The sequence below is a fragment of the Mixophyes fleayi genome, chromosome 8 (genome assembly GCF_038048845.1).
Source record: "Mixophyes fleayi isolate aMixFle1 chromosome 8, aMixFle1.hap1, whole genome shotgun sequence".
Taxonomy (NCBI): Eukaryota; Metazoa; Chordata; class Amphibia; order Anura; family Limnodynastidae; genus Mixophyes; species Mixophyes fleayi.
Window position 1 is genome coordinate 96,370,423 of NC_134409.1, and position 72,089 is coordinate 96,442,511.

At 41.2% G+C, this 72,089-nt stretch overlaps 1 protein-coding gene across 2 annotated transcripts; it reads left to right on the top strand.

Annotated features, from left to right (window-relative positions):
• The first annotated feature begins 26,941 nt into the window (after positions 1-26,941).
• Positions 26,942-53,821, top strand: SYNGR1 (synaptogyrin 1). 2 transcript variants are annotated; one of them, XM_075182910.1, is made up of 4 exons: positions 26,942-27,473; positions 39,708-39,945; positions 43,074-43,219; positions 45,842-53,821. In XM_075182910.1, exons 1-4 carry the CDS (start codon positions 27,375-27,377, stop codon positions 46,052-46,054), a joined length of 696 nt encoding a protein of 231 aa, XP_075039011.1. In that variant the 5' UTR covers positions 26,942-27,374; the 3' UTR covers positions 46,055-53,821. The 2 variants fall into 2 exon arrangements, with proteins under 2 accessions (XP_075039011.1, XP_075039012.1); XM_075182911.1 differs by lacking the exon at positions 45,842-53,821 and adding an exon at positions 44,590-45,835 and having other exon boundaries at positions 26,946-27,473.
• Positions 53,822-72,089: the final 18,268 nt, after the last annotated feature.

A 72,089-nucleotide genomic window follows, 5' to 3' on the forward strand; every position in this document is an offset into this window, starting at 1 on the left:
CATGGAAGGCCTAAGACAATTGGACTTGTCGTAACAGGAAGGATTAAAAACGATATTTCTTCATGATGCAGGGCACCAATCTGAAGGGTTACTGGAGACGTACTCTGAGTGATGAGACCGTTGATGAGACGTGATCCATCTATAGCCGTCACAGTAATGGGTGTTTTTAAGGTAATCACAGGTAGAGACCATTGATTTACTAATGATTTGGAAATAAAATTTCCTGCTGCTCCGGAATCAATCAATGCCTGTGACTCAAAGGTTTTGGTAGCACAGGAAATCGTAACGTCAAAGGCACAGACTTTAGATTTCATGGAAGATGGAGAGGACTCCAGGGACCCTAACTTCACCTCTCCAGAACTAGTTAGGGCCTGGCATTTCCCGATCTCTTAGGGCAAGAGCTGAGCATATGAGTGGAATCGGCACAATAGATACAGAGTCTATTCTTTACTCTTCGTTTCCTCTCCTCTGAAGATAATTTGGAACGTCCTATCTCCATGGGAATCACAGAGGGTGAAACTGGACGAAATTGAGGGTTAGAACGAAGAGGTGTTTTAGCCGAAGTTGTTTTCTCAGCCTCTCTTTCACGAAATCTCATATCAACACGATGGCAAAGAGAGATCAGATCTTCAAGTGACGAAGGAAGCTCCTGGGTAGTCAGTGCATCTTTAATTTTATCGGAGAGCCCCTGCCAGAAGGCGGCAACTAGAGCTTCAGTGTTCCACTGAAGTTCAGAGGCTAAGATCCTAAATTGAATGACGTACTGTCCTACTGTATGAGATCCTTGTCGCAGACGGAGGATGCTGGAAGCAGCGGAGGTCACACGACCTGGTTCATCGAACACACTTCGAAATGTAGCAATGAATTTGGCACTATCTTGCAATATTGGGTCGTTTCTTTCCCACAGAGGGGAGGCCCAAGCCAGGGCCTGTCCAGAAAACAAAGAGATAAGATAGGCCACTCTGGAACGATGGGTAGAAAAATTTTGAGGTTGGAGCTCAAAATGGACTGAACATTGGTTAAGGAAACCCCTACAAGTTTTGGGGTCCCCATCGTACTTTGACGGAGTAGGCAGGTGAAGCGTAGAAGCTGTAGACACCTGGGATGGCACTGGGGAAACGGAGGAAAGCACAGGAGCCTCAGTAGTAGCTGTCACTGTCTGTCCAGATGTTCCTTGGGAGGTTAAGGATTGATAACACTGAAGTAACAGCTGTTGGCGGGCATCCTGTTGCTCTACACGGCTGACCAGATGCTGCAGCATCTCTTTGGCTGTAGGTTCCGTATCTGGGTCTGTCATGGCCTGATCTTACTGTCACGGGCACTAGGAGTCTTTACCCAGGGATCACCAGGTGGTAGGCTTACCAGAGCAATGTAGATGGTAATAGGGTACTCTGGTAGCTGGGTGATCACGGAACAGGAAACAGCAGATGATGAGATGCTCAGGAAAGTCTATGACTAGCAGCACTGGTAATATGGAGGTAATAGTACACGAGGAACTGTAGGACAAGGACACGTGAAGGTAGTCAGTGGTCTGCGATAGCAAGTTGTACCACTGCTATAGTGAGGAGGAATGTCCAACAGAAACGAGGAGGTGATGAGAGTCAGCGGTCTGCGGATAGCAAGTTGTACCGCTGTCTGAGTGAAGGAATGGAATCCAAGTGGAGGTATCCGGGGAGTCAGTGGTCTGCGATAGCAAGTTGTACCACTGCTATGTGAGAGGATACTGGAACAGGTGATACCGGAAACAGGGATCAGTGGTCTGCTACTAGCAAGTTGTACCACTGAATATATATGTGAGGAGGTGCACGGGGAGAGACTGCAACACAGGATATGCACAGGCACCTTATATACGATCCACAGTAGCATGCACAATATATATATAAATGACTGAACAGGTCTGCAAATATAGGAAGTCTCTTGAAACAGTCCAGCACAAGTTAACACAGTCAATGATGGCAATAGACTCAGCGTATAGCAGACTCCAGAGGAGAACCAACACAGTCCAGCAAGATATGCAATACACCAGCACAGTCAATGAGAAGTATGCATACCGTGGTTCAGAAGCAGGCAGTCAAATAGGAGTGCAGGGATACCTGAGCGGCAGGAGGCCGGCTGGATGAGAAGTCCCAGGATACCTGAGGCAGCGGTCAGTAGGTGCAGCGCACAGATGAGTAGACCAACAGGGACACGAATCCACAGGAATCAATAACACGTGGAACTGGACTCACGCAGAACCCAGGAGAGTGGAGATGATCCAGCAGAGGAGTAGTAGATGAAATATAAATCCAATGCAGACAGGAGGGTAGACCTGCGGGACACGTGAAGGCGTGGAGAGCGGATCAGCAGTAGATGGATGATAGGGCGGTCAGCAGCAGCAGGACTCTGCGGTACACGGAGGTAACCAGTAGCAACCAATAGTTGTCAGTAGCGATGGCACACGGGATAGCAGAGCAGACCAGGAGCTGTTGATCACGGAGAATAGCAAATGGCAATGAGAGCAGCAGTCTCGAGGAAACACAGAAGAGCTGAGAAGAGACTGCAGTGCACAGGAGCAGCGGATAGGAATCAGCTAACTTGTCACGATGATGAACACAGGCGAGTTGTAGGCTGGAGGCTGTAGTGCACGGAAGCAGCGGGTAGACATCAGCTAACAATCCCGATGATGAACACAGGCGAGTTGTAGGCTGGAGGCTGTAGTGCACGGAAGCAGCGGATAGACAACAGCTAACAGTCACGATAATGAACACAGGCGAGTTGCAGGCTGAAGGCTTGTAGTGCACGGAGGCAGCGGATAGGAATCAGCTCACTGACTTGATGAGGAACAGGTGAGTGGAAGTAAAGTAACGGTTGGAGTGCACAGAGGCAGCGGGTAGGAACCAGCAAACAGTCACAGTGAAATATAATAGCGATGAAGTGGATTAGAGGACTGAAGTGCACGGAGGCAGCGGATAGGAATCAGCAAACAGTCACAATAATAAGTAGTAGCGTTGAAGTGGTTTGGAAGACTGTAGTGCACGGAGGCAGCGGATAGGAATCAGCTAACAGTCACGATGATATAGTTGATGGTAGAAGTGGTATGGGAACCACAGTAGTAGAAGTGGTTTGGAAACCACAGAGGTAGAAGTGGTTTGGAAACCACAGGAATCAGCAGCGCTGAAAACACGAGGAATACAGGAACACCTTCAGAGACTCATAGGGAATGAGACTCCAAGATCAGGCAACGTGGTGTTGACCACAGGTGCTTAATATAGGGAGTGTTGCCTGATCTGCCAATTGAGTTAAAGGGACATACACAGAAGTATAGGAAAGGGCTGCGCATGCGCAGACCCTCAGGATGGAGGACGGCCACGGTTCCTAAATGTCCGGGAAGAGGCACTCACGGTACGGTGAGTGACACCCTGGATGGATGAAGCAGAGGTCTAGTAGGTGCAGCGCACAGGTAAGTAAACCAACAGGGACACGAATCCACAGGAATCGGTAGAACACGGAACTGGACTCTTGGAGGACCCAGGAGAATGGTGATGGTCTAGCAGCAGGATAGCGGATGAGACACGAATCCAATGCTGACAGGCGGGTAGAGACCAGCGGAACAGAGGAAGGCGTGGAGAGCGGATCAGCAGTAGATGGACGATTAGCGCTGGCAGCAGCCGCAGGACTCTGCGGACACACGGAGGTAATCAGTAGCAACCAGCAGGTGCAAATAGCGATGGAACACGGGTGAGCAGAGTAGACCAGGAGCTGTTGATCACGGAGAGTCGCGGATGGCAATAATAGCAGCAGTCTCAAGGAAACACGGGAGTGATGAGATGAAGACTGCAGTGCACAGAGGCAGCGGATAGGAATCAGCTAACAGTCACGATGATGAAACACAGACGAGTTGTACGCTGGAAACTGTAGTGCACAGAGGCAGCGGATAGGAATCAGCTCACAGTCTTGATGATGAACAGGTGAGTGGATGTGGAGAATGGCTGAAGTGCACGGAGGCAGCGGATAGGAATCAGCAAACAGTCACAATGATATGAGATAGAGTTGAAGTGGCTAGAAGACTGTAGTGCACGGAGGCAGCGGATAGGAATCAGCTAACAGTCACGATGATACACTTGATGGTAGAAGTGGTATGGGAACCACAGTAGTAGAAGTGGTTTGGAAACCACAGAGGTAGAAGTGGTTTGGAAACCACAGGAATCAGCAGCGCTGAATAAACGAGGAAACACCTTCAGAGACTCATGGGGAATGAGACTCCAAGATCAGGCAACGTGGTGTTGACCACAGGTGCTTAATATAGGGAGTGTTGCCTGATCTGCCAATTAAGTTAAAGGGACATACACTGAAGGGTAGGAAAGGGCTGCGCATGCGCAGACCCTCAGGATGGAGGACGGCCACGGTTCCTAAATGTCCGGGAAGAGGCACTCACGGTCCGGTGAGTGACAGATTGCAGGTGGTAATCAATTGGTCTAGCGTTGTAGGTAAGTCCCGAGACGCTAATACATCCTTAATGTGGTCAGACAGGCCCTGCCAGAAGACCGCAACAAGAGCATCATTATTCCAAGATAGTTCAGAGGAAAGTGTTTGAAATCGAATGGCATATTGGCCCACAGACTGCTGCCCTTGCCGAAGCCGCAGAATATCTAAAGCGGCTGACGTTGTTCTTCCAGGCTCGTCGAATATTCTGTGGAAGGTAGACAGGAAGCTATCAATATCAAATAAAATTGGGTCAGATTTTTCCCAGAGCGGTGATGCCCATGCCAGAGCTTGCCCTGATAGTAGCGAAACAATATAAGCAGTTTTGGTACGTGCAGTAGGGAAATTCCCGGGTTGTAATTCAAAGTGTATACTACACTGGTTGAAAAACCCGCGGCAATTCTTCGGATTGCCATTGTATTTAGCTGGCGTAGGAAGATGGAGTCCGGATAAAGTAGGTAGTGAAGCAGGTATTACTGGCTCAGGCGGAGTATGGGATGGTTGACTGCGGAGTAACTGCAAGGTATCCATACGAATAGAAACATCCTGCAGCAATCTCAAAATTTGCCCCTGGTTAGTTTCTTGTCTCTCAATGCGTTCAGCCTAGATGATCTTCCTGCTCATGTTCTTGCTGATTGTAGAATATAGCAGGGGAATGAGCAGTCTAGAAATGTTGACAGGAACACTGCACTTGTAATGCAGACAGGAACACTGCACTTGTAATGCAGACAGGAACACTGCACTTGTAATGCAGACAGGAACACTGAAGCCAAGAACTATCCTCTGGAGAGAAGTGTGTTGTTCTGGCAATGAACAGATCACAGCAGCAGGTTTAAATAGGATGTCCCAAATAACTATTGGCTGATCAGTTCATGTGATCACAGCTTCTGAATCTGGTTGGTTTGGAATAATCACCTGACTGCATCCAAGATGGCCGCGCCCATGCAGCAGAACAAACAGTATGTGTTTGTTTACAAACGGAGGTGTGGAGAACAGGGATGCTGCAGATGACCACAAGGGACCCAGATAGCCGTGATATGACAGCGGCGGATGAGGTAAGTGCAGCTAAGATCCCGATTTGTGACACTCAGCTAGTCTACTGGCTACTCTGTTTGCTGCTGGCCCTCGACCTTGCTTGGACTTCACTCTGCTGGTTACTCCTATACTCTATCGCTGGGTTCTCCCCAGTCAATGCCCAACTCACGACCCTCTGTTGTCTGCGGCCAAGTCTGTCCCCACCACTAGGGGCTCAGGCGAACACCAGACTTAAGAGCAGACTCCGGGTTTTGATGTACTGGCTGGAGGGGTTCCTAACAAATATTGGGAGTTATACACTTATTCTGCACATTTGTAACACGTGTGGCAGTGGCCGTGCTGCTTGCTCTGCTAAGATAAAATGAGATATCAGCATTAAATTATAGTACCTGCCAACAGTCCTGATTATCCCAGATCATTTGCAGACTTTCAGCACCAACAGAGGTGTGACCTCAACCAACATGAGCATGCGTATGGTATACCACACAACTCTAATGCATTACAGAGCAGGACATCCTTCTCTATCTCAACACATATATTTATAAACCATACCTACTCACTATATTATTATTCTATTGCAGGCCTGGCCAATCTGTGGCTCTCCAGGTGTTGTGAAATGAAAAGCCCCAGCAGGCTTTGCCAGTAGATAGCCATCCGATAGCTGGTAGGGCATTATGGGACTTGTAGTTTCACAACACCTGGAGAGCCAGTGATTGGTCAGGGCTGTTGTATTGTTATTGGTGGCATGCGGATGGCAGTTGGAGATGGCTTCACGTTAGATCAGCTCTGTGTCCTACCTCCTAGATGATCATCTGGCCACAAATATAAAACATCCAAAAACTTATGAAGACAGTGTGAAATTATTGTGGTGGTGCCAAGGAGTGTCATCATCACACCAAAGACAAGGCCCTACCGTCTCCATTCAGCTGCTGGACCTAGTGAGTAAAACTGGCATTGCTGACAAACGTATTGGTACCAGTATATATTTATTATCTCACTCATTCAATGTTCTTTACATATAATTAAAAAGCTAAGGAGTCTATATATGACCCATCACATATTACTCATTTTAATTATCATGTCTTATCACAATGATAAAAAATTAATTAACGTGACAATTTATTGAAATTGTTAAGGACAGTGGCTCTGATAGGAGCCTGTCTCGACAATTAATCTATAGCAAAATGATCGCAATCGCTATCACTTTACTTACAGGTTCCTATGACCTTGCACAATGTGCGATGGGGAGGAGCAGGAAGCCTGCCAGGGAGTGATCTGAAGATCCCTCATCTGCAATGATCTCCCCATAGGATAGAATAGCTAATGGCATATTCAGATGGTGTTCACTATCAGAGTCAAGCTCTATATTTCATAGTTTGATAAATAGAGCATTTTGTGACTGAAGATTCTGGGACCACAGCAGATATCGAAGATATCTTCTGCAATCATCTAATAATAAATTGCCTCGTTACTTTAAGATAGAATATGTCAGTTTTCAGCTGCCTGTGAACAAGTGTACACTGTATACATTTATTGTTTATTTCATTGGGTTCCCTCTACTAGATTTTACATAGAATAGTCTAAGATAAGCGTATATTATAACTATAAAACATGTTAAAGCTATATTGGTAAAGCTTTAGGTGTGAACTAATGTCAGGGAGCTTTAAAGACAGATTTTTACATTATAGCTAAAATATTGGTATACTTTCTCTTTATCTTTTTATTATTAGAAGTATTTTACTCAGCAGATCCTGTACTCATCTTTGTTAAGGTGGCCATACATACTGCAATTTTGCCGACCAATTAGGGTGTTTTAAATACAATTAGTCAGAAGTGGCAAAACTCATAGGAGTATATCAACCCTACTATGTGTTTTCATTAATCTATACCAGAAGTTCTCTGAATGTGTTTGATTATCAATTTGCCAGTAAAAATGGAACTGTGTCAATGTTGTTAATAGAGCAGACACATAACAGAGAGAGGAAGGGTGGTCATCTTTTACAGAAAAGTTAGTAACCATAGTGTGTCTGTAAAATAAAACTATGAGGCTGGCGGTGGAGGAACGTAGCATTATTTACAATGTGAATAGTATACTGATCGTAGTTCCTAGCTGTCTCTCTTACAGGGAATCATATAAATAAATTTTCTTGCTATAGGCTTTATATAACCTATAAGTAACAAAAGACACATATAGGTACAAATTATTCTGCACTTTTTTCCTTTATACATGCTGAAAATTTGCAGAATTATATTTACACATTAACAACTAATTTTGGGAAGTATAAAGGATCTTAACAGTCAGATGTGATTAGTAAATTTTACTTGTGTATTTAATTCAAAATAAATTAGTATCTAAGGAACAGTAGGGTAATCTGAAGCGTGGTCAAACAAGCCGGGTCAGGTACCAGAAACACGGAGGATGGATAGTGGTCAAACGTAGCCAGGTCGATACACGTGGAATCCAGAAACAGAGGTGGTGTCACAGCGCTTACCTGTCTCGGTGCCTATCCCCGCTCTGTCTCCGCCGCACTTCCAGGGAGGTCAGCTGATCCCTGGGCGGGGAATTCAAAATCTACTTTAGCTCTGCTCTGACACACTGTGCAACGAGTTTCCTGCATCTGGCTGCATTTCCTGTGCTCCTGTCTCCCTTGTGCTTTTTCCCTGTGCTGATCCAGACTCCTGTGTACCGATCCGGCTGTATTCCTGACTACTCTCCTGCCTCATCCCTGGTACCGCATATTGGACTGACTCCTGTGTGCCGATCCGGCTGTGTTCCTGACTACTCTCCTCCCTCATCCCTGGTATTGCATATTGGACTGTCTCCTGTGTACCGATCCAGCTGTATTCCTGACTACTCTTCTGCTTCACCCCTGGTGCTACATCGTGGACTGATTCCTGCGTACCTACCCGCTTCCGCTCCAGGCTGCTATCTCCTAGATATACGGTTAGTGTACCTGGTCATCAGCTCCTTGTAGATCTGTCCGTGCCTCTGCCTGTCCATCCCATAGAACCCTTTCCTTATGTCAGTAGGCTTACCTGGGGGCCGCGACCTGCGGTTCTCCGGTAGCAAAACCCATCCTGCCTTACGGCGGTTCTTGAAGAAGACCGGGAGGGCCGTTAGACTCCGCGCCCTAGGAAGGCTGGCATAAATACTGACTAAGGTAACCTCAAATCATAACAGTTTGCTCTGACCCTACATCTATCTGATGGATGGATCCGGGAATCCCTCCACTAGGGAGTTACTGGAACACTTAGCAATTCGGGTAGAAGAACAAGAAAAGAACCATGCACAGTTACTTCTGTTTCTTCAGAGCATGTCTGCTCGTCTGGATACACTTCAAACTACCGTCTCAGCTCAGGCAACCCAGGCAGCTGCACCTGTCCCACCACCTACTCCTCCCCAACCCGCTTCTTCCCAGGGGAGTGCTGCCGCTCCTGTCCCGGCAATATCTCGACTCCGTATTCCTAATCCCCCAAAATTCGATGGGGATCCCAAGGCATGCCGTGGATTTTTAAATCAGTGTGCTATTCAGTTCGAACTTCAGCCCGGGAATTTCCCTACGGAAAAAACTAAAGTAGCATACATTATCTCTTTGCTGTCCGGTCAGGCCCTTACCTGGGCATCTCCTCTATGGGAGCGCAACGATCCTTCTCTACACAACGGTACCACCTTCCTGGAGACCTTCTGACATATTTTCGATGAGCCAGGACGTGTTTTAGGCGCTGCTTCTGGCATTCTCCGTCTGCGCCAAAGCTCTCTTACCATAGGCCAGTACGCTCTTCAATTTCGTACCATGGCGGCTGAGCTTCGCTGGAATAATGAAGCTCTGGTGGCTACCTTCTGGCAAGGCTTGTCCGACCGCATCAAAGACGAACTGTCAGGTCGAGAGCTCCCAACTACTCTGGACGCCTTAGTCTCCCTATGTAACCAGATTGACATTAGGTTTCATGAACACTCTCAGGAGAAGGAGAGTTCCCGTCGTTCTCCTTTTTGTCTGGCCCCACGTTTCCAGAGTCCGGTGGTGTCTGAGGAAGAGCCAATGCAGTTGGGAAGAGCGCGCCTCTCTCAGGAAGAGAGGGAGAGGCGATTCAAGAACCATCTATGTCTTTATTGCGGAGAACCTGGACATTTGCTAAACAATTGTGTGAAACGACCGAGCCTAACTGACGGTGGAGAGGCTAAGTTAGGTGTACGTATTTCCTCTCCTGTTGATTCTAGCTTCTCTATCCAGGTTCTTTTACAATCATCTGACAAGCAGCTTTCTCTTCCAGCACTCATTGACTCTGGAGCAGAAGGGAACTTCATAAGAGCCGATATCGTTGAGAAATTGTCTTTACCAACCCTTCCCTTGGATCCCCCAATCGCCATCACAGCCATCGATGGAAATCGGATCACTGGAGGATCTCTCAAGAAACGTAACATCAAGCTCTCCCTCCGCATAGGAGCCCTGCATACTGAATCTATTTCCCAGTTAGTTATTCCTGGGGCTATTAATCCTCTAATTCTCGGTCTTCCTTGGCTCCGACTTCACTCTCCCACATTAGACTGGCACAGGCCAGAGATTCTTGCTTGGGGTCCGGCTTGTCATTTTCGCTGTCTTCCCAGGATCAATAGGCTCACCACTACTGGCCCTCCTTCCCTGCCTACGTCCGCTGGTATTCCCTCTCAATACCGTTCTTTTTCGGATGTGTTCTGTGAGAAAGAGGCCTCCAAGCTACCACCTCATAGACCTTGGGATTGTACTATTGAGCTGTTGCTAGACAAAATACCACCTAGAGGACGTGTTTTTCCGTTGTCATTGCCGGAATCCAACTCCATGTCTCAGTACATTGAAGAAAATCTAAGAAGGGGCTTTATTCGGAAGTCCTCCTCCCCTGCAGGGGCTGGCTTTTTCTTTGTTAAAAAGAAGGACAGGGTTTACGTCCTTGTATAGATTATCGTGAGCTGAATGCCATTACTTTGAAAAACAAGTACCCCTTGCCGTTGATCTCGGAACTGTTTGATAGAATTAAGGGGGCTGCTATATTTTCCAAACTAGACCTTAGGGGTGCCTACAATTTGATCCGTATCAAGCAAGTGGATGAATGGAAAACTGCGTTTAACACCCACGATGGACATTTTGAATATTTAGTTATGCCCTTTGGATTGTGTAATGCCCCCGCAGTGTTTCAAAACTTCATCAATTAAATTTTTCAGGATTTTCTTTATCAGTTCATGGTGATTTACCTGGATGATATCCTGATTTTCTCCCCTGATATCGTTTTGCATAGTCATCATGTTTCCTTAATGCTTGAACGTCTACGCTTACATCATCTGTTCTGTAATTTGGATAAATGTATCTTTGAGAAGGACCATCTCCCCTTTCTTGGTCATGTGATCTCTGGTTCTGGGCTACGTATGGATCCTGAGAAAGTAAAGGCGGTTTCTGAATGGCCTCAGCCGATGGGATTGAAAGCGATCCAGCGTTTCATAGGCTTCGCCAATTATTATCGGCACTTCATCAAGAGCTTTTCTTCGGTGATCGCACCCATTACTGCACTAACTAAGAAGTCCGTCAATACGAAACTCTGGCCACTTGAGGCAGAAAGGGCCTTTTCTTCCCTAAAGAAAGCCTTCACCTCAGCTCCTATTCTTCATCAACCGGATCCTACCTTTCCTTTTTTCCTCGAGGTCGATGCATCCTCTGTTGGAGTGGGGGCTATCTTATCACAGAAAGACTCTTCTGGAAGATTGTCTCCTTGTGGCTTCTTTTCCTGTAAACTTTCTGCTGCAGAGAAGAATTATGGCATTGGGAATAGGGAACTCCTTGCCATTAAATTGGCCTTAGAAGCATGGAGACATCATTTGGAAGGAGCCAGGTTTCCTATCACAATTTTTACAGATCACAAGAACCTTTTATCTTGCCTAAACCCTCGTCAGGCCAGATGGTCCTTGTTCTTCTCCCGTTTTGATATGATCATCACCTTTAGACCAGGTTCTAAGAATAGGAAAGCGGATGCCCTTTCTCGATCCTTTGACTCCATGGATGCTGTAGAGGATATTACCAGACCCATCTTGGATCCAGAATGTATACTGGCCACCACCCCTGCTCATCTAATGATTCCTCGTGGAAAGACCTTTGTTTCTCCTCGTCTTCGGTCCAGACTCCTCAAGTGGGCTCACGCCTCCCGATTCTCTGGTCATGCCGGGATTAAGAAGACTTTGGATTTCGTCTCCCGTAATTATTGGTGGCCATCTATCCACACTGACGTTCGAGAGTTTGTTCCACCAGTGCCCAGAACAAGGTTCCTCGACAAGCTCCCTATGGGTTGTTACAGGCTTTGCCCATTCCGGATCGGCCATGGAGTCATCTCTCCATGGACTTTATCACCGATTTACCCCCTTCAAGAGGTTTCTCCGTGGTATGGGTAGTCACAGACCGCTTTTCCCGGGCTGCTCACTTCGTGCCTTTAAAAGGCCTTCCTTCTGCCCCTGTCCTGGCACAACTTTTAATAAAGGAAACCTTCCGTCTCCATGGTTGCCCAGATGTCATTGCCTCAGACCGTGGAACTCAGTTTGTCGCAAGTTTTTGGAGAGCCTTTTTCTCGTGTTTGTGGAATCAAGCTGAATTTTTCTTCTGCATACCACCCCCAAAGTAATGGTCTCACGGAGAGGACTAATCAAGAGCTTGAAAAATTCCTCAGATGCTTCATTTCAGCTAAACATGACGACTGGGCCGATTTGTTACCTTGGGCAGAATTTGCTCACAATAATAATTCTCATGACTCAGTTTCTCCTTTTTTTGCTCTCCAAGGATTTCATCCTAGAGTTCCTCCTTTTAATGATCTGCCTACATCTGGAGTCCTGCTGTAGATTCCCTGTGGTCAGATTTCTCGTCCGGGTGGGATATGATCAGACGTAGTCTGCTTCACACCACTGCCACTAGTAAGAAAGCATTTGATAAGAGAAGGAGACCATCTCCATTACTCTCTCCCGGCGACAAGGTATGGCTGTCTATGCGGAATCTTTGCCTGTTGGTTCCTTCTAGAAAATTCGCTCCCCGCTTCATTGGTCCCTTCAAGATCTTGGAAGTTATCAATCCAGTAGCCTTCAGATTAAAATTGCCTCCTACCTTAAGGATTCCCAACGTGTTTCACATTTCTCTCCTCAAGCCACTTGTCGTTAATAGATTTTCCTCTTCTAAAAGACCTCCTACCGCCATCTCTACGCAAGATCATGAATTCAAGGTCAAGGAGATTCTAAACTCTCGCATCTCCAGAGGTTCCTTACAGTTTCTAGTTGATTGGAAAGGCTACGGACCCGAGGAGCGTTCATGGATCCGGCACGTGATCTTCATGCTCCAATATTATTAAAGAAGCTCCATGCCAAGTTCCCTCAGAAACCGTATAGGCTGTCCGGTGGCCACCCCTAATGGGGGGGTACTGTCACGGAGCTTACCTGTCTCGGTGCCTATCCCCGCTCCGTCCCGCCACACTTCCGTGTAGGTCCTGGCGGAGGTCAGCTGATCTCTGGGCGGGGAATTCAAATTCTACTTTAGCTCTGCTCTGACACACTGTCTGTGTCAGAGCAACAAGTTTCCTGCATCTGGCTGCATTTCATGTGCTCCTGTCTCCCTTGTGCTTTTTCCCTGTGCTGATCCAGACTCCTGTGTACCGATCCGGCTGTATTCCTGACTACTCTCCTGCCTCATACCTGGTACCGCATATTGGACTGACTCCTGTGTACCGATCTGGCTGTGTTCCTGACTACTCTCCTGCCTCATCCCTGGTACCGCATATTGGACTGACTCCTGTGTACCGATCCGGCTGTGTTCCTGGCTACTCTCCTGCCTTATCCCTGGTACCGCATACTGGACTGTCTCCTGTGTACCGATCCGCTGTATTCCTGACTACTCTTCTGCTTCACCCCTGGTGCTACATCGTGGACTGATTCCTGCGTACCTACCGGCTTCTTCTCCAGGCTCTCCTAGATATACGGTTAGTGTACCTGGTCATCAGCTCCTTGTAGATCTGTCCGTGCCTCTGCCTGTCCATCTTATAGAACTCTTTCCTTACGTCAGTAGGCTAACCTGGGGGCTGCGACCTGCGGTTCTCCGGCAGCAAAACCCATCCTGCCTTGGGGCGGTTCTTGGAGAAGACCGGGAGGGCCTTTAGACTCTGCGTCCTAGGAAGGCTGGCATAAATACTGACTAAGGTAACCTCGAATCCTAACAGGTGGTCAGGAACGTAGCCAGGTCAATACACAGGAATCCAGAACAGGGGTAGTCAGGAACGTAGCCGGGTCAATACACAGGAATCCAGAACAGGGGCAGTCAGGAGCGTAGCCGGGTCAATACACAGGAAGGCACAGGGAAAATACAAATAACGCTGGAGCTCAGGAGACCTAATACTCTGGCACTCATTAGGTGCCAGAGTCTGAAATTTATAGAAGAAGGGGCAGGGCTACCTACGGCGGTGGTGATGCTGAACACCACCGCCGGAGACTGTGGATCACATCCCGTTGCTAAGCAACGGGAAGCGCGGCTGCCGTGACCCGGAAGTGACAGCAGAGGGCAGAGACAGGCGTCCGTCCCTGTGCGGAGGACGTGGCTCAGGGACGGCGCCTGACAGTACCTCCTCCCTCTTCTTGTCAGATAGATCTCCTTTTGAGGAATTGTTTCAAACGGCGTGGAGATCTTCTTTATTCACCCAGGATATCTCCTCTGGCCCGAAGCCTTTCCAATGAACAAAGAATTGATGCCGTCCGTGAAGGATACGGAAGTCTAAGATGCGGCTGACTTCGAATTCTTCGCCCACAGCAGTCCGAATAGGAGCAGGGTGACGGGGCAAGCGATGAAATTTATTAAGGATCAGTGGTTTGAGGAGGGAAGCATGAAACACATTGTGGATCCTTAGAGAGGGAGGCAGCCGGAGTCTATAGGTTACAGGGTTGATAACATGAGCAATAGGGAAGGGACCAATATAACGTGGAGCCAATTTCTGAGAGGGTACTCAAAGTTTGAGGTTGCGGGTAGACAACCAGACCTTGTCAAGGACCTGAAACAAGGGAATATGTCTTCTATGACGATCGGCAGCTTGCTTGTAGCGTTGGGAAGTCTCCTGGAGTTTGATTTTGGTCACTGACCAAATGCGAGAGAAGTCCCAAATAAGGGTATCTGCAGCGGGAACCGGGGATGGAATATGGCTGGAGAAGTTAAGGAGGGTGGGCTGGGTTCCATAAACAACAGAGAAAGGAGAGGAACCTGAGGATTCGTGATGGTGAAAATTATGCACGAATTCTGCCCAGGGTAGGAGACTAGACCATTTGGACTGGTTCTCTGATGAAAACATCGTAGGAAGACTTCAAGGTCCTAGTTGTCGCGCTCTGGCCATTGGTTTGGGGATGATAGCCAGAAGAATATTTAAGTTCGGAACCAAGTATCTTACAAAAGGCCTTCCAGAACTGCGACACAAATTGGACTCCACGATCCGAGATGATTTCACGAGGACAGCCATGAAGCCTAAAGATCTCCTTGATGAAGATGGTAGCCAGTTGAGATGCAGATGGAAGAGCAACCAAGGGTACGAAGTGGGCCATCTTTGAGAATCTGTCAACCACAACCCAAATAGTAGTAAACCCGTTGCTAACAGGAAGATCGGTGATGAAATCCATAGATATGCTCTGCCATGGAAAATCAGGAATAGGAAGTGGTTGCAGAAGACCAGAAGGTGCTAACCTAGGGTTCTTACAACGGGCACAAGTTGCACAGGAAGCCACGAATCCTTGAACATCAGAATGTAAGGTTGGCCACCAAAATCGTTGACGTAGGAACTCATATGTCGTCTTGACTCCAGCATGTCCAGATAGTTTAGAGGAGTGTGCTCACCGTAGGGCTTTGGGTCGCAAATTCGGTTCCAAGTAGGAGCCACCTCTCGGGGGTGTTTTAGCAGAAGTTCTGGTAAGAGCGATAATACTGGTGGGGGTAATGATGGGTAGCGGCTCCGAGGGAGAACATAGGTCAGTATTGTCGAATGAGTGGAAAAGAGCATCTGCCCGCACATTTTTGGACCTAGGATGGTAAGTCAAGATTAGGTTGAAACGAGAAAAGAAAGATGCCCATCGTGCCTGACGTGGGTTGAGACACCGTGCTTCACTGATGTAGAGCAGATTTTTATGGTCTGTTAAGACCGTCACAGGGTGACGGGAGCCTTCCAAGAGGTGATGCCACTCCTCCAGGGCTGATTTGATCGCGAGGAGCTCCTTGTCACCGATGCCGTAGTTCTTTTCATGACTCAGGAACCTTTTAGAAAGGAACCCACAGGGGAGGTGCGTGCTAAGTCCGGATTTCTGGAACAGGACCGCACCAATACCAACAGTTGAAGCATCAACTTCTAGAAAAAAGGGTTTCAGTTGGTCCGGCTGGGAGAGAATGGGGGCAGACGTGAAGGCCTGTTTCAGGCGATCGAAAGCCTCTAGGGCGTTAGGAGGCCAGCTCTTAGGATTGGCCGATTTTCGAGTCAAGACAGTTATTGGAGAAATTACAGAGGAAAAGTTCTTGATGAACTGCCTGTAGTAGTTGGCGAACCCAATAAATCTTTGGATGGCTTTGGTACCCTGGGGACGGGGCCAACTAGTAATGGCTTATACCTTTTGCGGATCCATGCGCAATCTGGAGCCTGAAACGATGTATCCAAGAAAAGGAATCTGTTTGACCTCGAAGATACATTTTTCTAATTTACAGTACAGTTGATGGGTACGTAAACGTGATAAGACCTCCTTCACATGACACCGATGGGAAATAATATCCTGTGAGAATATCAGGATATCGTCCAAATAGACAACGACAAAACGATATAAGATATCCTGGAAGACCTCGTTGACAAAGGACTGGAAGACTGCGGGGCCGTTACAAAGCCCAAAGGGCATCACAGGGTATTCAAAGTGTCCGTCCCGTGTATTGAACGCTGTCTTCCATTCGTCTCCTTGACGAATACGCACAAAATTACAGGCCCCTCGTAAGTCCAGTTTGGAAAAGACTTGTGCTCCGCTGATTTTGTCAAAAAGATCGGTGATAAGGGGCAATGGATAGCGATTCTTGATGGTAATTTTATTCAATTGTCGGTAGTCGATACAGGGGCGAAGGCCCCCATCCTTCTTTTTAACGAAGAAGAATCCTGCGCTAGCTGGAGACGAGGACTTTCTGATGAATCCACGGGATAAATTCTCGGAAATATATTGTGACATGGCTTGACTTTCAGGCAAGGATAGGAGATAAGTCCTGCCACGGGGAATCTGCTTACCCGGAATTAATTCAATCGGGCAATCCCAAGGGCGATGAGGCGGCAGAACCTCCGATCTCTTCTTAGAAAAGACATCTTTAAAGGCCTGATAGGCCGATGGGAGAGTAGTCTCGTCAGGAAGTGTGCGAGTAATACAGACTCGTGGGCGAGATGAGGAGATGCACTGGTTATGACAATGCGGACCCCAGGAGATAACCTCAGCTCGGGACCAGTTGAATTGTGGAGAATGGGCTCGAAGCCAAGCAAGGCCCAGAATTAGAGGATTCACAGATTGTGGTAACACAAGGAATTGGATCCACTCTTGAAGTAAGGCTCCTACCAATAGCTGAACCGTGCTCGTGATGCTGGAGATTATACCGTTGCTGACGCGGTTACCATCCACGGCTGTGAGAGTAAGCGGTTGGGGAAGATCCTGGATGGATAATTGAAGCTGTGAGGCAAGAGAGGCCGAGATAAAATTCCCTGCGGCATCGGAATCCACGAAGGCAAAAGTTCGCTGGGGTCCTTTGGTGGTCACAAGCTGGAAAGGCATCAGGAACTCAGGGTTGGAGGTGGAATAGGGAGTGGAAACGGTGACTCCTAAGGCGGCCTCCCTCTTACCGTCTAGGAGGAGGCGTCTCATATACCTGCTGCATTACCATCTCTACTTTGTTGCTGGACTGTTCCTGCAATTGTTATATTTGAATACACTGATTATACCGCTATATTGTATTCACTCATACTACATTGCCGGTGGTACTGCTCACCCTGTTCCTATATTCCTTGTGCCAATTTACCAAGACTATTCTGTGATCATCCAATCATCATTAAATCGCTGATTTTACTTTTATCCTGCATCTGTTGTCTATTCGCTGTCTGGGTATAGAACTGACATTACCAGTGTGCCTACCTCACACCAGTTACTATCACTCCCCCAGGACTCTGCCCAACACCCCTGGTTGGGACCGCGACCTGCGGGCGAACGCCGCTAAACCCAAGTCACCTTGCTGGTGAAAACCATTCACCCGTTAGACTCCGCGCCCTGCTAGGGGTAACATCTGTTGGGTGGATCCAAGAGTCCAGAATACCAAACCGTGACATGGGGGTAGTTTTTAGTGAGATAAATGTCCAGATATTTAATCTTCTGAGGCTGCCACCAAAAAGCGTAATTTGTGTTGAGGTTTTGTAGAAAGGAGGGAGGTATCTTTAGATCTAGAATTTCTGATTTATCAGCGTTTAATTTGTAGTTAGACAATTCGCTATGTTGTTGGATTTCTTGGAAGAGGTTTGGCAGGACAATATGGCGGATGGTGATGGTCAAGATGACATCATTTGCATACAGTGCAATTTTATGGTCACGGGTGCCTGTGTTGATTCCCGTGATATCCAGGTTCAGACTAATGTGGGCTGCGAATGGCTCCATTATTAGCAAGATCACCGTGGAGTGGTGGGTGGCTTCAACATACATTTGCAAATGTGTGCAATTGAGACTTTTGAATTTGTATCTACAGTAGAAATAGCAGATCTGTTGCTGGCTATAGCAGTGTGCTGGGGGGATTTGTTTGTGTTTGTTCCTTTTAGGATAATCCCACCCTTTCATGCACCTGCTATAGCCTATAAATTGATTTGAGCAACTTCCATTTCTATATTTGGCTCTATTATTAAGGCAAAAAGCAAAGTTAATAATGGGCAGGCCTGACAGGTGCCATTATAGATGGTGAATGGGGCTGAAGTAAAACCGTTTGCCAGAACCGCAGCTGAGGGATATGTTACAGAGCCGCAATTCCTCTGCAGAATGCTGCCAGTATTTCCATGTTCACTAAGGTACGCTGCAGGAACGGCCAGGCCACACTGTCAAATGCTTTTTCTGCGTTTAGGGCCCACACCAGAGCAGAGGGAGCCGAACGGGATGCAAAGTGTAATACGTTTATGAGCCTTCTGGTGTTAGCCAAGGCCTGTTGATTGGGCACAAACCCCGCCTGGTCTGGGTTAACCAGCGAGGACAAAACCCTACCAAGCCTAGTAGCAAGTATTTTCATTAAGAGTTTTAAATCAGTGTTTAGAAGCAAGATCAGTCTATAGTTGCTAGTGTCTGTGGGATCCCGATCTGGTTTAGGGATCACTACTATCTACGCTCTGGTGATAGCCTAGTCGAATTTCTCGCCAACAATCATGGCATTAAACAGGCCTAGAAGCATGGGACCCAGGAATCCCTAGAATTTCTTATAATAAAGGTCAGGCAATCCATCCGGTCTGGGAGCGGAGCGTCGCTTGAGCGTTTCTATAGCTTCCGCTATTTCCTCTGGTGTAATTTCCACATTTAGGGATTCCAGTTGGGCACTTGTAAGTTTGGGGAAGTGACATGTACAGAGGAATGCATTTAATGTGGCTTTATGCTGAGCAGGGTCGCTAGTAGTCGTAGTAGTCTCAAAATCTTTGCGCAATAATTTTAGGGTCATGTATTAAGGAGCCATCCATTGATTTCAGGGTGATAATTCGATTGCGGTTACGTTGAGCTTTAAAGTTTACAGGCTAGAAGGGTGTCGGCCTTATCCCCTTTCTCATAATAGCGTTGCCTCAACCACTTTAATGTGTTTGCTGCAGTTTTGGAGAGCAGTTCGTTTAGTTAACATTTCAAGGCTAAAAAGCTTATGATAAGTGCATTTTTTAGGATGTGTGCAGTGTAGGTCTGTGAGGTCTGCTCTTTGGTTTTCTCACTGTCTTTATTTTCAGAGCGTGGCAACCCCATATAGTGGGCTGCAGAGATGAAGGAGCAACTTGTGGTGAAACAAGGTATTAATATCACCTCAACCAGTCTGCACCTCGTTTCTCACAAACTGTGGATTATAAAAACATAGACTTTTTCTAGCCCTCTGGTTCTCCATATTTGTCAGTCATATTTATACTATTCTATCTGTAAGTAGTTAAAATGTCTGCCAGCATGGTTTTCTTATCTTGCAGACTAGTCCATTGTGTCACGAGCACTAGGAGTCTTTACCCAGGTATCACCAGATGATGGACTTACCAGAGCAGTATAGTTGGTAATATGGTACTCTGGTAGCGGGGTGACCACGGAACAGGAGACAGCAGATGGTAAGAGAATGCTCGAGAAAAGTCTATGACTAGCAGCACTGGTAATAGGTAGATAACTGTACACGAGGAACTAGATGGACAAGGAAACGTGAGGGTAGTCAGTGGTCTGCGGATAGCAAGTTGTACCACTGCTATAGTGAGGAGGAATGTCCAGGAGTAACGAGGAGGTGGTGAGAGTCAGCGGTCTGCGTATAGCAAGTTGTACCGCTGTCTAGGTGAAGGAATGGAATCCAGGTGAAGGTATCAGGGGAGTCAGTGGTCTGCGTTAGCAAGTTGTACCACAGCTATGTGAGAGGATACTTGAAACTGGTGTCACAGGGAACAGGAGACAGTGGTCTGCATTTAGCAAGTTGTACCACTGCAATATATAAGTGAGGAGGAGCACGAGGAGATGAATGCAATGCAGAGTATACACGGGCACACAGAACTTGATCCCACAATGATATGCACAATATAATAATAACTGAGCAGGACTGCACAAATATACAGAGTCACAATAACTATCCAGGCAAATAGGAAACACAGTCAAATGATAGCAATAGTCTCAGTGGATAGGAACTCCGGAGGAGAACAAACTCAGTCCAGCTAGATATGCAATACACAAGCACAGTCAATGAGAAGTATGCATACCGCGGTTCAGGAGAGCAGGCTGTCAGAGAGACGTGCAGGGATACCTGAGCGGCTGAAGGCCGGCAGGAGGAGAGACCACTGGAAGATGGAAGCGGTAACCAAGTTGGTGCAGCGCACGGTAGGTAGACCAGCAGGAACAAGGCAATACTCAGGAAGCAGTAGTATATGGAACTGGACACCTGGAGAACACGGGAGAGTTGAGGCGGTCTGATAACCAGTAGCTGAGATGAAAGCAGCGGAGCGCTGACCCGATGAAGACAGGCGAGTTGAAATGAGCAGGAACACTGTAGAAGCACGGAGACAGCGGATAGGAATCAGCTGGCGGCAGACATGATGAACACTGGAGAGTTGAGGTGAGCAGGACTCTGTAGAAGCACGGAGGCAGCGGATAGGAATCAGCTGGTGCAGTCACGATGAACACAGGAGAGTTGAAGTGAGCAGGATACTGTAGAAGCACGGAGGCAGCGGATAGGAATCAGCTGGTGCAGTCACGATGAACACCGGAGAGTTGAAGTGGTCTGGAAACCACAAACGAACAACAGGAATCAGCAGGAGCTGAATACACGAGGAAACACAAGAACACCTTCAGAGGCTCATGAGGAATGAGACTCCAAGATCAGGCAACGAGGTATTGACCACAGGTGCTTTAAATAGGGAGTGTTGCCTGATCAGCCAATTAACTAAAAGCAACAGGTACTGAAGGTTGGAAAGGGCTGCACATGCGCAGACCCTCAGGATGGTGGACGGCCACGGTTCCTAAACACACGAGAAGCGGCACTCACAGTCCGGTGAGTGACACATTGTTTCAGCCTAGGCAAAAGGATTATTGTCCACCAGTCCTGTATGAATGTACATCACACCAGGGGGATCTCTTGTCTTTGTTTAGCTGTGTGTCTGTGTGTGCTAGAATAGGGAAAAGGTCAACATATAGATGACTACATTATATATTAAAATTAGAGATGTTCACTCACCCCTGTGTTTTGGTTTTGGATCTGTACTAACTTCATGTTTTGGTTTTGGCAAAACCTCCCTCAAGTGTTTTGGTTTTGGGTCTGTATTTTTTGGAAAATATGCTAAAATCACATAATTTTGCTCTTTTTTTGTTGCTACATTATTATTAACCTCAATAGCACTAATTTCCAGTCAATTTTGACCACCTCACAGGTCACAATATTATTTTAATACACTTTTGGACAAAGACTGCAGAAAGCTGGCTAGATGCTAAGCGACAGAGCAACGACAAAAAATCACACGGCAGTTCATAACACATCTAGGAAACATTGCCACACAGCAGTGGCAGAAAAGAAAAGTGGTGCATGATGGAATTGTCCTGACCCACACATATGGTTAAAAGGTTTAACAAACTCAAACAGAAACAGGAGGGGTAGTTGGTACAGTTTATCAAACCAAGCACTTCAGCGACACCCTCACCCTCATCAGTGTGTACATCATCCTCACACAATACTAATTCATTCCCGCTGGAATCCACCATTACAGAAGTCTCTGTACTTTGATGTAATTGTCGGTAAAGGCCTTTCTCGTGGAATTTGTAGTTCATTTTGATTAACATCATCTCTTCCTCATTTTTAGGAAGTAGCCTCTCTTTCCGAGTACACACTGGAGGGTGGGCAGCTTAGGTATTGCAAAGAGAGTTTTTACATGGGTCTCCAAATTGCTTTTTTTTCCTCCCAGTATGTAAATATTATTGGGCAATTCTTTTAGAGCAGTCCAAATGTCAAAATGTTGTGCTGACTCATCTACATCACCACTGGGTATCTTGGAAAAGCTTAGTTTTCTCCTAGCTGCAGTATCCTGAGAAACTGAAAGAGGGGATGCCATCGTGTCACATACCACTTCAGCTGTCAACTTGTACATCTGGAGCTCATTACATCTCTTGTGATCTTGGGCAGTTGGAAAGAAAGAGAAAACATAGCTCTTAAACCTAGGATCAAGCATAATCGTCAAAATGTAGTGATCCGATTTCAAGATGTTAATAACTCTTAGATTCTAGCAAAACTAATAAAGTACTTGACCGACTAGTCCAACACACATAGTGTAATTGCTTTGTTTCATCTCCTCCTACAATTTCTCAAGCTGCTTTTCCCAAAGTCTAATTAAGGAAATCACTTTGCTCAAGCTAGCAGTGTCTAAACTCACTTCACAGGTGACTACTTTAATCGTTTCAGCACCTTGCACAACACGGAAAGTATTCTCCACTGCGCTGGACTAAAATACATTCCCCCTCCTTTCCCAATGTTATGGCTTGTGGGGTAAGCGTGGATTGCTTTTCGCTGTTCCTCCATCCTCACAAGCATATAAAGTGTGGAATTCCACCTTTATGTTGGGTACATGCTGCTGCTGTTCCTGCTGCTGAAGGTGATTCACCAACCCAGTGGGCTGTCACAGTCATATAATCTTTAGTTTGCCCAGTTACACTTGTCCACATATCTGTGGTTAAGTGTACAGTGGGTAGAATGGCATTTTGTAGTCCAATAATTACATTTTACCGAACCTTCTGGAGGTGAGGAATTTTCTTTCTAGTAAAATGATGTTGTGATGGAATTTGGCAACAGGGACACAGGACCTCAATTAACCATCTAAAACCAGTTGCATTCATTGTGGATATTGGACGCAGATCTAATACTAGCATAGTTGTCAACTGGGTGACAGCTTTTATACTTGCTTCCTCTTGCAAAGGATTGTTTAACAGTCAATTGTTGTAAACTGCTAATAATCTTCTTCTTGGTCTGCTTCTGGGTTGAAGATCCACTACCAGCAGCAGCAGCAGCGGGGCCAACGCTCAAGAATTCTTCAGAGGAATCCTGGATAGGGGAGAAATCTTAGCAACTTGGATGCAGGACTAACTCCGATCACTAGTGAGGATATTGAGGAGGAAGGTGTTGTCGGTGTGGCTTTACAAACGCTACAAATGGCTAGACCACTTGTCAGGATTGGGTAAAAATAATTTCACACATAAGAGGTGGATTTTTTGGTCTTATGTCCAGGCATGACAATGACCTTCTTATCACTGGCAAGAACTGCTTCCACTGGTGCAGGACTTACACAAACAACATAATCCTCATCAACATCCTCATTAGCGCCATTGTCAACTACACAAATATCATCCTCATCCTGTTGCAAATACAAAGTGGTATCCTACATTTGTGTATCACCGGCTACACTAAGAGGCATACAACTGGCAACCTATTTGAAAAACTAAGGCATGTCATTGCAATATGGCTTATCCCATTTAGACTCTCCTGAGGGTATGTCATTTCTGATAACACCACCCATATTGTGAGAGCATTACAGTGAGGAGAATTCAATCACATTCGCTGTTTTGCTCACACAATCAACTTGTTGGTATAGAGCTTTTTATAAAATGACAGTGACATACAGGAAATGCTGTCTGTGTCCCGAAATAATTTGGGTCATTTTTGGCATTCTGCAACAGCATGTAGGAGATTGCAGCAGCTGCAAGAAGAATAGAATTTGAGGTGGAATGTACTTTAGGCCAGCGCAGTGTGGAATACTTTCCGTGTTGTGCAAGGTTCTGAAACCACTCTAAGTAGTCACATGTGAAGTGACTTCAGACGCTGTTAGCTTGAGTCAAGTGATTTCCATAATTAAACTTTTGGAAAAGCAGCTAGAGAAATTGAAGGAGGAGATAAAACTAAGCAATTCTGCTAACTATGTAGGACTTGTAGATCAAGTACTTTATTCGCTTTGCCAGGATGCGAGAGTTATCAACATCTTGAAATAGGATCACTACATTTTGGAAACTATGCATGATCCTAGGTTGAAGAGCTATGTCTTCTCTTTCTTTCCAATTGACCCAGATCTTCAGAGATGCAATGATCTTCTGGTCAGCAAGCTGACAGTTCAAGTGGTACATGACACGATGATGTCTCCTCCCTCAGTTTCTTTTGCCAACTGCTGCTAGGAAAAAACTTATATTTCCCAAGGCACCCTGTGGTGATGCAGATGAGTCAGCACAACAAAAGAACTGCCCAAAGATCATGACAGCTCTGTTGTAAAATTAACTACAAATTACACAAAGAAAGTCATTACCGGCAATTACATCAAAGTACAGAGATTTCTGTAATGGTGGATTCCAGCAGGGATGAATTAGTATTGTGTAAAGATGATGTACACACTGATGAGGGCGAGGAGGATGACAGTGTAGATGCTGGGATCTAGCTGATGCTGATATGCTTGTTAATATTTAGAATGACATGTTGGCAATTTTATTTTTCTACAGTAAATTTCACCTTTATTAGAGAGGTGCTTTTTTTTAAAGAAAAAAAAAAGAAAAAGAAAAGGGTAAAACCTTTATTTTTACATTTTTGTTTCCCTGACTTAAAACAACTATGCACTTGAACATAGGCTTTAGTAGATGAAATAGAGAGATTAGTATCATGACTGGTGACAGCAGCTGCTTGGTACTCCTGGTCTTCTCTGGACTGATGTGAATCCATATGTATGGCACAGAGCAATGTGATTGGAAACTGGAAAGTGACAAGAACAATGTGACTGGAGACTGGAGAGTGACAGGAACACTGCCACCAGTCCTTTTTCTGTATGAGCAATGGCACAAAGCAATGTGACTGGAGACTTTTCACAACACTGCCACCCTTACAGTTTGTGTTTCAGCAATGGCACTGATACTGTAAACTGGAAAGAACACTGTCACCTCTCCTGTTTCTGTGTGAGCTATGGCACAGAGCAATGTCACTGGAGACTTTTAAGAACACTTGCCAGTCCTATTATTTCTGTTTCAGCAATAAACACTGCCACCTCTTCTGTTTCTGTGTGAGCTATGGCACAGTACAATGTCACTGGAGACTTTTAAGAACACTGCCACCCCTCCTCTTTCATTAATGACGCTGCCCAACTGCACTGGAGACTGCCAATGGAACCAGATCTCTGTGGAGAGCGGTGATTATAGAATCCAAAACTCGCAAGATCAGAAGATGCAACAATGACGTTTTGCTTTGTTTTCAATTTCGAAGACACGTGAAAGTACAGAGCTGGCTCAACTTGGTACTCTGATCTTCGGGTGGGCTCGGTTTTCCCAAAACCGAGCCCAAGCATCTCTAATTTAAATGTAATGTCTCTGGATTGTAATCTTCTTTAAACAACTTCTGCTATTTAGCCACAGAACAATACCTGTCCCTAATTGTATCAAGAGCAAACCATCTGCTATCTGTGAAAAGGTAAACACAGAAAAGGACCAATCAGGCAGGTCCTGGAACTCAAAGGAGGGTCATTTCTGTCTTTAAATACCAACTCCAGAGAACAGCAAATGGACATTCACTACCCAGTGATAGCTGAAGTCAGGCTGGCGTTAAGATCCAGATCTCTGCACTGACAGGAAAGGAACAATCGGTCCCTGGAGTACTGCCTTTGCCCTGATCTACCTCTCCAAGCAGAGTGACAGTGACTCAGGACCACTGCCTGGCTGGTAGCCTCAAAGGAGATAGAGATAGAGGTAGAAGCTTGAATGGATAGACAACAGTCCCTGTGAGGTGTTTCATTATACCCTGTATGTTGTCTGTGCCAGACTGTAGTGTTATTTGTTGCAGATTATGATTTAAACATGTTTATTGCTGTTTGGTGCTATCAGTTTGTTAAATAAACTTATTTATTTTATTTTGGATATTTGCCAGGGTGATTTTGAACCTTGGATAGGTACCAGGTAGGCCAGCTGTGCGGCGCAGATGGTTACATTAAACCAGGTATTTTCACACAAATCCTGAAAAGATAATAATGGACAGAGAGTGTAGCACTGGCCTGTGATGACTGTGCACCCCACACAATTATATTATATATATATTCTATACTCCATATATATTCTATATTCCAAGAATATGGACTATGTTTGCATGTTTACACGTAGGCTTTGTAAGCTTCAACGGCATCCCATAGAGGGCTGATAAGCCTCACTGTTTTTCCATAAGTGACCTGAATTTGACACATTGTATATCACTCTAAAGATTGCACCCCCAATCGTACAGGTTTTGTAATATTTACAAGAACGCTCTCAAAACTGTATAGTGATAAGAATGCTCTCTTCTATACAAGTCACTGAAATGATGTCTGTATTGTGTACTAATCACAAACATGCTCTCTATAATATATACTGATCACTAGGGTAGGCTAAAATGATATTAAAAATATTTATATAGTGTAAAATAAATTACTTCTAAAAATTAAAAAGACTGAGCGTGCAGAAGATCATATTTATTTCCATGATTGTCCCGTGTTATGTTAACAAATGACAAATAAAGCACTTTCAGCGTGAAAAATAATGGGGATGATCTGTCAACTCTCATCTATGCTGTTGTCACCATTTTCACACAGTCTCGTCTCGCCATCTTTTTTCCTATCTTACAGTTGCCATGGGGATAAGTAGCCGTCCCAATCCAGGATGGCGGCTGCTGGGATCACATGGTTACAATAGAGGGGGCAGCTGGGAAAGAGAGCTGAGAGCGCACGCGTGAGACTCTGCAACAGACACAGCAGTAGCCTGTAGCAGTCGCACTGGCTCTGATCAGGGGTTTGGCTGCTTTTTCTTATCACATCAGCTGCTTCCAATCCATCTCTTACACATTCAGACGCTTCCCCCTTGCCTCTCCCTACAGATCTAAATCTCTAAGTCAGTACACAGCCGTAGACTGTAACGGTAGCGGCTGTCATTCTCCCATATATATACTCTCTAGTTGCACCCTTATTTTGATCTTCACTGCTCACCTGCAGAGAGTCTTCCCATGCCCTTGAGCAGTGTAGCCATTATCTGATCTGCTTCTTTTTCTTCAATCAGCATCACTGCAAAGACATCTGTGCTGTGCTGAAGATTTGCACCTACAGATAAAGGTTTTTTGGAGGCATTTAGTATGGAGGGAGGTGCTTATGGAGCTGGTAAGGCTGGAGGAGCCTTTGACCCCCAGACCTTCATCAGGCAACCTCACACTGTCCTAAGGATGGTGTCTTGGGTAAGTCATACTTTTGTCTATTTGCAGAGCATCTTAAAAAAAATTTTTCATAAATTTTTTGCAAAAATATCTCCAAGAATACATGCTTTATTATAATTATCCATAATCTGGTCTGCATCTTTAGGATCCCAGTTGTGATCTTGCATGTTATCAGGTCTGCTTGCACCATGACATTTAACCAAGAGGTTCCTTACAAGAGCTAATGCTGTGCATTTATCTGTAGAGTACACTTACATGTTGTCATAAGCATCAGGTTTACTATGCAATGAATCGGAGTCCTGGTGTCTCCTTTCATCTGCTTTGTGTTACAATACAAATAAATAGGTACAAACTGCTTAAAAGAAAAACACAATATTCTAGGTGAAATATATCTTATTTGTTTTTAAATATATTACTGCCTCCACATCTGCATAAAAACCATATGATGTAATTGTTTTTATGCAATTAACCATCCATTGGAGAGGCAATATGTCTTGGGACCAAATTGGGAGTATTTATTTAATTGCTTCAACTTCTAAATAGTAGTAAACCTGTTTAGAATGTGTTGCATAGCAAATATAACCACTTGAACTGTTTTACAACACATCACAACATTAGTCCTTTTTGTTTAAAGTAAAAAACTGAGGAAATGGTAAAACTACTTAAATCTAAACAAAACGCATCTATTCATACATAAAACAAAATATGTAGTAATGTAAATACTTTGCTTTTTTTTAATAAATAAATTAAGTTTGTAATAAAAGTCAACCATTCTGTGCATATATGCTAATGATTGTTTGCAGATCAAGTGACTAGCCATGTGACATTGGCTTTAGCAGCATCCAGAGTAGCTTTGGAAAGCGTTGTTTTGACACGTACAAGGTAGTACAATTCACCATAATCAAACTTTCTTTTAGGTAAAGAAAACATCTAGGATGTGTAGAATCAGGGGAGTAACTTGACATTTGTTGGTCCCATAGCCCAATTTTTTTAGGTGCCCACATGGGGAAGAAACACCAATATACACGGTTCTTCCAGCTGTGGGCCCCAAAGCAGCTGCATCCCTACTACTGTGGTAGGAACACCTCTTGTAGGTTTGAGGTGCTGAAGGTCACCTGATTGCTTAGTTGAACTAAATTGTTGTGATTGGGTGAAGGCCCTTTAGAGGTGTGTGTATGTGGTATTCATGTAAAATATGTACTTTACCTTTTTATATGTGTGTGTATATATTATATTATATATATATATATATATATATATATATATATATATATATATATATATATATTTTTTTTTTTTTTATTTTTTTTCTATCCCATCTTTTTGCAACTTAGAATTATTCTTTTGTTCAACCATAGTTACTAGAACCACTTGGTTATTTTGAAAATCTGTTGTCTTCCTGACTCTGTGTGCTAGCAGTGCAAATACTATATTCAAAACTGTCCAATGTGCAGTCTGTATTGTGTTGTTACCAAATATTGACACAATAAATGAGAATTGAGACTAGATAATGTCTGGGGGCAGCATCCTATTAAGATGGCTTTGGTATCTATTGAAGATTATTTTGTACAAATTAGGTTATATTACCCATCATTGGTTAGACACCCGTTGTTTTTTTTCACAAAGACACAACAGTTTTTTCAGTGTTCTAAAGGAAAGGCTGTCTTGAAACAAAAAAACAGAATGGTGTGGCTGTTTTTTATTGACTAGAGTAATTTGGATTGCAATTGCAAGTATTAGGCCTGAATCCTCATTTCTTAGTAAATGTTATGTATTTGTACACAAAGCCTTTATAAATGTACTATTACCAATGTGCTACAGGGAGATATTTAAAGGCAATGACTTGTGTAGAGCCTCTGTTTCTTGCACATGCCAGGGAGAAAGATCAGTAGAGGGCCTTATTATAATTACATGTGGTGGGAAGTCAAGGTCATCTCCATTGAGAGAGGCATTAGAATGATTGGGTTTTAGACTTGTGTTCTGTTTTATTAAATATCCTTTTAGCTTCACAGTTTTTTGTTTTTTCTCTTTCATATAACCATCTCCATGTTTGTACTTTCACGTATACTTTTCATTTTTGCCTTCATTTTAGCAATTGTACAATTTTATTAATTCTGCTTCTCTAAACTGCGGAATTCTTAGCACAGTGTCTGGTCGGTGACGCCTGTGTTATCCATAATGTTGAAGTGCGCATACCCAGAAATGTGCATTTTTTTTATTTATTTTTTTATTAGTTGTTGAGCAAAGACTCCATTTTAAATCCATGAATGGAGGAGTGCCTTTTTAATACGTATTAATTGATTAGATTCCTGCTTAATGTTTCAAAAGTGCATCATAAACTCATGTGCATGTATTAAATAGGTTCTCTATTAACTAAATTGAATTGAGTCTGCATGTTCTTGCATCCACATTTCTTTATATGGTGTTTGAACTTTTGTCATGTCATGGTATGTAACACATTTGCCCAGAGCTGAATTAAGAAGTGTGGGGGGACATGGGGGGCCCCCAGCTCCCAAGTCCCACTATTTAGACTCTTCGGAGTGCTAAGATAGCGCTCTGAAGAGTCTGTTCAGAAAGACTAGTCTCATGCATTTAAAAATGCACGAGGCTAATAACTGTCTCCGGCAGCCCCAAAGTGCACTGTTCACAGAGGAAGTTTAATAACTTCCTGTCTGAGCAGCAAGGAGCGCACAGCGGCGCTGCAGAAAGGCGCCTGGCAGTCACTACTAAGGGTAAGTTACAAGCTATGGGTCTGCGATGAGACCTATGAAGGAGGGGGGCAGGTGCATTGGGAGTGGCATGGGGGGGGGCTACATTGGGAGAGAGATGAGACTAACAATAATATAGTATTTCTCTCTTGTGAATGATGCCACTATGTCCTTACATTTAGACACTAGAACCTCTCCCCCCCCCCCCCCCCCCCTTCCCATCCTAAATTCTCCAAAGCCTTAATCCAGCTCTGCATATGCATCCATCTTTATTTTGGTGAACAAATATATGATCATTATTAGCCCAAAACCACAGCACTGTTGCCATGGATGTAATTCCAAGAAGGGCACTATTTGTATGTGTATATATTGTCCCTGTTTTCTCGTGGGCTTCCACCGTGTGTTCTGATTTCTTTCCACTAGTAGGTAAAAGCAGCAGTCCCATTTAATATCAGGTTTTCTTTTTTACAGAAATCGCTGTGGTAGGCTATAAGAATATTGTTAGTACTTACCGTTTTTCCTTGGATGTTTCTTTAGGCTTCTTTTAATAGTTTTTAACTCTGCACAGAGACATTCACTACTATGGCAGCCACAGTCACAGGGCACATGATGTAGTGAGCAGAGAGGCTTTGGAACGCCTCCCTGAGCTTTGTGTACTCTAAAATCCCCCCCCCCCCCCCCCTGTCTACACATAACATGCCGTGAGCCTGTGTCTTTGTAACTGGCAGACGTATTTATTTATTTTTTCAACCTCTAGAAAGATTTTGAAAATGAGACAATGATTTGTGTAGAAGGACAGCTAAGTAAAGTGAATATCGGATACATGCTCAAAAGTTACTTCAGGGGAAAAAAGGCATCCCTATGTGGGATTGCTGCTTTAATTGGTTTTGGAAAGAAATGACCAATGTGTGTGTGATGATGTGGTAGGATACATACTCTTAGCTCCACTGTAGCAAGACTTATGGCCACTGAAGATAATTAATCATGAGTAATTATGTAATATGTTTACATTATATAAAGGTGGATGGTGATAATAGTGAAGATATCCTCCTATACAAATGTGTTTTGGCTTTCGTTATGGAGGCTTCCAGAAGTGGAACTTTAGCTATTGGTATAATTTAACTAATTTTTGCTATGTCAAAATATAAACAACAATTGGTTTTTACTTTTTTTGGATAACTTAATAGGAATCCTTTTTAATATGAATTCATCATATAAATCCTAGAACTGTAAGAATGTCTTGTGCAAATACTTGACAGACCAGGAATAATTCAGTTAGTCTTGTTTGAAAGTGTGCTATCTATTCTGCCACCACTCTTAAACATTGCTTTTGATGTCGTCCACGTCTCTCATCACTTAATACTCCTAATATTCTCCTCCTAGTACAGCTTTCTCACTTCATACTGGAGAACAATTTTGAAAACTGTATCAAAGGTGAGAGTAACCATGATGCCCAGCCAGTGTGTCACAAAAAACTGTAATAAGTTGTATGCAAAGTATATTTTATTTATACATGAAATCCATGTGCTGTAATTCACTATGGTTTGCAGTCATACTAATGACTCATAAATCTAGTTTTAGTTATTACAATATTTAACATTGGCATGTCACAAACATAAACTATTGGCATAAAAGGGGAGGATGAGTATGTCTTAAGCCTGGGCTTAAACCAAGTGTACAGGAAGTTATTTTGAGAATATTAGTGGTAATATAGAGGCATTGTGGGTGGAAATATCCAGTGGAGGAAAAAGTTCAGAGAAGTTGCTGATAGGGACATGCTATAAACTACCAGATATTGGTATGGCTCAGGAAGCCTAACTTCTACAGCAAATTGAAAAGGCTGCACAACTAGGTCAAGTTATAATAATGGCAGTTTTTAATTATCTGGACATTGATTGGAGTACTGAGACTTGTGGTACAGCCAGGGACAACATGTTTCTGAGCACGCTAAAACATCATTACATTTCCAAAATAGTAGAGGAAGCAACTAGAAACCGGAATATACTGGACCTAGTAATAACAAATAATGTAGACCTATATCAGATATTCAAGCAAGGGAGCACTTGGGGAAACAGTGATCATAATATGGTCTTATTTGAAACTAGTTTCCAGAAGCAACAGTATTAAGGTATCAACTAGGACCTTAAACTTTAGACAGACACATTTTAATATTCTAAAGGAGTCTATAAAGTGCATAGAGTGGGACTTCATTTTTGGCGGAAAAAATACAGAAGAAAAGTTCAGTGTCTTTAAATTGTTGTTGGAAAAATACACGTTCATTCCTATGGGAAACAAATGTAAAATAATTAAGTCTAAATCAATTTGGCTAAATAAAAAGGTAAGGGAAGAAATGGAAAGGAAGAAGCATGCATTTAAATTTAAGTCTGAAGGGACTGAGTACTCCTTCCGTATCTACAAGGAATGTAATAAATCATGAATAAAGGAAATTACATTGGCTAGATTAGAAAATAAAAAACAAGTTGCAAAAGAAAGTCAGGAAAACCCTTAAAAGTTTAAGTATATAAATGGCGAATGGATTAAAAAAGACAATATAGGACCCCTAAGAAGTAGATGAGTGGATTGATTAATGACAATAAGGAAAAGCAGAGGTATTAAACACTTTTTCTTTTCTTCAGTATTTACTAGAGAGGAACAAATGGTAGGAATAATACTTAAGAATGGAAATGCAACCATACCATTAATTAATACTTAGCTGACAAAGGAAGAAGTGCAAAGGCAGCTGAATAAAATTAAGATAATTAAAGCTCCAGGTCCAGATGGCATACACCCAAGTGTTCTTATGGAGCTAAACTCAGAAATAGCTAGACCGCTTTTCCTAATTATCATAGATTTAATTTTATCTAGCTCGGTACCAAGGAATTGGCAAATAGCAGATGTGGTGCTTTTGTTTAAAAAGGGAATGAGATCACAACCAGGGAATTAGACCGGTAAGCTTGACATCAATAGTGCTGAAACTACTAGAAGTTTTTGCCTTCTGCTCCACGGGAGGTTTCTGTCCTCCCTGAACTCGCCTTGGGACATCTGCGTAACGGTTTTATTAAGGAATAGTATTCAGGATTACCTTGTGAGCAATAAGATTATTGGTGGGAATCGTCATGGATTTGTCCAATTAGTTTCTACAAGGAAGTTAGTGGGAACTTAGACCATGGTAGTACAGTGGATTTGGTCTATAATCGATCTATAAATTAAATGGGACAAATATAGGGGGAATCTAAAATGGTAGAGGATTTGGGTAATAGATGCAAGAGAAGACAATGTAATTTTGCCACTATATAAATCGTTGGTAAGACCTCATCTTGAATACAGTTCTGGGAACCACTCTATAAAAGACATTTTGGAACTAGGAAGGGTTCTGAGAAGGATCACAAAATTGATAAAGGATTTTGATAAAGGTTATGGAGTCATTAAGTTATGAGAAAAGCTTAGCTAGTTTAGTCATGTTTACTTTAGAAAAGAGGCGTCTAAGAGGGGATATGATTACTATGTACAAGTACATTAATGGGCCATACAGAGAACTTTCATGAGAACTTTTTACCCCAAGGACTGGACACACGGTCAACCCCTAAAATTATAGGAGAGGAAGTTTCACAAGCTGCAAAGAAAGAGGTTCTTGACAGTAAGGGCAGTCATGATATGGAATTCACTGCCAGGAAAGGTTGTGATGGCAGATTCAACTGATATGTTTAATAAAGGATTAGACAAATTTTTAACTGAGAAGTGTATCAAAGGTTACAACCATTAATTAAAATGAAGGATAGTAGTGGATCCAGGGAGATATAGGACTGCAATATTGGGTCAGGAGGGATTTTACCCCACTGAAACAGATTGACAGTTGCTTCATCTAGATCAATTTCAAATTTAAGAAAGGGATTGCAGGAAATCTAAAATAGGTTGAACTTGATGGACTGGTGACTGTTTAGAAAATAAAAATAAATTTGATTGGTTGCTATGGACAACATATTATTTTTACACAGCTACCTATAGAACAGGTTTTGCTTTTTTGTTTGTCAGGAGGCTTGTTAAATACTACCAGCTGCTGGATAGGTAACAAGCCTCCTGAAATATCACTGTCAGGGAGAGACATTGAAAATAAACTTTCACTGTCGCACACCCTCTGCGAATATATTTCTATGTCAGCGGCACAATGGAAAACTGTGCATTTTTCTCTGTGACTGATATTCAGGTGCACAGATTTGGCAGGAGGACCACCAAAAGAGTGGTCTCACCTTTAGAGATTTCTTACTTTGCAGAAGAACCTCAGTTCAGAAAAAGGAGCAGGAAAAAAGCTTCAGATAGGTTCTACTCCCTTCACTTTATGCTCTAAGGTAGAATCACAGAAATACACTTTCTAACCTCTGCTCAGAGGGTTCTTAGAGAGGAAAACACAAGATTTCTAGACAAATGTTTTAATAAAACTTCGCCCAAGGGACACTTGTTTAAGCGCATTTCTCACCATTTGCCTGTAGCCAACAGCCTATCCTTGCACATAGCTGGCACTCCAGTTCTGTTGATAGCTGGCATATTTATTCTGCCTAGAGCTGGCAGCATGAAGGGGCAGATCAACATAAGGGGTAACTGTTCCACTAGCCACAGTATCTTCCCCGTTTGAAAAAGGGCATGTCTAGTTTCTCTCATATTGCAGACTGGGAGTCTAAGGATGATCTTAGTGGGTAAGATGCAACCAGCTAAATTATATGGTACACAGTTAGCTCTGCACCACAACTCTGAGGTGCAAAAGTTAGCACATGGCCTTCCACTCCACTCTTCTTAAAGAGGTTGAGTTATATAATCACACAGGACTACTATATATCTTGGGCTTTTCACTCTAGACACTGACCCAACCCTAGCCTCTATTGTTGGTGTTAAGGACCCCACTGACTGGATGATAAGAAAAATCCAATGAAAAACCTACAGATATGCTGGGCTATTGGAGATGTTGGAGGGTGCGGTGTTAAAGAGAGCTTTGTAGGTGACTATAAGCAACTTTAAATAGTATTCTGGAGGAATAAGGAATGAAGAGCTTGGCAGAGAGGAAGAGGATTGGTGGGAAAGTAAGATTAGTCATGACACCGTATTCAGGGCTGATTATGTTGGCCCTTCTTTGCATGAACATTACAAAAAATGTCTAATGTGCTGGGAACATTTTTCTCAAGAAAAATAAGTAAGAAGCATCTGGACATCCAGTGGATCAGCCCAACATATAAATCTGTTGAAGGGGGCAAAACTTCCACTCAAAATCTTAACTATTAGGCAGGCTTGGACTTATCTACAAATACTCCAATGCATTCCTGAGCATCTCACATTATCATGGACAATTCACCTGTAGCTGTGTTGTTGATACATGAAGCTGATTTATGTTTTATAGCTCTTTAGAAAAGTACTGTTTTAGATCCTAAGTTTGTTTCCACTATATTGGTATTCCATCAATACACTTTTACTCACCCTGTTGTCAATGTCAGTGAAGGTGATAACTTTGAATGGACTTCTATAGGGATGGAGAGCCATTGGAGGGATTGGCAGAACGTGGAGATAAAAGTGGAGTGGTTTGAGAGAGCAATTTTTCTGTAGTGTTCATACATTCTGCAGTTCTGTTAAAAAGATTGCAATCTCTCTTGTTGCATTACAAATGGCTGTCTGCATTTAGGAGAAAATAGACAAAAAGCTAAAATTTTAAAGCTGTTGGCTACCTGTTTTTTATGACTCCCCCAATCTACAGTCTGTACAAATCATTCATCCTTTCTTAGAAATATGCTAGAAAATCTCACAAGCTTTAAGACAAGACACATCACTTTACTAAGCACTGTCTGCTTTCTCCAAGGGATAAAACAGTCCATTGGGCATATATTGCTTGATATAATTACCGATCTGTTCTTTCTTTAGCTATCTAATACACAGGCTTTGAAAACTGTCTTGTTAGTTTTAGTACTAGTATGTAGGTATTTTGTATTATTTTTTTAAGTACTTTTAATGATTCTAATGCTGATAAGCTGATGTATCTATTGCCCATTGTAAATCCTCCTGATATTATAATGCAAAAGTGTCAGAGTGGGCATTAGGAACAGGAATTAGGAAGAGATGTCAGATGAAAAACAGAATGGAGATTAAGATGAAAGGGTAATGAGAGGGATGTATTAGCACAGCAGAGGAGAGCAGAGTCCATCTGTCCCTCTGACCAGCCTGCTGGGAAGCTGAAATGTGGGTGTGGTATTTCCTATTACTTTGTTAAATCTGGTTTTTGACTGTTGATAAATATTGTGCTCGGTTTGATGGATGATTACTTGTTAACAGACTTGGTGGGATGCTAGGAATCCTGTTTCAGTCACAAGCTTTTTCAGCTAAGAAGCCCCTTATAGATCTTACTGTATCCTCTTAAGGCTGATTTGAGCAGTGTCTCAAATTAAAATGCCACTCGTCCTTTTGTCTCATGCCTCGGTAGTTCACTTATTTCTATTGAATTTATAAACTGAATATCAGTTCAGCCTACAAATTTGCTGTCTTCACTGTGTGTTGGTGAGAGGTACACTTTCAGTGTCTGAACTATACTAATATCCTCTCCAATTTATACATGTGTAAAGGAAACTTTGTCAAAGTCTTTATTTTATGCATCTTGTCAGCTATCCCCTTTTTTTATAATGTTACTGCCTCACTTGACTATGAATCACAAGCCTTTTTGGCAGCAGTGAGTTTAAACAGTGTAAAAGTGTAAACATTTGTCAAATATATGAAAAATATTTTACAGCTCTAATTACTGTCTATAGCTTTCTAGAGCCAACTGTGCATTCTCTTGTTTACAGTTCTTTACAAACTTGATACACCAAAAAGCATATGTAATAACTTTAAATAGCTCAGTTAGTTCTGCTGCTGTTTTGAGAATCAGTGATTTCTGGATTATTGCTACAGTTGAATCTAAATTTTGTTTGGTAATTGTAAGAGTGAAGTAAAAAGTAATGGGTGGGGGGACTTGACTGTGGTCTCGATAATCAATTTCATAAAGTACTACATGGGACTGGAATTTACAGTGCCATATTTTTATGTGGGTGACGTTTGTTTTATTTATTATACACCTTAATTCTGTGTATCAAACAGGATTGACTTGTGTACTGTATGCATCACATTTTAGCTAAAATTATAATTTTGAAGACTTCTAAAATGTTTCTGAGAAGGACCTGGGAAATAAAGGGACTTGAAAACCTTGAAGGACATTTGGCTTAATCTTACTAAGTTTTATAAGAGAAATGTAATTTATATTCATATTCCATATATAGATGCTGCTGGCCACCTGGAGTAGTTGGTAGATTCTCCCGCTCAGTATTTTGCTTTTGAGGCCCCTCTAAAGCTGGTCTTTGTTTGGTGACATTACCTACCTCCATCAGTTCCTCTAATGCCCTTTACTTACTTCAGACTAAAACAATTGTCCAATTTGTTAAACCAGATCAGTAGGTTACTTGTAGTCCTAATGTTTGGCTCCTTTTAGCTTCTTGGCTTGTCACTGCAAAGCTTTGGTCTTGGCTTTGCCTAGAACTATTTAAAAAAAAAAAAAAAAAAAAAAAAATATATATATATATATATATATATGTGTATGCATGCATGCATGATATGTTGGGAATTAATTGAACCTACTCAAATTGTATGGTAGACTCAATAATTTCCAAATTGGAACCCACAGTGTTTTCCTCTGGACTTGTGGACCCTTCTAACAGTAAATGTAAGAACCAGTAGGAGATCAGCATGAGTCAGTAGAGTTCTACATAAATTAAAAACATACCCTCCTGTGCAATCTTTAGGACACCTTAATTGTCTCTACACCGTTAACAGTATTGGATTTATTGACATGTAAGTGAAAATAAAATACCCATTATGGGATCATAAAGTTGTTGTTGGAAGGGAAATATATTAGATGGAAACCCCATTTATTGATTAATTTTTAATATTTCCCACATGCCATTATGTTCAATAATTTTCAATCGCACTGCTCTTGGCAAAAGTCTTCTCTAACGATCCTGCAAGTCACTCCATAAGACAGAAAAAATTGTTTTAGACGGCGTGTAGTAGAACAGCAAGCCTCTTCTATAACATCAATAGAGCTATGTAATGATGTCCTAAGCGATATACTCTGCAGACTTTGTCACTAAATAAATACTAAATAAAGCTATCTACTTTGTTCCATCCGTTATTTTCCTGATATTCTTTACACTAGGCAACAAGAGTGCTCTGTCTTGTGTCTATAAACGAAGCTCAAAACAGCCATATTATGTGGGAGATATGCCTGCTGTAACATCATTTCCTGCAGGTCACATGCCAAATTAACGTAGTTTTATCCAATTGAATTATAACCGGCAACATGACTGATGCCTTGTGATATGAGATCATGAGTTCTGGGCTGAATATCTGTTTTAACCCTAGCTAGCTCTGTACTCAGTCTAGCTTAAAATGGTTCTATCCATTTTACATGCACAATGTTTACTGTATTACAGATCTGATTAGGAATGGTGAAGGTATATTTATTTATGGTGCCTTATGAGGGTGAGTAATTAAAATAGTGGGATCGCTTTAGTCATTTAAAAATAAGTATTTTGGAGGATCCTGCAGAGAAAGAGACTTGCTTTAAATGTATTTTATCCTGTATTTAAAATAGACAAGCAAATTAATATTTTACAATCTTGTGTAAAGAAATCCTATGCCAGACTTTTTTTTTTGCACAACATCTGATACTAGCAGCTTGGTTCCCTTTCGTATGGCGAGTGAAGGTATTTGCAGATGACACAGCAGATTTTCAGGATTAAAATTGGCATTTTCAAAGTTTTGTCATTCCCTACAGACAATATGTTCATTGTTACTTATATTAATATGGTGTCTGTGTGTGGCATTCCTGGGTCACCGAGTATCAACTAGTCTTCCATGTAAAATCATTGGTATGTACACTTGTGAAATTCTTCCACTGAGGCTTTTCAAAGGTATCATAAAAGTAATATAGCTGAGCTCTGTCTGGTGAGAATATATTCTATATACTTGAAGGTGCTACATAGATCACACTTCCCTATAGAATAATACATCGGGACAAGTTTGATTTCTGTTATACAAAGCCCTGTAATTGGAGAAACTCTTCTAATGAAAGAACATAACTGTATGATACATACTAACATGATTATCTGATTATGTACAACAAATATGTGACTACTTTAGTTGTCTTGGCCACATATCTTCTTAGGGACTTCTAATATTCATGTAATTTACAGTAGAGTGCATTATCCAATAGTTGCCTACACTCCATGATGAGAAGCATTGCTAAACCATAGTAATATTCTATATTTCAGTAACAGCTGGAAACACAATAGTTTCAGCATAACTTCTCAACAGCTTGAGAAGTACAGGTACAAAGCCTGATTTGCATGTATTGGTGGCAATTCCTTTCAACTGTGTTTGAATTTAAAGATAACTCGTTTCTAAATGCTAACTATGTTAAGGGCTCAAGCTACAAAAGTAACAATCAGTTATGTACCAGTCAGTTTGTCTTCTGTCATTGCAGGTCTTTTCTATTGTGGTCTTCGGGTGTATAGTTAATGAGGGGTACATTAATCGCCCAAATGAGAAGGAGGAGCATTGCATTTTCAACCAAAACCGAAGTGCCTGCACTTATGGAGTGACTGTTGGGGTGCTGGCATTCCTCACCTGCCTTCTCTACCTGGCAGTCGATGTCCACTTTCCGCAAATCAGCAGTGTCAAAGACCGCAAAAAAACTGTAATATGTGATATTGCTGTATCCGGTAAGCTTAATTTGCTGTAAACCATTTTTACCAACTGTCTTTCAACATCTAGCAATGTTCCAGTGCTTTTCTTGCTATAAGTTACAACCTCATTTCTAAAAATATATAGCTGTGCATGCCACAGATTCTAAAGGGTATATTTACTAAACTGCGGGTTTGAAAAAGTGGAGATGTTGCCTGTAGCAACCAATCAAAATTTGTTCAGCTATTGCCGCACATTGGTGCCTGTATCAACCGCCTGGAACAAGAAAGGTTCACTGCTACCGCTAACATGTTAGATCCAGATGTTTGGTGCAGTCTGAGCTATCTGACTTGTGTTCAGTTTGGTCACAATTGACCTAATTTAGAGTTAATTGTAAAAATGCATCCTTGGAGTAGACACGAATACACTCACAAACTTGCAGTTTCTCATATGTATTTTCAGTTGCATGTATGTTAAGCATGCAGCTTAAAATCCAGCACACGTGCATCCGGACAAAAATAGCCGTGGTCGAACTGATACAGCCTCGGTAAATATGCACTGGTTATCATCAACTTGATGACTGTATTTCATTTTCTTAGTGTTTTAAAAAAATGTGCCCCCCCCCCCCCCCCCCCCATCTGAATAAACAGTATGAGGCCATAGCCTGTGTTGCAGAGAGACAATAAGCGTGGGGGAAAATAACCAACAAGGTGATATGATAAAAGAAAAAGCTTATTTTTACTTATCTTTGATTACAGGTTGTCAAGCCGATATAAGCATCTAGAACCAGTGCAGAAAATCCTAGATTGCCTGCCTCAGCAATGCACACAAAATGTTCCAAGACCTTTAGCAGGAGGGTGCTTGTATCTTAGCCCACTTGATGGATCACAAAATACTCCAGTTGAGATTAGCTTGTATACTTCTAGTCAGACCCCATTGTAGTAACATAAATTCTCTTAATGATGGTGACTTCTCGTAATGGCAAAGAGATTTGAACTGGATACAAGAATGTTTATTTAACAATTTGAGAGCACAAATAAGTACACACATTCTTTGCTTATATCACACTAACGCCCTGTTTTACACATCACACTCATATTTATCCTTATGTGATTTTAATTGTAAGTTATGATCTTAGCCAGTAGGTGGTGGTAGAGCCATATCAGATGTCTAAATATATGAAGATATGTAATTGAAAGGAGATTAGTGGCTTTATAAATAATGAGTAGTAAAATAGAAAGTCCTGTTCAGAATCAGTGGGTACCAGCCTATTAAAGCCAGCAACATGTAGCTTACCGATAGCTCAAATATTTTTGAATATGAGATCTGTTTTTCAGAAACCTATATAAAATTTCAGTTCTTAAAACGAATGGCAATGTACACTATATGGACAAAAGTATTTGGCCACACCTGTTAATTATTGTATTGAGGTGTTTCAATCAGACCTGTTGCCAGAGGTGTATAAAATCAAGCACCTAGCCATGCAATCTCCATTTACCAACATTTGTGATACAAAATGGGTTGTTCTGAAGAGCTCAGTGACTTCAAGCGTGGTACTGTGATAGGATGCCACCTTTGCAATAAGACGGTTTGTGAAATTGCATCCCTGCTGGATATTCCACGGTCAACTGTAAGTGATATTATTAGAAAATGGAAGCGTTTAGGAACAACAGCAACTCAGCCACGAAATGGAAGGCCACGTAAAATCACAGCGGGGTCAACTACTGCTAAGGAGCATGGTGCGTAAAAGTCGTCAACACACTGCTAATTCCATAGCTGAAGAGTTCCAAACTTCTACTGGCATTAATGTAAGCACAAAAACTGCGGCAGGAGCTTAATTGAACGGGTTTCCATGGCTGAGCAGCTGCATGCAAACCTCACATCACCAAGACCAATGGCAAACGTCAGATGGAGTGGTGTAAAGCACACAGACACTGGACTGTGGAGCAGTGGAAACTTGTTCTGTGGAGTGACGAATCACACTTCTCTGTTTGGCAGTCAGATGGGCAAGTCTGGGTTTGGCGAATGCCAGGAGAACGTTGCCTGCCCGACTGCATTATGCCAAATGTGAAGTTAGGTGGAGGAGGGATAATGGTATGGGGCTGTTTTTCAGAGTTTGGGCTAGGTCCCCTCTCTACAGTGAAGGGTACCAAGTCATTTTGGACAATGCTATGCTTCCAACTTTGTGGCAACAATTTGGGGGAAGGCCCTTTTCTATTTGACATGACTGTGCTCCAGTGCACAAAGTAGGAACTGCAAAGTCATGGTTTAATGAGTTCGGTGTGGAAGAATTTGACTGGCCTGCACAGAGCCCTGACCTCAACCCCATCGAACACCCTTGGGATGAACTGGAATGGAGATTGCGAGCCAGGTCTTCTCGTCCAACATCAGTGCCTGACCTCATAAATGCTCTACAGAATGAATGGCCACAAATTCCCACAGAAACACTCCAACATCTTGTGGAAAGCCTTCCAAGAAGAGTGGAAGCTGTTATCGCACAGAAGGAGGACCAACTCCATATTAAATTATATGTATTTGTATACAATGTCATTACAGTCCCTGTTGGTATAATGGTCAAGCGTCCGAATACTTTTGTCCAGATAGTGTATGTATGGACACCCATACTGTACTGAACTTGCATATGAATGCCCCTGATCTGCCTGTACAAAAATAGAGGGCTGAAAGTCCAAGTTACAATCCGTTCTAAATTCGGGTGTTAATTTTTTTTGTGCAATGCGGCAAGCGCATTTTTACGTAGCATAAATGTATTTGCATCCAACTCTAAATCTAACCCAACTTATGTGGCCAAATCTGTCAAATATTTGATGGGTTATTGAATCAAAAGGCCAGATAAGACCGTATATGGACAGCAATAAAACTGTTAAATCCAAAGAGACTGCCCAGTTGATAATGGTACAGCCCAATTATTACAACAGCTATATAGCGTCAAGAAAGACCGCCATTGACAAGGACTAAGTGTGTAGCAGTACATATGTCCAACACTTAATTCCAAAGGTGTTTCTTTATCCCCCACTTAGTACCTTTTCAAAACCAATAGCTTTTTCTATTTATTTATTTTTTCCCTTACAAATTTGTACTGTTCAAGCTGACGCTTCTCTTCTGTGCTAGCTGCCTGACATATATCTTGTTTACATTTTTGCTCTAGGTTTGTGGGCCTTCTTTTGGTTTGTCGGCTTCTGCTTTTTAGCCAACCAATGGCAGATATCCAACCTAGATGACATCCCATTGAATGAAGGTGCAGATGCTGCCCGGGCAGCCATAGCGTTCTCATTCTTCTCCATCTTCAGCTGGGTGAGTTTCTGTCTAGGTTTGTAAATAATTATGTAAGATGTACAATTCTTAGCACTTCCCACAACTAGAGATTTTAAGAACCACCTAACCTAGCTAACACTTGACACGGGTATAGTTTTAAATGGTAGCACAAATGTTAACACCTACTAGTATTGTAATATTGCCCCCCCCCCCCCCCCCACTTCTTGTGATTTGCCCTATGTTTACCTGATGGTGAATGCATATTGAACAGAGGTAAAGATATGGATCGTTGATTTGTTAAATGAAGGAAACATACTAAGGGGTAGATTTCTCAAACCTTCTGAAAAGGAAAAGTGGAGGTGTTGTCCATAGTAACCAGTAATCAGATTCTACCTATGCTTTATCTAGTACATTTTAAAAAATGACCATAAGAATGTGTTGCTTGTTTATAAATCTCCCCCTAACTGATTTTTCAAAACGGACAGAATAAAAATAGATCAAGCCGCATTCATTGTGAAAGAACAATAATGGTTGATCCATTTAACATAAGGATCCTTATTTTACTTCTATTAAAGCTCCCTTCACAATCGTTGGAGAAGCACAAAGCCTCAAACTCTTGTTGAAATGCCCATGGGCACATCCCATAAAGCAGAACCATACGACTTGCTTATCTTGCAGGTGGTGGGTATGTGAGGAGTAGATTTACTACTGGAATAATTAGTGACAGTCATTGGCAATAAGAATGGGGGAGCTCACGAAGTTTCAATACATACTTGTGAATTAACATGGGTGATTCTCTGCAAACCAATATACTACATTATCGCAGCCAAAGGCATTTCATTTTATGAGAATTTATATATATATATATATATATATATATATATATATATATATATATATATATATATATATATATATATATTTATATATTCTGACTTAATAATTGTGGAACTGTAGTGGAAATTAATATGAACCCCGTCTTGTTTGCCTACAAGATTATTATAGAGGACTATACCATATGAAGGATTTGTTGGCTGGATTCAGATCTACATACTCTAGTTAATGATTATCAACTACTTTATTTTGTTAAGCTTTAGCATTATTGAAAAACAACTACTATTTATGTTTTAATCATGATAAATGTGGGCACTGCATGTGGTGTTCTGCAGTTAAATTATTCTTTAGCACTTTAGCTTGACTCTTGACTTCACCAATGGCTTTCCACAAAGTACTCTGGCACACATTCTGGTGTTTTGCTTATGAGATCCTGCAGAATGATGGCTTTGCATGTTTAACCTGAAATGGAGATGCAAATTATTAATGTTAATTTTTACCACTGCAAGTGGGATCCTACTGACTGACTGAAAGCAGAGGGATATTATTGTCTTGTAACTTTATCCATTCCACAGGGCATCCTAGCAGTGTTGAGGCTCCAGCATCTCAAGGAAATTACGTTCCAGGAGGAATACAGCAGACTTTTCCCTCCTAATCCCCAACCTTTCCCTTAACTTATTAACCAAGCAAGATAAATCCACAGTGCCTTAAACTACTCCATCCTATGTGTGCCAGTGTATAAGAATTGTTTAGTTGTTTAGATATGATTTTTGTCTATATGTGCTTAATGCGCTAGGGCTTGTTTATACACGTGCTAATTTTGAACGCGTGAAATCGGACTGTACGTTGGACACTCCGGCTTATTTAATAATATGCTATATGTACAAATGTGTTGTAACTCAGAAATTGCAGATCTTGATCTATATGGGATACAGCACATTTATTTACACTGCACCATGTTATTTAATATGCCTGATTGTCGGCACTGTCACTTCATTGCGGTAAAGCAATGCTGTATTCCAGAATCAGATTTTCATCTCAATCACATGTGTAAACAAACACTCAAATATCTCTGCACCATAAGTGCCAGTTTGTGATGCCAAAGCCTTAAGTTGGCCAATGAAAGTGCCGCTCTTTTGCTATTTGGGTGCCAATGTTCTACGCTGCCTATTTGTTTACAAAGATTTAGAAGCACAAATCTTTATATTGCCTTAAAGAGTACGGTTTACCAATGTTTCATAAACTCCATAGTACTAATACTTTGTTAATCTCCATTTTATGTAAGAATTTTCTTTGGGCTTGTTTACCTCATTGTCACTGGACCTCAAATATATTTATATATTAGTCAACACACTGTTCTAAGTTAATAAAATTGTAAAACGAAAATATCTGCTTTCCAAACTCTTTGTTTTAATTGTTATTATCTGTCTGTGCTGCTTATTTTATGTATTTGTTTAACATTACCTGTATTGCATAATTTAGGGGAGTTTTATCATTATTTATATATTGTCCTCTGTGCTTGCATTGTACACAAATTAGTCACTTAGCAAAGTTTTGATCTGCCAGAAGGAAATTTTGCTTTTTGACTCATTTAGTGACAATGGTAGAATTTAATTAAAAAAAATTGTTATCTTATAAATGGGGACCCAGTCGGCCTGTAAAAAGGGGGAGGGATCCTTATGTTAAGGACTGCTTCTTTAACAATTACTAACCATGGTGCTGGGTGTCTGTCTCTCTTTATCCCCTCCATTTTCCCATTCTCTTGGCCCACACCTCATATTGTCCCCATCCCTTAACCCCTTACTTTCCTTTCATCACTAATCCAAGGCTGGACAAGCCGTGCTGGCCTTCAAACGCTACAGTCTGGGCTCCGACTCTGCGCTGTTCTCTCAGGACTACATGGACCCAAGCCAAGATCAAGGGCCTCCTTACCCCCCCTATGCCAGCAATGACGACTTAGACCCTTCAACTGGCTATCAGCAACCTCCCGCAGATGCCTTTGAGGCTGGCACACAGGGCTACCAGGCCCAGGATTACTAAAACAGCTCTTTAAAGGACCTTTCATTGTCTGACAGGCTAGCAACTCCTCACTTAGCAATTTGTTGCCGCCTCTTTGATAGTGAAAGCCATAAACAGTATGTCCTTATTTTTTTATGACATGGTTCAGGGAAGGATCTCACCTTATTTTTATGTTGATTTATGAATACAGTTTTAAGTTGTATTTGTTTGTTACTTTTCTTGTTGTTTACCTCTTAGCAATTTGTAGTTTTGCCAGTTTTGCACCATGTCATTTTTAGAGTCCTTTGAGCCTGTGTTTCTCAGAGCAGATGTGGGAAACCGTAGGCTTGCCAGACAAAACTGTATAATTGGAAATATGATCCAGTAATCTGGCTGAGCATTTTATGACCGGTTAATCAGCAAAATGAGAGATAAGTTTCAGCAACAGGGGTGAGTCCTGAAGGTTGTCCATTCCAGGTTTAGAGAAATTTAGAGTACAGCTCCTTGATTGCAAATGGAATTCTGCAATGACATTTACCTGTTAAATCCCTTTATCTAATACAGACTTTTCTTAATATTTTTGGGTGGTATTGAAGCCTAGTCTAGTCACATATTGCATGTCAGTACCCAATAGTGTTTTTGTTTTGATTTATGTATGGTTACAATTAAAAATATATGCATCAAAGCAGAGGCGGAACTAGCGAGCTGTGGACACCAGCAGTGCACCTGGGGAGGAGGGAACTGTTACCCCCGACCCACTGCATCTGCCATGCAGCGGGCTCCATTATCTCCATGGGTCCCGGTGCACTGCACCTGCTGCACCAATGGTAGTTCCATCATTGCATCATAGTTCAGGGCAACTTTTTAGCCAAAGTCCACAATTTGTACTCCACACAGACCACAAACATAGGCTGATAAGAGCTAAAATACAGCATGTATTGATTCCTATGCTTATTGACATGTGCTATTCACTAGGATAAATATGGCAAACAATGAGCATTGACCAAAGTTAACAAAATTGATTTGTCACTACAGTTAAAAAGTAAAAAAAGTTATGCATTGTGCATACCAATAAAATATTTCTATTAAGTTCAGAAGTTTACAGATTCTGAGCTTGTCTCTTTCCTGACGAAAAATATTTTTTTTTTTTCTCTTTTAATATCTGACTGGTCATGTAAAAGGCAAGTGAAAGTTAGAAATCTTAGTAAATCACTCTTTAAGTCTGTGCCTATCCAAGAAAAAAAAAAAAAAGTCAGCAAGATGTCTTTTTGGCCTCTGCATAATATTCCTGCGCAGTTCCCTGATAAATTAATGTTTTCTACAACACTGGAAAAAGTCTCGTGGTGACATGGATTTCATCTGGCAAAACGGTTATTTGTTGCAAAAAAGGCACTCTGCTTAGAAGAAAAGAAACCTGAAGCCAAATTGGCACTTGCAAGGAATGAGGAGCAACCACATGACTATTTAGTGGCTTTAACATATTGTAAAATCATGTAATTTGCCAAATCTACATTACATCCGTCTATGTATTAAATAAAACGTTCTTCTATAGCAAGAAAGTCTGGGTTCAATAGCGTCATGCAAAGGGGAAATACTTGTTATCTAATTAAGTTACAGCGGTCTCTTTTTACCATTATCTATGTTGGTATTTAAAGTTGCAGTGGATTTGATTGAAAATGGTCTATCATATATGTTTTCAGTCAGTTTCATATTTGTGCTTTCACTGCTTCCAACAAGTTGTGTTGATAATGTTGTTTAGGTAGTGAAAAAGTACTATGCATCGTGTCTCTATGCGCTCCACTCTTATTTAAAATATGGTCTACAAATGTTTGTCAATGCTAAAAATAACTGTGGCAATACCACAGAGCTATACGTTTTACTAGGATGTTATGTTCTACAGCAGAGAAGCGCAGCCTTTGGCTGGGAGTTGTTGTTCTTTAGCTGGAGACCTTGCGGTAAGGATGTTCTACAAATACTATTTTTTACTTTTTCTTCTAGCGTCATGATTTGCATAGCTATCCCTCAACAATAGGGCTAATTTTATTTCTCCAGTCTAACTGGCATTTGAGATTGTGTTCTTGGGCATGTTAGTACTCCTGGAATACATTAATACATTAATCAATGGCCATGCCAAGAGCATATGGCAATCTGAAAGGTAAATGGGGGGGGGGGGGAATGTATGCACTTATTTAAACTATCATAAGTGTCATGCCTCATTGGAATAGCCATAAGAAGGATAACCACTTGAGCAATTAAAATGCAAGCTTTTGAGAATGTGGCTTAATTGTTAAAGCACTGATACATCTTAATGGAGATTCTGACCTATCATGTATATACATTCTACAGTTGTTGGGTCCAAGTCTTCATTCTTTCCTATATATTAGTGTTTTAGCAATTAAACACCAGTCTCAAAGCTATAATTTTATTTACTTATGTGACATTACCCTAAAGAAGAACTCCATAGCTTTTTTTTCTTCATTTAGATTTGTAAAAACTCTCCATCCACTGATCAAGTAAGACCGTAATGATCGACTTGTACCCCTGTGGTTTAGTGAGAGATTAGAATTTGCTTCCGCTTACAATAATATAATGCTGCAGTGCTCTCATCCAAATTGCTGGTTTGGTTGCAGACTCCTGTGGTAACCATTGTCAATGCATCTTGACCAATCAGCATCTGCAGCAGATCATTGTCTTATTTTTATATGGTGCCACAGAATCCGCAACACTGCACAAGTTGGTTATGAGCGCTGGAGTAGGTGTCGGCCAAGAGCAGTTCTTGAATTGCTGTGCTCCTGGCATGGAAACCCTGCAGTCTCTATGGAAAGTTATAAAGTAATGATCTGTAAAATATTATCACATTTTCTCCTACCAATTAAATAAACTTCTTGCTGGATTATTGTTTGTTGAAGGTAAACCTAAATGTTCACTAAATTCCATTTATTTTTCAGTTATGAACCATGAAGCTAAAATACATTTTTTAGTGTCAATCTGACATTTTACTTTTAATGGAGCTGCAGTAAAATATTACCCCTCCCTCTCCACTACATAGAGTTGAATCTTTAGGCCAGTGTCTTAATAGCATATCATGCAGGCCAAGAAGCTGAGAATGCAGTCATTTGAGCTGCTGTAACATTTCTATCCCTTTGTATAAATCAGCAAAATTTGTTTTGCAGAGTAAATCTCTTAACAGCTGTGTACCTGTTTAATCACAGAAGCATCTTCCTCCTTACGTGACAACCACTGAGGGTGGAAGAATATTATGATCATATGTAGTTTAAATATAGATACTTCAGTTATTTAAGGAATGTTATTCAGCTCAATAAGAAACAGCCTTTGATATAAATTAGTGTCAAATAGTGACTTTACCTTCTTCCAAACCACTTGAATCAGCTTGTAGTTATCCAATAGCGGGGGTAAGTTGGGTGTCCTTTCCTTTTGGTTTTTACATTTAAATAAGAACAGAACAATTACATGAAATTCACTGTTATATCTTTTGTGCGAAGTGTTTATTGCACAAACAGCATTCAAGGTCAATATACAGAAGTATATAAAGGAATCTGTATAAAATAATGCATAATAACATTCATTTTTTTGCTTTTTAATCTTAGTTGTCTAGTTCAAATAGCACAACCAGCTAACTACTAGTTACAGAAACTTAATATCTGGATACTTTTATTGAACACATTTGTTCCAGCGTCTGGATTTAGACCTAGGCTCATTGCAGCAGGACTTGGGGGTGGTATGTGGTGCAAGCACTCGCTGGCCAGCTGTCTGAGTATATTAAAGCAGTACCGAATGCACAACTAATGTGTCTGCTTTCAATTCTCCTGGGGTGCTCCCCCAGAAACTGATTAGATCCACACAGTAGTCACACTACATGTTTTTCTCCATAGAGAAAAATTGTTCCACTTAATATTTTTAAGGAGAATTTCTGTCCAAAGAGGAGGATAGATAATGATTGTGGTGGATCAATATAATGGTAAATTGACTTGTGTTTAAAACCTAACATATAAACAGGGCATCATTGTGATAACAAATACATGTTTTATATTCTATATTACAGTTTGAAGTACATTTGACTATGATTTCAAATAAAAATATAATCTTTACACGGATTAATTAGAATTCTAAATACACCACAACAATTAGAAAACAATCATTTTTACAGTCGCAAATTTCAGGCTCAGGCTTCATTACATGAATAAAGTGCATCATGCATCCCTGCTGCAAGCTACAACATATTCATTTTATTGACTTGCAATTTTCACTATAAACCAAAAATACACTATTTTCAGCTGAGAGACTTGACTTGAGTGACAGTGTGGTGGTGTATGAAGGCACAAGACCTTTCTTGCCACAAGACCATACTTGCCAACATTGAAAACCTCCAGGAGATCTTGGATGGGAGGTCCGTTGGTAAGCAGGGGGCTGGCTATGATGTGATCCATGAGGGAGGCTTGCACGTCCCCAAATTTTTTTACAAAATTCTGGAGTCTCCCAGACAATCCAGAAGTGTAGGCAGAAATGCACAATACAGTGTCTCTGGCACTTGTCTAGTTCATTATTTGTGATTAGTAATTCAGCAGTGTGCTGGTGCATTAAGAGCTAGCTCATGTAGAGTGAGTTCAGTGCTTGTAATGGGCAGGGCTGTCACCAGCATCCTTAGTAACGTAGCGGCCCCTGTTCTTAACAGATGCGCTGCAGGTTTCTATAGCAGAGTGTATTGCTATTTTTTTTCTTGAACATATGATCAGTCTCATGCATACAAAGAAGCATGAGATTGATCTTAAGGACAAATAGTCAAAGATGCCTCAATGAGATCTGTGGTTCCACATCTTGAACTGATCTGTTGCAGTTATTGTGCTGGTGACCCTACAAACTGCTCCCCTGGTATTTTTCAACCCAAGACATATACACTGTTTTTTTTTGTTTTTTGTATCCTTTTGGATGAATCATACAATGGGCTTGCAGAGGTGAACACTATCAAATAAAAAAAAAAATTCTTCTTTGTTTTTCACTAATGACCTACTCATAACTCCTGCTTAAACATTTATTTCACTAACTTACTGCCAAGCTTCAAGTGTATTTATGTCTCCGGAAGTATTTCATCATTCAATAATTCAACAAGGAAATGACATTGCATTGTACAATCTTGTGGCTTTCGTGAAAAGCTAAAAGTAGAGCCACTTTACGCTAGAAAACAGATTTGATTAATAAACGATAAATCGCTACTTTTATATAGCTTGTTATGGCTACTGATGTCCTAATATCAACTTTTAAGATGCTAGCACAATTTTACCTAAGTAAAATGATAAAAACAATACAAATTAAAATAAGTAAACAAATTTCCTTATGCAAAGGGCTGGGAAAAATTAGTTAATAAAAAATGTAACTATAAAAAGTGTAGGGGATGTTTAACTTGTTCATAATTTTTTTTGGCATAGCAGTGTAAAGCGGGGCTTAAACTTTTTATACCTAGTTACTTGATTAACAGCTATACAATGTTTTGTTTTGTCAGCAGTTTCCAGGTAAGCACTGTTTTTTATATTTGGTTTTCTTATTTAGATGTAACATCTGTTTTGTGGATCACAGGAAAAACTTTCTTGTATATTTTACTTTGTTATACATCATAAATTTCAAGCCATCATCAAAATATATATTGATGTACATAAACGAGTCCTTTAAAATATGGACCAATCTAGATTGGCTACCCAAGGTATAGATCTTTAAAATGTGACTACCGACAATAGCTGACTGCTTACCTCCATGGACAACACATCCTTGTTGGAACCTCACATGAATCTTTTCCCAACGTTCACCGAAAGAGACCTTCATTTCCCTATATTATTTTTGGCAGCGTAGGGCCTGATGCAGAGTTGAATGCAACTTGAGTGCTTTCATAGGGAAAACTGCATTTGCGATTAGGCTTTATATAATACAGCAGATATAACCTTCCTTCTTGCGTACACATGAAAGCAACAACCTTACTGTAGTCTGCCTACGTTTGAACGCCCCTACCTTCACCTGTCACGCCTCTTCAGGTGCAAGTGTGAATGTGTGCAACTCTGTATAGGAACGTGCAGGATTTGTTTATGGGCATACACAGAGTGAAATCGCACAATTACTATAAGCAAACGGGCGTACATTCAACTTCATGTAGTGTCTATAAACAATTGGGTTTTTTTTTAAAAAAAAAAACAAAACAAAACGAAAAATACCCTGTTGTCCCCTGAGCAATATTGTATATATTTCTGGTAAATGTGGGAGATTGGTGTAGTATTTCTATAAATTGTCCACTCTTAGCTATACATTGTTCATGGCAAAGCATTTCCCTGACTTACCAATTTACACAGACAGGCCTACTATCCAATAAATGAGGTTGAATTAAACTTTATTGTACTAGGCATTCTGACACAAGGAATCTATAGTATGTGTTGCGTCAAGCAGTTGAAGAGTTCTATTTCTTAATTTAGTACCATATTGCTTTGTAATTTTTGTTTTTAACGTAGGGGTCGTTCAAACAAATAATTGCATGTGCAACAGTGGAAAATAGAGCTTGGACTGAGGTGGAAGAATTCTGTAAAATGTTCAAACTTCTTCCATATTTAGGTTAATGTTTTGGTACGTGCTCCACTGCTACGGCTTTCATGTAAACAGAACGTATGTGGTGCCATAGGGATCAATGACCCTTATAGTGTAATTTTCTTTTTCTTTTTTTATGTTCATGTATGAATATTCCATTCAGAACTCAATCAGGCTTGTTGTATATATCCTATTTCTTTATTTTCACTTCAGCGTAGTTTACTTTTAAATTTGAGTGACCATTCTGAAATTGCTTCACTGCGCTTTTCACTCTTTTTTGTATTTTAAGGAATCAAATATTCACCCTTTTTATTTTTTTGACACTCAGAATGGAAATTCTTTTCTGCTGTAATGTCTTCATTTTAAAAACCACTCGAGGGATTAAAACGCTATTGTAACATTTTTTTCTTTTACTCCTAAAATAATGTGTCACCACTGTTAAAAGATATACCCTTTGTTGGTGAATGCCCCTTTGTTTTAATTTAGCAGATAATTCATCTAATTTCTAGAGCTAAATAGTTTCCTCAATGTGCGGTCCTAAAAATGAACAACTTTTTCTTTTCTGTTCAGAAATATGAAAATTACCATTATGAAAGTTGGAACAGCTGCCAGTATTTGTAATAGAATAGGATAAGTGAAGCTATTAGCAGAAAGTCTGTGAAAACATGTTGCAAAGAGTAATAGTGAACTATGACCCATGGCAACCAATCAGCTTTTAGAAGACTAGTTTAGTCAGACTATCAAAGCTGATAGACTTGGGTGCTGTCTTCTAATCATCTCCGTAACATTCAGTTCAGCAACAGCTTGAAGTGTACAGGTTCCCATTCCTAATGTAAGAAGTTGCAGTTAAACAAGTAAACTTTGTTTACTTTTGGATTGCTACCTTTCATGTGCTATTTCTCATCTGACATTGAACAGCACGCTATATAATCAGATTAAACCCTTAACATTTTATGTTCTTTTTATCTTAATAATGAACCATTTGTTCCAAGAGTATATTGTAAAAAAAAAGAATTTTAAATGTTATTTCTTTGTTATAAGTCAGAGTTCTCCCAATGTCACTGCCTTTAAAAGTATACATTTCTATTCATCTATAAATAAATACAATGTATAATATTGTTTATGTACACATTATATAATGAGTATATTCTGCCTCTACTTACATGTACCATGTGAGATTGGTTACTCTGATGGTGTATAATCTCAATAAAGATATAACAGGTGAAATTATTGGTTGTGTATTTATTGGTTCATATTTAATAAAGTCAGGATCTGCCCATTTGACACCCAAACATCAGACTCATATGTACTGGTTGAACATCTTATTCCAAAACCACGGGCAGTAATGTGAAGTTGACACCTCTCCCTTTGCTGCTATGATAGCCTCCATTCTTCTGGGAAGGCACTGATGTTGGGCAGTAATACCTGGGCCTAACAAGTCAGCGTTCCAAATCATTCCAAAGGTGTTCGATGGGGTTCAAGTCAGAGCTTTGTGCAGACCAGTAAAGTTCTTCCACACTAAATTAGGGAAACTGTTTTTAATGGACCTCGCTTTGTGCACAGGGGCATTGTCATGCTGAAACACATAAATCTCTAGAATTAGAGATTGTATCCTGTAGCATTAAGATTTCCCTTCACTGGAACTAAGGGGCCCAAGCCAAAACACAAAAAACAGCCCTGGCATCTGCCAAAAGTAGCTTCATCTGTCAAACTTCTAGCTGGTGAAGCGTGATTCCATATAATGCTATTCCACTGCTCCAGAGTCCAATAGTGGTGCTCTTTACACCACTCCAGTCAACGTTTGGTCTTGTGCATGGTGATCTGAAGCTGTTGTGCAGCTGCTCGTTCATGAAAAGCCAATACATGAAGCTCCAGATGATCGTTCTTGTGGGGACGTTGCTTACAATAGGCTGTTTGGAACTTGGTTGTGCATGTTCTACAGTGAGGAAACCAGGTATTGGACATGGTAAATAACGTTTAAGCTGGCTGGGACCAGTTCACCAGTTATCCGATTTAGGTTACACCATAAATGTATGTGTGTGTGTGGTCTGTTATAAGTGTATTTCATGCTTGTACTGGTACTAGAACTGTAAAAGAGCTATAGCCACCTTGGGTAAAATAGGGCCTTCTAAGATCAAGACAAGTGCAGCATGCTCCATATGTGTGCTAAGCACCATTTCGTGCTATAGGTTTAGAAGGATGGCCAGATTCCATGGAAAGTGCTGCTCAGCCATGAAAGAGCAATAATCTGCAGACCAGCAATGCAGTAGCTACACCAAAGAACAATGTCCTTATCTCCAGTAATTGGGCTCTTCTCAGAAAATCCATTGTGTAACATGGTATATTCAGACAGCATGGAGCTGCTGCTGGCAGCAGGTATTAAATAGGGATGGGCAGCACCTGACACACACTAAAGCCCCTGGGAGATTAGAGCCACCAATGAGGTAACTGGGGAAGGCATGATACAGTAGGGTCTGAAAAATGGAGAGAGACTCTGATCGTGAAGCTGGTAGGACTGGTGAGGGGTTATGGAATTAGCGGCTACACCAAAGGATCGCATAGACCAGAGACCTTCCATTGTCTGGAATCTGGTCTTGTGGTTCTGTGGGCTGACAGTTAAGAGAGGAAAGGAACCTTGCAACCACGGATCAAGCACTGCAGCATAATATATTTACCCCAGTTACTTTGAAAAATATATTAAATTAAAAGTAAAGTAAAGTAGAAAATAAGCCCTAGTCCGCAAACTTGTATGGTGGAAGTTATTCTAATGCTACTGACTGTCATGAAAACTGTGAAGATAGGTGTTGTGGAGGAAAGGGAAAAGATAAATAGTTTGAACTTGGAGATAGTAAAGAAGTTTTCTTTTTTTCAATGTTCATTCGCCCTCAACTGGCAGTTTACATGTCCAGCAGTTCCAAAGACCCCAAGGAACTTGCCCCCAAAGCCACACACTTTTTTAGACTGTTATTATTATTGTTACTTTAAGGTGCCACAAAAATCTGCAGCACCATACAGTAGGGAAGTTGAGCATATAACAAAGACATAACAGACAAAGTATTGGACATACGTGAAGAATATGTTAAGATTTGTATGAATACAACGGAAAGTATTGGTAGTTATTTCAATCATAGTGTCTTTATTTTGATCACCGGTAGTATCTGTGAGAGCAGTTTTAGGGCCTCAATTATGATGGTAATAATGATATGTGAAGGAGTTAAAAAATCTTGGTATTTGCCTTAAAAATACATTCAGCATAATCACCAGCTCCAGCCTTGACCTATCTCAAAGACCCCGGATGGAGGCCTAGGACATGGGATAATGAATGATGGCATTGGGAGTATTGGCGCCAGCAAAGATGATAAGAAGAACCCATGTTAAGAAGAACCCATAAAAGTGACATGAAGAGAACTAACTAGCTTTGTCAGAAGATTTATATTTACTCAGGAAAATATCAATCTTGTGTTTCTATCCTATAACCAGATCAAACGTTTTTTCATGTATAAATGTATGTCAGAATTAAACGAGCACAGTTCAGTATACATCTTGACATTGGCATGTCTGTGTCTTGATTACTGATCTCCTGGTTAACCAGCATCTTATCTCACTGATATCTGAAGGGACTTGATAAAGGAGAGGTAAAATTACCCTAACATTACGTGGGGGCTCCAATAGCCGGGATCTCGGACAACCGATACAGATGACAAATAATGCTTGCAGCACCAGCTGGAATCACGGACAGCTCAAACCCGTACGGTGAGTAAATTCAGCTGTGATTTTTTCCACTGATTTACTCTCTGTCCAGCATTCCTGTTGTGTGTCTAAAAGCTGTTCATCTGTATATGGTAAGAGAGATTTTCTGAACCCAGATATCTGTTTGAGAGCATAAAAAGCGCTAACTATATGGTTGCATTTAATATATGTCAAAAGTACTCACGATTGTATTTTAATAATTCATTTGGTTATTGTTCAGACTGTTCATGTGCTGTTATACTTAGAAAGCATTCTGATGATACTGTTCTACACTGGAAGCTGTAATTGATAGAACTGTTTTTGAATGTGTTGTGGATGCAAAGCAATATTATTGTATGTTAAATGTGCATTTAAATAAGGATATATATTGCAGCAAAATATAGGGTATTTTTGGTCTCAAGTGTTACTATATTGGCAAGTTAATCACATACCCCTTGAAGGGAAGCCTATCTGTCTGTACAGTATAAAGAAATTACCACCTGGGTTACATAATGAAATTGTAAAAGGATATTCTGGTGATTATGAAATAAGAAAACAAAAATGGTTACAGCTGCAACAGAGATTTGCACAATTGTTATTATTGTTGTTTGATTATATTTCTTTGTATAGTATGCAAATATTTTTCAGCCAGAATAGAAGGAATTAAGAGGTTTTTGAACGGTGGTATTGAGGTATAATTCTCTGTAAAATACAGATAACTGCTATAAGAGTGCATGCGGTAAAGCAACCCAACAGTACAGTATATTCAGAAATTGATAAATTCTGAATACTAGGGTGCACAGGCTAGCAGGGTTGTTGGGTTATAAAACCCAACAAAGGTACAGGAATACAGAGAAGTAAAGAAATTTCTAAAAAAAATAAAAATAAATCGACAACAAATATTTAAAAACAAATATTTGACAGAGCAGGTTTCCCATTAGAGGGCACACTAGATCCAGAAAAGTGAAAAAGGTTTCAAAACACCAATAAAGCATGGATAAGCAGAAAAGGACAAGCAGATGTGGTTAACATGTGGTATACAGTATCATTAGAGATGAGGAAAAAAAAAAAAAAAAAGAAAAGAGAGAATGCACACATAGGTACAGGTGTATTAGACATGCCACCGCCTTATGTGGACCCTACAGCTCCACCGCAGAAACCAGACAATAGACCAGATACACCACCAGTACCTCAACAGGCAGGTCACATAGTACAGTTAGCAGCACAAAAGGGGCATTCGCAATTAGAAACTCATTCAGTGACCCCAGTGGACGCAGGTAACACTCCATCAATCACGTTTCAAACTCCAAGTCAAATCCATTCTCAGTCTGCTAATAATGAAATAAATGATTATCCTGAGAGACAGTGTTTGCAATGTGGAATCTAATGCACCTCCTTGTACAGATAATTCTTACAGGAAAATGTTTACAAGATACCAATGATGGTAAGCCGGTTGAAGGATCACAATATCAGTCCATTAAAGAGAAACAACAAATCAGAGGGTGAGAAGGAGAATAACATTGGAAAAGCAGGTATTGCATTCTCACACTAATATGTATCCAGTCAGAATACAAAGGGTGCCTAACCCAAACTTTGATGCCAATACTGCCGAAGGTGCTAATAATGGGAGTGATGACTCAAATAATTAACAGCAGGGGTTTACAGCAAGCGCACCAGAAGGTGACAGGGGGGCTATTACTCATCCTGCACCCCCTGTAGAAGAAAGAAATACGTATAACTGGTCTTGAATTTCTAGCCAGAGTACAATGGTGGTGTCATAAACAAAAATTAAAAGCACCAGCAGCACTAGACATAACACAGAGAAATGATTCAGTAATGATGTATTTGGATAAATTAACGACCAGACAAAATGATGGTTTTTCTACAGAAACCCCAGATGGTCAAAGAATGTTGAAAACAAAGTTTTTGAATGGTTTAAAGAATGAGGTAAGAAGCCAACTCTTTACAGTCAGACCTGAGGCATTGTCTATGAAAATGTAATCTTTGCTACAGGTACTTGGAGGACTGGAGGACCAGGAAGCAGAAAAAAAAAAGGAAAAGAATGCCCAAAAGACTCCTCAGGTAACTGTACACCTGGTACAGTGAAAAGGAACATGGCAAGTAAGCCAGCAGCCAAAAGGAACAGAAACAGTAAGTGCAAGACAAAGGAATCAAGGTGAGGACATGACTGGCAGATGTTTTTGATGTGAATTACCAGGTCACATGAAGAAGGACTGCAGGAAATACAAGAAATGGCAGCAGCAGCAAAGAGATGAAGATATGGCTCCCTGTTGTCAACACCTTGCCCAGTTCTTGTAAACACCTCTGAAGAAGGTAAGCTGCCTGGAACTACTGTCCAAATTACACTGCCCACTGGTCAATAATTGGACTGCCTAATTGACACAGGAGCAAGCCAAACAGTATTGAGACACGATCAAGTACCACAAGAATAAGTGACCTCAGATTATGTAACAGCATCAGGGTTGACAGGACAGCCTATACACCTTAAAAAAAAGTAAAAAAAATTGAAGATACAAGTAAACAAAGACTGTACTCCTGTCCCTATAGAGTTTCTCACTTCAAACACTTGTCCTGTAAATCTACTGGGTGCCGACATATTAGTTAATGAGAGCATGCATTAAATACACCCCAGAAGGGATGAAATGCACCAGTCAACTTCCAGACAACATATCTAATCAGGTAGAAGCAGCAGCATAGGTGTTTTTGACACAACCAAGTGAAAACACATCTCAAGATGAGGCACCACTACCACAGTGGCTGAAGGATGTACCTGAGAAAATATGGTCAAAGGGAAAAAACTGATGTGGGACTGTTAAAAGTTGCTCTGGTACAACTTATACTAAAACCTAACACACTACCAATATGTGTTAAACAATATCCTTTGACTTTGTTACAGAATAAAGCAATCACAAAACAATTACAAGAATACCAAGACAAAGGTATAGTAAAGAAATGTCGATGACCTTTCACCACACCTTTATTCCCAGTCAAGGAAAGAGAACAGTAAGAGGGAGGAGTTCCCGAATTCAGGTTAATTCACGATCTCAGAGAAATAAATAAACGACTGGTTGTGAACATACCTATTGTCCCAAACCCACATACCTTGCTGAACCAAATTCCTGTTACATCAATGTGGTTTACAGTTATAGATCTAGCAAATGCTTTCTTTTCTGTACCAATAACTAACGATTCACAGAAAATGCTGGATTTTCTGCATGAAAGAACACAATACTGCTGGATCAGATTGCCCCAGGGAGGGGCCACCAGCCCTTCAGAATTCTCTGAAGCAATGTTAACTGTCTTACAAGGTTGGTTACCACAATATCCTGAAACTACCTGACTATTGCAGTATGTTGATGACTTGTTGATAGCTGCTGATAGTGAACAACAGTGTAAAGAAGAAACTGTTTCTCTACTAACCTTTTTGGCCCAGCAGGACTGCAGAGTGTCCAAATCCAAGCTCCAAGCAGCACAGAAGGTAATTTTCTTAGGACACTGCATTTCAAAGAGTACAATCGATACAACAGGTAAAAACACCTTTCAGCAGCCAGACTCACTAAGTACGAGGTAGCATTGTTAAGTGCTTCACATGTCAAAATCAAACGGTGCACAGTATTAAATCCATTGTTACCCCTAATGTATGAATCTCAAGATTCAAAAGGAGGGAATAATAGTGAAGAACAAGAGCCGTCAGAAGAAAGACATTGTGATAGTGAAGGTGATGACGATGAATTGGGTGAAAATATTAACCACAATTTTTCTTTTTCACATGATTGCCTCGCTCTTATGGATATGGAAGCACAGACTCTTCCAAATGTTATGGACTCTCCCTTGTCTAATGCTGTGTATGTACTTTATGTAGATGGTTCCAGGTATTATGATAACGGATCACCATTTACAGGATACGCGGTGACTACAGAAAATGAAGTAGTTGACTCAGGACCACTATCATCGATACTGTCAGCACAAGCTGCTGAACTGATAGCACTCGCCAAAGCATTGGAATATGCAGAAGGAACCACTGCCAATATCTACACGGATTCCAGGTATGCTTGGGGAGTGACGCAGGACTTTGGTCCAATATGGAAGAGCAGAGATTTCAAGACTTCTAGTGGTAAGGACATACAGCATGCCAATCTAATAAGAGACTTGTTTAGAGCATTGCAATTACCACACAAGGTTGCCGTAATTAAAATACAAGCACATACAAGGAATGAGACTTTTGAAACAAAAGGGAACACATTTGCAGATGCAGAAGCAAAAAAAGGCAGCCAAAAGAAAGCCTGAAAGAGAAGTATACACAGTACAAAATGAAATGCCTGACTACACTGATCTAAAAAAGTATCAACAACAAACAGGACCATTGGAGAAAGAAAGATGGAAACGATTAGGAGCACAAGAAGATTGCACTGGTATGTGGAAACTGAATGATAAACTTTGTCTTCCACAGGTTTTGTTGCCTCCCATGTTACAGATAGCTCATGGACAGCCACACCTGGGGAAGGAACAGATGACTAGCGTGGTCCATCACCATTGGATAGCTCCAGGATTCAATAAAGCTGCTACAGACTATGTTCAGGCCTGCTGGATCTGTGGAACTTCAAATCCAGGAAAAATGGTAAAAACGTCACAAGTAAATGACCGGAGACTTGGCCAGTAGCCAAAGCAACAGCAAAAGCAACTGCGTAAAGACTGATTGGTGAGATTGTGTGCAGGTATGGTGTCCCTGAGGTAATTGAATCAGATAGAGGTACACACTTCACAGGGGAAATAATACAACACATAATGACAGATCTAGGCATACAGCAAGCTTTTCATGTGCCATACAGACCACAGGTTAGTGGGTGAGTAGAAAGGTTGAATGGGACATTAAAACTGAAGATTCAGAAAATCATAGCTGAAAAAATAAAATAAAAAAAAAAACATGCCCAGAATGCCAGCCCCTAGCCTCGTTTAGTGTAAGAACTATGCCAAATAGGAATAGCAAGTTGTCTCCTTATGAAATACTTTTTGGAACACTACCAAAAACAGGGTGTTATTATACACAGCAATTACAACATAAACATGGAGATTTGACTAGCTATATGAAAAGTCTAACTGATCATTTGAACTATTTGCATGTTCTAGCATTTTCTTCACTTCCAGAGCCTGGTTCAGACCTACAGCCGCATAAGCTGAAACCTGGCGATTGGGTGTACTTAAAGAAAACGTGAGGAGAATTTTCGAACCAAGATTCGAGGGTCCGTATCAGGTCTTGTTGACCACGCCCACATCGGTGAAACTCCAGAACCGAGACTCCTGGGTGCACGCATCACACTGCAAGAAGACACTGGTCACACTGGACACAGCATCATGACCAGATACATCCTTTTCATGGTTTATGTAGCTACAGCTACTGCAGCTACTCCAGGATTATTGCAGGCTGACATAGCAAAATGCACAGGGACTGGATATGTACATGAGGAGTTAAGAAAGGCAAACTTAACCATATGTAGGTGGGATATTAATGATCTCTCAGATATAGGAAGAAATGTAACAACGGGGAAGTGTTTTAAAAGTTACTTAGAAAATGGACGGGAGGAGAGTGAGGTGCGAAGAGACTTATTGTGTAGGAACTCTGGAAACATACACCATAAAAACAGAAACGCAAGTGTGTAAATTTATAGTTATGCCTATGATCCTACAGGATGGCAATCTATGGACACCTAAATTCAAAGGACATTACATTGATAAAAAGAATAGTACACATAACCTAGATCTCTGTGATAACACAGACATGGGACCGGTTTGCCCACAACAAACTGCAGTATTTGAACCATGTATGCTACAGCATAACACTAGTGTTTGTGTATGGGCATTACACCCAAAGGAATATGAGACACTAATAGAGGTAGCCCCTCAAATGGTCTGCAGTCACATATGATGAAAAAATAATACTAACCTACGGGCTGACCTACCCATTTTCTGGGTGCCTTATGAATATAACCCATTTACAATGGCAAGGGAAAGTGTTGATATTTTATAAGGATCAAATGTCACAGGTAGACAAAATGTTCAAGTATAATAACCTAAGTCTGCCTCAGTTAACCTTAAATATAGAGGAAATAGTAAAAATTATAAATGAAACAATAATGCTGAGTGAACATTTAAAGCAGGTAAACTACACTAACAATCACGCAAAAATGGTCACGGTTATAGAAGGTAATGAATTAAAAGCTTTAGCCACCAAACTGAAGGATGATTTAGAGAAACATTGGTGGGATGTATTTACCGGATCATCTCCATCTATGACTGGTATATTTAACTTACTAGTACACCCACTACTCATTATCACTGTGGTATTGATCATATTGATAGGATGGAACTGGTATATGTCATGTACGTTCAGAAAAGATATACAGAGATTACAGCAGAGGCATGAAGAAAAGATACTTTTTGAATAAACAGGGGCAGAAGTGCTGATATCTGTACTCGGTCCTGGGTGAATGGTGAAAGATCCTTGCTTTCTCACAAGAGACTGTACAAAAATAGTCTGTGCTGCATTAGGTGTCACTATTTTAGGCCTCAATATTTTTAACCTTTTTATATATTATTAAAAGGGGGGAGATTGTGAGAGCAGTTTTAGGGCCTCAATTATGATGGTAATAATGATATGTGAAGGAGTTAAAAAATCTTGGTATTTGCCTTAAAAATACATTCAGCATAATCACCAGCTCCAGCCTTGACCTATCTCAAAGACCCCGGATGGAGGCCTAGGACATGGGATAATGAATGATGGCATTGGGAGTATTGGCGCCAGCAAAGATGATAAGAAGAACCCATGTTAAGAAGAACCCATAAAAGTGACATGAAGAGAACTAACTAGCTTTGTCAGAAGATTTATATTTACTCAGGAAAATATCAATCTTGTGTTTCTATCCTATAACCAGATCAAACGTTTTTTCATGTATAAATGTATGTCAGAATTAAACGAGCACAGTTCAGTATACATCTTGACATTGGCATGTCTGTGTCTTGATTACTGATCTCCTGGTTAACCAGCATCTTATCTCACTGATATCTGAAGGGACTTGATAAAGGAGAGGTAAAATTACCCTAACATATCAAAATGCAGTCAATGTTAATACAGGTATCACAAGTTCATAGGCACAATAAGTAATGCTAGCAAGATGTATTGCAGAACTCAGAGTCAGACAGGCAGTGGTTAATACAGAATAGTATGTCACTTGTTTGATTTGAACAGCTCACAGCAGGCAGTGAGGACCAGAATGTATTTGGCAGAATCAGGACACAATACAAAGGCACACTGGATCAAACAGAAGCTAAGGACTTGGAAATGCTGGTATCCGGGGATAACAAAGGGAGTGCAAGTACAAAGAGACTGGATTACCTGATTAGCCACTGGAGCAGGAACTACTGGTGTCCAGATATAGTAGATGGACACCACAAGGATGTTTTGATTGCCAGGTTAAGCTAGGAAGCTGAGGACTCTGGTTTGTCAGTGGACTGCAGATATTGGATGCCTGGATTGACAGATAAAGCTGAGAAGCTGGAGACTCCGGTTTTCTATGTTAGACAGTAGACTGCAGATATTGGATATCTGAAGGCACTGGATGATCCACGAGAGAATTGGTCAAAAGGAGAGTCAGTCAGGCAAGCCAGGGTCGGAACACGAGAGATCAGCAAGGTCTGGTTCATACTCTGAGGTACAAAACGGTCAGATAATCAGGAGAACAACAGGCACAAGTCACAGGAGTACTGACCGGGACCAAAAGCAGCAAATAATTGATGAACTGCAAAGAAAAAAGTTTGGAGTGGGCATATAAGGCAGTGGAACAGGTGCAGGTGATGATCAGGGAAGGAGGTTAACTCCTGCAGACAAGGTGATAATGTCTAATGGCAAAACACCAGCACCTCTGGTAGCATAGAGGTACTGAAGGCCAGATACAAATTAGGATCTATCAGCATAATACAGTGCGTAAGATGTAATTAGCAGGATGTAAAGCAGGAGATGAGAGACAAGGATGCACAGGTGGATGAGGTAGGATGCAAACAAAAATATACACGGAAGGAAGGCTCTACTAGTGAGAGCTTACAATCTAATGGTGTGATAGGGTTATCAGTGGGGAGCTGAGGTGTCGGACGTTGGTAATGCAGAAAAAGCAGGAGGGAGTGTGGAGAGAGATGATGTTGAGATATAGGGATGAGAGGCTGAGGGCTTTGTAAATGAGGGCGAAGAGTTTCAAGTGAATTCTGTAAATAATGGGGGGCATTAAGGATTAATAGAACTGGGAAGCAGAAGCAGAGTGTCAAAAGTGGCAAGATTGCAAAAAATCTGGTTTGCCGTGGAGTTGAGAATGGATTGAAGAGGTAGAGTCGAGTGAGGGAAGCCAGACAAGAGAATATTGCAGTAGTCGAGGCTGAAGATAATGAGAGAGTGGCTAAGAGTTTTGATAACAACATGGCTCTAATCTTGTCAATGTTTTGAAGGTGAAAGCAACAGGAATGAGAGAGCGACTAGATGTGATGCTGAAGGAGAGGGAGAAGTCGAGGATGACACCAAGGCAGCGGACGAGGAGAGGTTAGGAGGTTTCGAGACCAAAACAGAGCTCATAATCTTCCCTCCTAGACATGTTGAGCTTAAGATAATTTTGGGACATCTTTGAGGAGACAGCAGAGAGAGAGCTGGATAAACTGTAGAGGAGAAAAGGGGATGAGGTCAGGTGGATTTGGGTGTGGTCAACATAGAGGTGGTACTGGGGCCCAAAGGAGTTGATTAGTAGGAGGTGCACAAAAAGAAGAGGTGAGGCTGAAGCCTTGATGGATCCAACGGGTAGAGGAGGCAAGGAGAAGCCTAAAGGTAGAAACAGAAGAGCTGGTTGGACAGGTAGGAAGTGAACCAGAAGGTCATATTATGATGGCTAATAGAGTGAAGGGTATACAGGAGAAGAGGAAGGTCCAGGAGGAGGAGACTAGATCACCGGTGACAATCTTGGAAGTGGAGAGGAAGCTAGATTGTAGTGGGTCACGAAGGAAGTGAGAGGAGAGGAAACTTGTGAGGCAGGTCATAGACAAGTCACTTGAATAATTTGGAAATGGGAGGAGAGAAATTGTGTGTTCGTTGGATAGAAAAGCAGTGTTGAGAGAAGGTTTTTTTTGAGGATGGCTGAGAGCCGGTGTGATCCAGGGCGCATGTAGAGTGAGGAGAAGAGCATGGAGATGGGGATGGGGGGATGAGAACACATCATGAGCTAGCTAGAGGGGAGGAGAAGGTTAAGGGTATATATTGCTTCCTTTTATCACATGTAATATACTAGCATGTTTTTTAGCCTACGTCATTTTTTATGCAGCCCAAAAATCCAGCATATAATATAGCACAAAGACATATATGCCTAGCACATATTACAGCCCAATTTGACAATGATGCAATGTCGCCCCATCTGCTCACAAATATATAATGCAAAGCCTCGTCTTATGACATTCACAGTATGTTTTTCTATTAGTTTGTGATGTTACCTTCCATCGCAATTATGTACTGTAGATAGATTATTAGTAACCCTTTTATATCACCAACAGAGAATGCAGTACTTTGCAGGGAATGTTTAATCAGTCCCTGCCGCAGTGGATTTTCTAATCTAAATTATCTTCCAAAGCCATTTAACCTACCAGAATATTTTTTGAACTCTGGGAGGAAACCCATGTGAATATGATTTTTAAACGCACATTGTGATGTGTACGTTTTTATAGCGGAATGTGTAATTCTCTTTTGCCATGTTAATATGTGGGTGTGATGTTATTGACTAATCCTTATATTCACTATATTACATGGATTTAGAAAGTAGCACCTTTTATAATATGCATACCTATCTTGAGTGCTACAGATTTATTTTTAGTAGTCGTGCCTTTAAAAATTTTACATTTTTATAAAGTATACAATGCAAAGTCCTTATCTGTTTGCAATCTTACAGTCCTAAGGCACTTTCTGATGACAATTATTCAATCTATATATCATCTGATCATTGCTCATCACTACTCATCCCGTCATGCCACATTGGCACCTCAGAGTTTCAGGCCAGCGCACCCAGATGCATTGGGTAGAATAAGTAAATTCAAAAGTCAGCTGATTTTTCACCAGTGGGAAAACAATCATTTACAGTGCTGATTGCATTTTTGATTTCCAAAGCCTTACATTTTTATCATCACTTCGGTAGGGGTAGAGGTTAAAAGGCTTCCCACTGAGAAGCACATAGCAGGGACTCTGGCAATGGGGTACAACTAATTTTGCTGCCTTAAAGCAGGCTATTCCATTTAAAAGTGCTTAATTTGCTGTCTTTGATATAGGTGAATCGGAGAGAGCTAGATAAACAAAGATAATGGCACATAGACAAATTTAGATTTTTTTCATTAAAAGGTATAAATAAGTAAGTTATACTTACATATGTCAAGCAAAACAAGCAGATAGTCTGTGGTATATGTGGTCATGATATGATATCTTATAATATTGTCAAAAAAAGCGGTTTGTCCCGTTAATCACCATCTTTGTCTGTTTCACCAGCAAGTAACCCTACACCTGTTGGCCAAATAGAAAACTAATTTGCCATTTTTAGGTGACTCATTTTAAAATATTTGTCTGTCCACGACCCATATATATCTTTTAATGATTCCTGATCTATTTTAATAACACTGCCATACCATTATTTTACTACATTATTTCAATAATTACCAACAGTTAACCCTTTTAATGAAGACCGCCTGGATAATTAATCCCTTTTTGGTTGTAGCATAACATACATGGTTAACACTTACTGTAGAGTGCATCAACAGGTATTCGACAAACACCTCCATTTGTTTCTTTTGCAAGATCTGTTGTAGAACAAGGCAGGGTACACTTTTATTAAAAACAAGACAAAAACAACTATAATCATTATTTTATGAATGTGGAACATTTTGCCCATTAATATATTTTAAGGTTTCTTATTACCTTCTTCTGTGGTAAAGCTAAAAACAGAAAACTGGCGCTGGGTTTTGTATACAAACAAGGGGTGATTAAATATATAAAAGTCGTAGCTGTATAAAAAAGACCTTGCTACATGTCCTTAACAAGAAAAAAATAAAAACTATAAAAGAAGAAAGAAATACAGTGCTGACAAGACCAGGTCAAACAACCAGTTAAATCAGAATAATAGTTGAAGTCACTCCTAAATAAACCGGACAATGCACTATAGAAAAATATATCTAGGAACAGAGTGGTTCTCTTAAAGACACTGTAGTATATGTTGTCACACATACATACATCAAAACATTACAAAGAACTCTCAATAAAAAATAGATAAAAACTTCCTAAAACCGCTCAGTAAAACAAATGATCACAGGTGCACTGAATAATTCTTATTCACCATGACATATGACAGTGGTTCCCAAACGTTCTCAGTTCGAAGCACCCTTAGGGTCTCCATAATTTTTCCAAGGCACCCCTAAACCAAAATAATTACCAGCTAGTCCTGATTTTTAAGTAGTTGGGTCAAAATATTGTAAGATGTATCTAGGCCCTTCACCATATCACACTGCACCCCTTCACAATGCACCCCTTCACCATATCACACTGTGCCCCTTCACAATATGACAATGTGTCCCTTCACCATCACACTGGGCCCCTTCACCATCACACTGAGCCCCTACACAATATGCCCCTTCACCATGTCACACTCTGTGTACCCCCTTCACAAGCTCTCACACTCTGTGTCCCCCGTTACTTTACTTACCTTCTTTCCTCATTTTCTGCTGTCTTTATTCTTGTTGCCCCTCTCTGTTGCTCCTCCTTACTGACACTGTCTGACGTGATGATGTCAGTGAGAAGAGAACAGAAAGGAGGGAGGAGGATGATCTGGTGCCGCTGGAGTGGTAAGTTCTTTTTTTTTTTCTGGACAAGCAGCCCTGGCCGCGGCACCCCTGTGACAGCGCCGTGCACCCCAGGGAGCCGCGGCGCACCCTTTGGGAACCGCTGTCCTAAAGCTTTGAGAGAAAATTGCGGACCAAAGTTTGTCTTGGCACGTTTGATAACAAAGCTATACCAAGGAGTCTCTACTGGAACCTTGGTGTCGTTTTGTTAAAAGTCTTGTAAATTGGGTTTATGGGAAAAATTGTGTAGATCCAAATGCCAGTCAAATTCACGGTATATAGTTCTTTTTCTGTGTGGTGCCTTTCTGGCCATAGCTTGCAGGGATAAAAATGCAACTTTTAGACTTTAAAATGTGTGTTTATTTTGCACCAGTTTTACAACATGCATTTGACATGTACATTAAGCTTCTAAATGATTAAAAGATCACAGAAGACCAAATTCTGCTTAATTTCATATTACCTTAGCTATGTAACACTAACTTGGCATGCTAGGTTTAATTGCGGTGACAGTTTAATACAATGATGCCATGTAGAAGCATAGAAAAACACTTTTTTCATTTTCTCTTCCATTTTGCGTTTTTTGCTTTTGTTTCTCTGTTCCATTTTCTACCAGCCAGTAACAAAAATGTAAATGTCAGAAACAGGGCCAGATTATCCAATAGGCTGACTATGCTGCAGCCTAGAGCACAAGGCTTTTTTTGGGTGCAAAACTGTGACAGAGAGAGGTGTAAAATTAATTTAATTTTAAAATATTAGAGAATAGTTGTTCTTCAAAGTAAAAATGAAAATATGAGAAAAAATGTAATAAATGTTTAATCTTTCGTATTCCCATGGTAAAAAGACAATGAGCCATCCTCGGGCCAGCACTTAAGTATAAGCAAGTAGGAGAGACATGGATGGTAACAGGCGCAGACATGACAGCCCCCTCCCCTTTCACATCTTCACTCTCATTAGCATTCGTTCATGCCTCCGCTTTGCTATACATTTGTGATTTTAATAAAAACAAAATAAGTGACAAGGACTGTGACCCTTTCAAAACACTGGAACATAAACATTGGAGGGGGGTGAAGGAAGTAGGATTTTAAAATAAGGACAAGTTCAGTTTTACTCATCATCATCATCATCATTTATTTATTTATATAGCGCCACTAATTCCGCAGCGCTGTACAGAGAACTCATTCACATCAGTCCCTGCCCCATTGGAGCTTACAGTCTAAATTCCCTAATATAGACACACATTCACACACAGACAGAGAGGGAGAGACTAGGGTCAATTTTGATAGCAGCTAATTAACCTATCAGTATGTTTTTGGAGTGTGGGAGGAAACTGGAGCACCCGGAGGAAACCCATGCAAACACAGGGAGAACATACAAACTCCACACAGATAAGACAATGGTCGGGAATCGAACTCATGACCCCAGTGCTGTGAGGCAAAAGTGCTAACCACTAGGCCACTGTTTTGCCCACCATGTATTAGCCTGGTGAAGGCGACGGCTGTTACAAGTGTATTATCCTAGGGCTACCTGAACCCTTAATCAGACTCTGCCAATGCAGAACTTAAGCAGACTCCAGGGATCTGAAGTTTCCACAACCTACTAGAAGGGAAGATCCATTATAAAGTGTTGATGTTTTCAAAGTAAAAAAACAACAAAACTTACATTAAGAAATGGGGCAGAGGGTTGGGGGTACACAATAAAACAGTTAAATACTGGTACTGACAGATTCAAGTGCATTTAACTGTAGTAGAGTCTGGTGACAGATTTTACTGACCTGGCTTCCTAAGAATGCAGGCAGGTAGGTCACCTAAATTCCAGCCATTCCAAGCTTCTTCAGAGGCTTGCCTACACAATTTATTTACTCACACAACCTATTCAACTCTCTTTAACCAAGATTTCAGCCAATGTTTTCTCTATCTATATGACTTTTCTTGGAAAACTAGCTTCTTTGAATTTCAGTATCACCTCTATGAAAATGATACCATATTTATTTATCTTCTCCTGATATCTTGCCATCTATGTTGACCCATGTTACAAAATATCTTTATGTCATCTTGGATGTGCTCTCGCCACTTCAATCTCCATGTTTCAAATCTTCTCAAAAGTCAATAGAAGCTACATAATGAATAGCTGTATTTCTGTTCGCAACACAACACTAAACCCTACTCCTCATGCTCACTGCCTAGATGTCATCCTTCACTCAGAACTGTCCTTTGTTCCCCACATCCAATCTATAATCATATCCATCCAAGACACCTCTTCAGCATAAGCACATATCTTACACAAGACACTGCTGAAACTAATTCATGCACTCATAATAACCCACATTGACTATTATAATTACTGGTTTTCCCCTAACCTGATTTTCACCCTTACAATCCATTTAGAATGCAGCGACTCTCTGCAATCAGGCTTCGGCCTCCAACATTCCACTGATCAATGATCTACTTACTGCAAGACTAAGGGCTAGATTTACTAAGCTGCGGGTTTGAAAAAGTGGGGATGTTGCCTATAGCAACCAATCAGATTCTAGCTATCATTTTGTAGAAGGTACTAAATAAATGAAAGCTAGAATATGATTGGTTGCTATAGGCAACATCCCCTCTTTTTCAAACCTGCAGCTTAGTAAATCTAGCCCTAAGGGTCATTTCTCCATACTCATTCTTCTGGACCTCTCTGCTGCATTTGACAGTGTTGATCACCCTCTTCTCCTACACACCCTTCACTCCATTGGCCTTTGTGACACAGCTATTTCCTGGTTTACTTCCTACCTATCGAACTGCTCCTGTAGTGTGTTTACATCTAGCAAATCCTCCCCTCCACTCCCACTCCAATTCGCTCATTCAGCCTCCAAAACCACCTCTATGCAGATGACACCCAAATCTATATCTCTTTCCCTGACCTCTCTCCCTCTGTACTATCTTGTGTAACCAACTGTCTTTCTGCTATCTCCACATGGATGTCCCAACGGTACGTAAAGCTAAACATGTCCAAAACAGAACTTATTATCTTCCCTCCTGCCAGAGTCACCACCTGCCCTCAAATCTCCCTGTCAATAACACCACAATTTCCTCAGTTTCCCAAGCCCGCTTCCTTTGTGTCACACTTGACTCCGCCCTCTGCTTTATTCCTCACATACATACTCTCTCCAAGTCCTGTCGACTCCACCTTAAAAACATTGCCAGAATACTTCCTTTTCTTACTCAACATGCTACCAAAACACTTATCCATTCTCTCATCATCTCTCGTCTTGACTACTGCAGCCTTCTACTTTCCTGACACCCATATATCCACACTTCAATCCATCCTAAATTCTGTTGCAAGACTGATCTTCCTCTCTCACTGCTCCACCTCTGCTGCACCACTTTGCAAATCCTTTTGACTGGCTCCATGTGTCTTCCATAATCCAATTCAAATTAGTCACCCTTACCTACAAAGCCCTCACCAACAACACTCATGCATACATCTCAAATTTCATATCAAAATACTCTCCCTTCCACCCCCTTAGATCTCTGACCTGTGCCTTGTCTAGTCTCTAGTAACCCCTCTCACTCCTGCCTATAAGACTTCTCCCGTGCTTCTCCCCACTAATGGAATTCCCTACCACACCCAGTTAGACTTTCCCACAGCCTTCAAACCTTTAGACGCTCTTTGAAAATCTATCTCTTTTTTAGAGCTGACCTTATTCCTGATAATACTATTCACACTAATGCACCCTAACAGCTGTCCCAATCTCCACTAATTCTTTTTATGGATGTTGCTTCTGTGTTTTTTTCTGGGTGTTTGTCAAACCAAAGCTTAATAAATCTGAGGGTTGTATTCTTATCATGATAAACATTGGCAATTTGTA

Coding starts and splice junctions, on each gene's coding strand:
- SYNGR1 (XM_075182910.1), top strand. CDS start 27,375: ATGGAGGGAGGTGCTTATGGAGCTGGTAAGGCTGGAGGAGCCTTTGAC. Junction 27,474..39,707: donor TCCTAAGGATGGTGTCTTGG/GTAAGTCATACT, acceptor CTGTCATTGCAG/GTCTTTTCTATTGTGGTCTT. Junction 43,220..45,841: donor TCTTCTCCATCTTCAGCTGG/GTGAGTTTCTGT, acceptor CACTAATCCAAG/GCTGGACAAGCCGTGCTGGC.